Source organism: Callithrix jacchus, chromosome 18 (assembly GCF_049354715.1).
Source record: "Callithrix jacchus isolate 240 chromosome 18, calJac240_pri, whole genome shotgun sequence".
Classification (NCBI taxonomy): Eukaryota; Metazoa; Chordata; class Mammalia; order Primates; family Cebidae; genus Callithrix; species Callithrix jacchus.
In genome coordinates this window covers 13,616,012-13,672,894 of record NC_133519.1, presented here as the reverse complement: position 1 = coordinate 13,672,894, position 56,883 = coordinate 13,616,012, and the positions used below count along the sequence as shown (strand labels likewise).

General features: G+C 44.8%; 2 protein-coding genes and 2 long non-coding RNA genes across 5 annotated transcripts; 2 read left to right on the top strand and 2 right to left on the bottom strand.

Moving 5' to 3' along the window:
- The first annotated feature begins 9,902 nt into the window (after positions 1-9,902).
- On the top strand, positions 9,903-45,445 carry LOC118149241 (uncharacterized). Its single transcript, XR_004736592.3, has 5 exons — positions 9,903-10,166; positions 17,151-17,315; positions 18,018-18,232; positions 39,638-39,783; positions 41,729-45,445. It is a non-coding gene; the product is annotated as an uncharacterized LOC118149241 (long non-coding RNA).
- On the bottom strand, positions 13,750-15,369 carry PRR9 (proline rich 9). Its single transcript, XM_008984421.5, has 2 exons — positions 15,335-15,369; positions 13,750-14,881 (listed from the first exon to the last, which is right to left on the bottom strand). The coding sequence occupies exon 2, from the start codon at positions 14,859-14,861 to the stop codon at positions 14,511-14,513; it is 351 nt and encodes a 116-aa protein (XP_008982669.1). The 5' UTR covers positions 14,862-14,881; positions 15,335-15,369; the 3' UTR covers positions 13,750-14,510.
- LELP1 (late cornified envelope like proline rich 1) lies at positions 27,027-28,727 on the bottom strand. The gene is made up of 2 exons (XM_002759970.6): positions 28,626-28,727; positions 27,027-27,461 (listed from the first exon to the last, which is right to left on the bottom strand). The coding sequence occupies exon 2, from the start codon at positions 27,438-27,440 to the stop codon at positions 27,144-27,146; it is 297 nt and encodes a 98-aa protein (XP_002760016.5). The 5' UTR covers positions 27,441-27,461; positions 28,626-28,727; the 3' UTR covers positions 27,027-27,143.
- LOC108589001 (uncharacterized) lies at positions 28,825-34,318 on the top strand. Of its 2 annotated transcripts, none has more exons than XR_013529203.1 (3): positions 28,825-29,140; positions 30,695-30,781; positions 34,040-34,318. It is a non-coding gene; the product is annotated as an uncharacterized LOC108589001 (long non-coding RNA). The 2 variants fall into 2 exon arrangements; XR_001908126.4 differs by having other exon boundaries at positions 30,695-30,804.
- Positions 45,446-56,883: the final 11,438 nt, after the last annotated feature.

The following is a 56,883-nucleotide window of genomic DNA, read 5'->3' as shown; positions in this document are numbered from 1 at the left end:
AATGCTAAGACATTTACTAACTCTCAGAAGTGTCCTATCACTTAAAATGCTGCGGCTGTATTGAGATTTGAATGTTGCCACACATTCAGGATTGAGCTTATTTAGTGCTTGAGCCCATGGCTGATTTTGACCTGTAGAGACTGAATTGTATTTTTGTTTTTGGGTCCGTGCCTAAGCTCGGAGCTACTATATTAATTTTTCAGTCTTCAGAACTTTTGGAACTGGACCAAAGCTTTGTGAGCACATACGTCAGTACCTTCATTTTATAAGTAAGGACACTGAGCGTACCAAGGTTATCTATGTCATGAAATAGAGGCCAACTTGATGGTGGGGGTTACAAGTCCAGTTTCTTTTAAGTGTTAATAGGAGCTCAACTATGTCTTCAATGAATTTGTTTCTTTACTCACCTTGAAACAAATTCAAGTTGCTCAGTCCCTCTCCTGGCTCCTTTCAAGCTGGACGTTTCTCTAACATTGTATTCCTTTCAGCATGTTGCTTTTTTTGTTTTTTTTTTGGTTTTTGTTTTCTGCCTCTGCCTCTCCTAGTTGACTTTGAGGCCCTTGAGGGCAGTGTCTTTGTTTTACGATTTTCTGCATATCTAGTAGCTGGCTCCATGGCAGGCATAGAAGGCTCCCATTAAATGCTTATTGAATGAATGGATAAATGAATGGACACAGAATGCCAGTTTGATGAATGATCCTCACATTCGTATTTAGCTGCCAAGCATTTGTTGTACCAGGGATTTGCCACTAGTCGGTAGTGTGGAACTGGAGACTGGCCTTCCTTTCTTGGGACCTTGCACTTGGGTGCTCTGGATGGGTTCCCCTCTTGTGTCACATACGTATGACATATTCCAGGGTCACTGCCGAGTCCTGCTTAGAGCCAATGGATATCACAGATGGAAGAGGCCGTAAAGAGCATCTTGTGCAATCTCATTCTTTCACAGATAAGGGGGTTGAACCGACCTCATATCCCCAGCTCTTGTATTTACCCCAGAGCTGCAATCCAGAGGGCAGTCAGATGGGACTGATGGTTTGCTTTTATGTGAGCTGAAGCAGAGTGACTCTCTAATGCTCCTTGAGGCCGCGAGTGGAAGTGCTGCTTTGCTTTGCAACATCTAGGGCTGTGGGCACTAAGGTGGATTTGTCACCTGGAGATTCTAGTAGAAGTAATGACGATTACCAACTGGTCCTCCTGGCTGCCTCACGTCCTGCCCCTCCTCACAGCCTGTTACAAACACCTTGCACAACTCTCCTTGTCCTCCAAATGCACGTGGGGCGACTCCTTCTGTGAGTCAGCTCCACTAAGCCATGCCATTACTCAGGCTGTGTGGCCTCAGGAATGGAACCTGGGGTCTGCAGGGCTAGAGCAGGGCAGGGAGCTGAAGTGTGGTTCCCTGGTGAGGCTTTGCCTGGGCCGTGTGAACAGGGACAGGCCACATTCTGAGGAGCCTGGCTGCACCCCAGTTCTTAAGCCCTGCTTTGCCTATGAATCTAAAATTCTTGCATTTGAAATTGGGTCAAGGGAAACGTGGGTGTTGTTGGTGGCAGATACGATGATATAAAGACTGGAGTGTGAGAGTCCGTGTTTTAACTCCAGGCTGGGTTAGACCTCAGGTGAGTACTCAGCGTATGATTGGAGAAACACTTGTCATGTTTTGGTCAGGGCCCTTTAAAGGCGAATAAGTTACAGTTTATGTAAACCCAATTATACATTCATTTAGTGTAAAGGTCATTCCCACATGCATTATGCCCCGGACAGGCGACCTTAGGAGATGCTTCTCACTCCCTACCCCAGTTTTTGAGATATCCAAATATCTCCTGGTCCTCACCTCTCTGCATCCACATCCACCTAGTGGTGTAAGCCATAATCTTGGGAGGATTTCTACCTTCTTTTTTTTTTTTTTTTGAGACGGAGTTTCGCTCTTGTTACCCAGGCTGGAGTGCAATGGCGCGATCTCGGCTCACCGCAACCTCTGCCTCCTGGGTTCAGGCAATTCTCCTGCCTCAGCCTCCCGAGTAGCTGGGATTACAGGCACGTGCCACCGTGCCCAGCTAATTTTTTGTATTTTTAGTAGAGACGGGGTTTCACCATGTTGACCAGGATGGTCTCGATCTCTTGACCTCGTGATTCACCCACCTCGGCCTCCCAAAGTGCTGGGATACAGGCGTGAGCCACCGCGCCCAGCCCGGATTTCTACCTTCTTTCTTCATCTTTACCCTGCACATTTTTCATTTTGTATTTTATATTATATCTTTAAAAAACCCAAGTCTGAAGAGGGTGAGGACGGAGTTGTGTAGGATGGAGACCCTCACACTTTATGGGTACATTAGCATTGGGGGTCTTCTGAGGCCAGGGGCCTTTTCTTTCTCCTCAAACTGAAAAGAACCTTAAGGCCAGGACAGAGTCTCTCCACTGTACTCCCTCTGCAGGCTCCAGAGGGTGGGGCTGTCTTCTTCCTCATCCCGGTTCTCCCTGAGGTTTTTCTATGTCCTGTCTTCACACTGAGGGTTCCCTGACAGCAAGGGTTTCCTTCAATACAAGATGAAATCTAGGAACACTCTGTCCTCAAATTGAGGACCCTGTGATGGACAAAATAGTAGCATGCATTACCAAAGGGCAGAATTGTCATTTTTCTTCTGCCTCCATGGCCAGCATGGCGGGCATTTGGCAAAGGGTAAGGGCAGGCATGGTTCCAGCACCTGGAATCATCACACTGGCTCTGTGTATGTATGTGTGTGTTTGTGCGCATGCGTGGCATGTGGTGTGAGAGGGTACATTGTGGGAATCTCATGCAGTGAGCCTTGGAGGGGGGTAATCGGGAGGAGGTGCTCCCTCTTCTAGGAGGACATGGTGGGGGCAGAGAAGCAGGGGTGGGTTGAGTAAACCCATGCAAAGTCTGATCAGGGCCTGAAGTGTGTTTGCCCTCTGGACCTGACGCAGCCTCTGGTGTCAAAGGTTCAGGTGAGGTTGCATTGTGAACAGGGTGGAGTAGTCCGGGTCCACTTTGGAAACTGTAAATGGAAGCCTGGGCTTCAGTTTGGGGAAGTGCAGCTCAGCCCTGCCTCCCCGCACTCGCCTTCCTACACCTGGACACCTGCAGCCAGGCATCTTTCATGAAGGCCTCTTCTGTCCCAGAGTAGGTCTGATCTGGGATTTTCTTTGAGCAGCAAACCAATCCAGCTGCATCCGGAAACCCCAGGCCCTGCTTGCTACCTCCCTTTGCTCCTCAGTTCACTCCGTTTTATTCCGGCCTCTGTTTCCCCACTCCGGCTGCTCTCATCAAGGTCAGCAGCCACTCTGCATTTCTTGGCCAGTTAGTAATGGTTGGCTCCGTTGATTCTCCTTCCTTTCTTGGACACCTGTCTTCTCTTGTCTTGCCAATCTCCACCCTCCTAGTTTCTCCTCCTTCACTGACAGCTCCTTGTCAGCTGGCTGTACGGGCTCCTTCTCCACTGTCCAACCTTGGGATCTTGTGGTGTCCCTGGCTCAGTGGGCCCGCCCGTCTCTCCTTCTCCTTGGGTGATCTCAGCCACTCGCATGTCTTTAAATACCTTCCACGTGATGACAACTCTCAAACGTGTACATTTTTGGCCCAGATATCTCTGAGCTTCAGACATATATCCAAATATCTCCTAGTCCTCACCTCTCTGCATCCACCTAGTGGCCCAAGCCACAAACTCGGGAGTGTTTCTGCCTTCTTTCTCCTCCTTTAGCCCACACATGGAGTCCCCCTGCTATTCCTATTAGTTATTCCTCCAGACCACTTAGCGTCACCCTCCTGTCTTCCTCTCCACCTCTGCCATCTACCTACCACCTTTAGCCATAACTCCAGTAGCAGGTCCTTCCTCTCCCTCTTTTGTGCTTCCTCCATCATCCAGCCTTTATCCGTTTTGCAGATGGAATAATCTTTTGAACCTTTGAATTAAAAAAAAAAAGGCCTCTGCTTAAACCCTTTCAGGGTCTCCTGATGCATTCGGAATAAAATCTGAACATTATATACATGTTGTCTGAGGTCTGATGGGATATATGCTCAGGCAGGTGTGCGTTTATGCCCGTGAACAAACCTGAATAGGTGCAGGTGCATATTTCCCTTGGCCGTATGTACCCACCCCAAGACAGCCCTATTGTTTAGGGTCTGGGACCCATGAGGGTCTGGCATCATGCTGGGTATTAGGTGCTCAGGTGGAGCTCAGTGAATGAATAAATGAGCTTTTGGTGTCCTCTAACTATAAACTCCACAAAAACAAAACTTTTAGCCATTCACTACTGTATCTGCAGCACCTAAGGGAGGGCTTGGCGCATAGTAGCTACTCAATACAGATCTGTTGAATGAAAGAATACATAAATGAATGGGAATACAATGAGTAATCTATAGATAGGTGTTGTCATTCTGGCTGTCTAGAAATCAAAGGTAACGTGTTCAGTGACACTTTTGCCAGTCAACTCATGTCCAAGAAAAGATTCCCTCAGATTTCCTCTCACCTCTAGCACCCTGCCATCACCACCATCATTCAACCCATCACCTCCGCTGCCCTCACCTCAGTTACCCTCACCACCATCAGCCCTGACCCACAACTCCAGAACACCAGGCTCCCCTCTGAACTGGCCCTACAGAGCGAGTGGCCGGACTCTCACGTGCTTGTCAGTTGAGACAGGCTCTCAAGCATATAACCCAAATTATGCATTAATTTAATGTAAAGGTTATTCCCACATGCATCCTCTCCTGGACAGGTGACCTTAGGGGAGGCCTCTCACTCCTTACCCCAGTTTTTGATGAACTCCTAAGCCATAGATTCAGTTTTAGAGATAAGTATTTAACAGTCCTTCAAGCAGGATACTAAACATGACCGAGAGTGTGTCATCAGAGGTATTTCCCCTGGGTTTAAGCTTATAATTTTAAACCAAGAATATGGACGTCGGAATCAGATGAGCTGGATTTAAGCTCTGGCGTTGGTACTTACCGGCCGGATAATCTTGGTCAAGCTGTTAAAACGTTTGGGTCCTCTGATCATTTATCATTCATTCACTCACTTATTCCCATGTACCAGGATCTGATGGCAAACTGCTGTGCCTTAGAAGATGAGAAGTGGATTGGAGGAGATTCTGGTGTTTGAGCAATCCTGGGGTGACTGGCGTGGCTGGACCCTCCCACCCCCATGCCTGCTCTACATGTTGTCACTCAGGGTGGGCGCTTCCTGATCCCCAGTGGCATTCAGCATTTTGCACTCTCTCCTTCCTGACTTTTCTCTTCAATCACTGACTGCTTCTTGTTAATCTTTTGCCGAGGTCTCTCCCTCTACTCAAACTTTAGCTGTTGAAGTTTCTCAGGGCATGATCTAAAGTCCCTTTCTTTTGGAAATCTATATTCTGTCATTGGATGATCTATCCACCCCAAAGCTAGCATGCGCTCCCTATGATGATGGCTTCCAAGTGTAGGTCTCCATTCCTGACTTTTTCCTGAGCTGCTGACTCATAGACGTAAGTGCTTACTTCGTATTTCCGCTTGGTTGTTCTAGATGCATCTCAAAATGGACAGGTTCAAAACTGGGCCCCGGGTCTTCTTATCCAGACTGCACCTAAACCTGTTCCTCCTTCAGTCTTTCCCAGCTGCTTCTGGACATGGCTGCTGCTGCACAGAGATCATTCTAGATACTTGGCTGTAGCCATGGTGTCCCCAGTGGCTTCTGCTTCGCTTCTTGCTCGCTTCCTCTAATCCATTCTCCACACTTTAACTAGAGCAATGTTTACAATTTGCAGACTGAGTCTTGTCACTCTCCTGCTTAAAAATCTTTAATGCTTAATATTACTCTTAGGATGAAAGTCACAATCTGTCACGTGGTCTCGGGCTTGCGGGGTCTGCTCCTGTCCACACACCTCATGTCCCTGTCTGGGGACACAGTCCCTCTCACTCCTTATCTTTGTGTCTGAGACAAAAATCAGGCTTTTCCCACATCAGAACCATCAAACATTTTGTTTTCTCTATAATTTTTTTCTTCTTGTCACCTGGACAACTCCTGCCATCTCTTCAGTTTCAGATTAAATGTTATTTTCTCATGGAAGCTTTTTCTGATCTCTAGGCTAAATTAGGTTCTCCAATTCATTGTTTTATATAACTTAGAACTTTCTTTTGTTGAATGTAACAATATTTGGGATTATATATTTATTTTTGTGTATGTTTCTTATACTGCTTGCTTCTTTTTTTTTTTTTTTTTTGAGACAGAGTTTCGCTCTTGTTACCCAGGCTGGAGTGCAATGGCGCGATCTCGGCTCACCGCAACCTCCGCCTCCTGGGTTCAGGCAATTCTCCTGCCTCAGCCTCCTGAGTAGCTGGGATTACAGGCACGCGCCACCATGCCCAACTAATTTTTTGTATTTTTAGTAGAGATGGAGTTTCACCATGTTGACCAGGATAATCTTATCTCTTGACCTTGTGATCCACCCGCCTCGGCCTCCCAAAGTGCTGGGATTACAGGCTTGAGCCACAGCGCCCGGCACCTGCTTGCCTCTTTTACTCCATCATATGCTCTGAGTGTAGGGACTGTGTTTGCTCGTTTACCACTGCATATCCAATACCCGATATAGAGCATGGCATATAATAGGGGCTCAGAAAAACTTGCGGAATAATAGGTTAATGCAAGGAAATTGGCCTTGATATTAGACTAAACTTTGCTGAATGAGAATAGATTTTGAATGCTAGCATCAGCTTTGGGGGGTAATGTGGAGACCATCTACACGTGGCCATCTCAACTGTATTTGCTGAGATCTTGTGTAGGTTATTTAATTTCTTTGAGCCTTAGTTCCTTGTCTATAAAATATTGATAATATTATGACCACCTTCTTTTGCTTGTTGTAACGGTTATAACAGCAGCTAATATACATAAAGTGCTTAGAAAGTATCTGCCACATAGGATTCACCAGGATGATCATTTTTAATATTATTATTTCCACTCTGCCTGGTGCAGGAATCACTCTGCAATATCTTTGGCAGATAGTTTCGCCATTCTAGTGATGGGGAACACTCTTCTTCTTTTTTGTGTGTTTTTGAGACAGAGTTTTGCTTTTGTTACCCAGGCTGGAGTGCAATGGTGCGATCTCGGCTCACCGCAACCTCTGCCTTCTGGGTTCAGGCAATTCTCCTGCCTCAGCCTCCCAAGTAGCTGGGATTACAGGCGTACACCACCATGCTCAGCTAATTTTTGTATTTTTAGTAGAGTTGGGGTTTCACCATGTTGACCAGGATGGTCTCGATCCCTTGACCTCGTGATCCACCCACCTCGGCCTCCCAAAGGCTGGGATTATAGGCATGAGCCACCGCGTCCGGCCGGAACACTCTTCTTAAAATCTCTAGCTACTTTTAATGAAATTCAAACTATTTACTATAGAATTGGCTTCACTAGCTTGTAAATCTATGTTAATAGTAACTCTCTGCTAATAGTAATAATCATAGTAACCCTTCACATTTTACCAATTACTAAATACTTTCAGAAATACCTCATTTGATCCTCAGGACAGCCATCTAGGACGAGTGGGTGGTCATCAGTGGAATTTTACAGACGCAGAAGCTGAGGCTGGGAGATTTGCCAAAGACCATGTAGCCATTAAGTAACCAACGACTTCTTTATAAAAAGTTCACTGAGGGTGCATAAAACTATTCACTGGGACCAGAAAGAAAAAACTTTTTTCTGTATATATTTTCATTTTATCTTTTAAAATCATCTGTATTTGGTGTTTTTTTTTTTTAACTGACATGATGTTAGAATGACAGTATATAGCTGTTGCTTCTAAGTAATATATATGTATTATATGATGAACCCCAACACAACTTTCAACTCTTTATTAAAATATGCATTCAGAAAAGTACACATATTATAAATGCCCAGCTCAGTGAATTTTTACAAGCTAAACACAACCAGGTAAGTGGCCCCCAGATAAAAAAATAGAATGTTACCAGCAACACAGAAGCCTTCCTTCTTCTCCCTTCCAGTGACCACGCTACTACACCCAACACACACACAACCACGGTCTCGCTGTCTACAACAGAGGTTTATTTGGCCAGCTTTTGTACTGTACATAAATGATAGAAATGGAGCCATACAGCGTGTTTTTTTTTTTTTTTGAGATGGAGTTTCGCTCTTGTTACTCAGGCTGGAGTGCAATGGCGCGATCTCGGCTCACCGCAACCTCCGCCTCCTGGATTCAGGCAATTCTCCTGCCTCAGCCTCCTGAGTAGCTGGGATTATAGGCACGTGCCACCATGCACAGCTAATTTTTTGTACTTTAAGTAAAGACGGGGTTTCACCATGTTGACCAGGATGGTCTCGATCTCTTGACCTCGTGATCCACCCACCTCGGCCTCCCAAAGTTACAGCGTGTTTTATGCCAAACCCTGAGAACAGTTTTCAACCTCAATAAATGGCAATTTCACATGGTTCACCCTAATGCTTTTTCACGTGTCTTTTTGTTTGCCCACTTACTTTATGTTGTGAGATTCATCCATATTGCTATGTGTAGCTGTAGATCATTTGTACACATTGCTGTATGGAATTCCATTGTGTGAATAGACTATTGTTTATTTATTCATTGATGGGTATTTGTATTCTTTCTGACACCTGGATTTTATGAGTAACACTAGAATGAACCTTTTTTTTTTAAAAAAAAGAAATAAGACTTATTTATTTGTTTTGCAAATAAAGCTGGATGAGTTGGCTGCCTTTTGGTGATTAGTCAAAGAGGCCAAATCCCATATTCTCATCCTCCGACTCTTCCTTGGCTTCAGCCTTGACGGGAGCTGCAGCAGGAACAGCAGCCATGGCAGTGGCCCCAGAGGCAGCAGCCACAAAGGCAGATGGATCAGCCAAGAAGGCTTTGACCTTTTCAGCAAGTAGGAAGGTGTGATTGGTCTCCACAGCCAAAGCCAGGACTTGCTTGTGCCAACTGATGGTAGAATGAGGTTCTGATGCAACAGTTGAGTAACCAATCTGCAGGCAGACACTGAAGTGTGTAACTCTGTCTTGCACAGATAGCCTTCCTCTGACTCTGTTAGATGCTGCGTCTCTGTACTCTTGCTCCTGCTCGTGTGCCGCCCTTTCCAACTCAGGCCAGACTGGTGTGATTAGCAGAAGCCCAAGTGCCTCTATGACCAGCAGGTGGTGCTGTTGGGAAGAGAAAAGGGGTCCCCAGTGGCTTCTAAGGAGGGAGGACTGGTTAGGAGTCTGGCTGGGGAACCCGGTGATGAGGGAGGCTGAGGTGAGAAGGCCCTGCAGGGTGGCCACCTCTTTTCTTTCAGCCATTTTCGGATGTGAGACAGGTGTCCGTGGGAGAGAAGAAGGGGCAGGAGTGGACAAGTTCAGATCTGCTGTCTACGGCGTTATGAACAGGAGCAGGAATGAGTGGGATATCTCCCACGATACCACTTCTTCTGGTCAAGACCTGCCAATTCATGCTTAAACAGGCCTAGGCTGGGAACCCACTTGTTGATCTAGGATTTGACCATCCCTATCAGCCCCTGTTGTCCCCACTTCTGCTCATGGAGAATGTGGCTATGGAGGGGCCAGGCAGGAACTAGGCTTTTTGGGTTTACAGTTTTTTTAGAAAAATCCCTTGGGCTATAAATTACTCCAGAATGGAAGGCCTCGTCTGCTTTCCCTCTGTGCTCCCCAACCCAGAACCAAGCATCATGTCTTATACACACAGGTACTCAGCTAGGGCAATCCACCACCCCAGTTTGTTGGGGACTGAGGGAATTCCCAGGATTCAGAACTTCCAGTGCTAAAATTGGGACAGTTCCAGGCAAACCAAGATGAGTTGGTTACCCTATCAATAAAAGACGCCTTCCTGGTGGCCCGGAGGCCAGTACTCCCCTTTGTCCTTGTTTGGGGGCATGCTGGTGGCTGACCATGAGGGTGTCTCAGATCTTGGTGTGACGGGCCCTGTGAAGTCAGGCAAGAACACAGCCAAGCCCCAGGAGCTGCCATCTGGGCTCTCATGCTGACGGGAGACATGTGTCATTCACACGCAGGTGCAGACCCGTGGAGCCACTGCAGTGCAGAGTCCAAGCTGCAGCACTTAGGAACTAGGCTGAACCACCGAGGGCTTCCTGGAGGTCAGGCTGAAGCCCCTGGTTTGGCTGAGACAAACTGAAGAGAGCCCTAGGTGGGAGAGAGGTAAGTGCAGGCAGAAAGAAAGAAATCTGCGATGGGTTGGGTGGAAGAACAGGCAGATTACTTTGGTACAAAAGAGAAAGCGTGTCTGGATGGTAAAGAAATGAGCCATAGAAGGGAGGGAGCACACTAAACCCAGCTGGGAAGAACCAGATTAGAAAGCAAAGAGGAATTACTGCAGGGTACTGCTCAGGGCATTCATCCGTCCGAAAACATTAAGAAAACCCCAAATCTGGGGGAGCCTCTTTCCATCACTTACCTGTCTTCCTCCTTTCCTTTAGTTTCAACCCATGGTCACCCATTCTGCTGGTCCCCAGAAGTTTGGGGACCCCCAAAGAGCCTCCCAGGAGTGTTCTGAAAGCCAAGGAAACTTGCTGTGTCCTGACCATGCGGTCAGGTCTTCTGAATCTCCCTTTGTGGGATGCTTCCTGCCCCTGGGTCCCGTTTCCGCACTCAAGTTAGAGTTAGAGGAGTCTCAGCATTTGACAGGTTGGGAGGAGCTGGTTGTCACCCACTGGCTTGCAGACCTCCAGTTCATGGGACACAACGCCTCCGAAGGCAGCTGCTGTCGCCGTCCAATAGATTTCATTATAAGAAAGTTCTTAAACTGAGCCCAATTTCATGATTTCTGCCCATGGGTCCTAACTCTGTTGTTTGGCACTTCACAGAAATCTTCCTCCTCCCTCATGAAAGCACTTAAGACATTTGGGTTCAGCTGCCCCACTCCCTCGGGTGTTTTCTTTTTTTTTTTTTTTTTTATAAAGGAAAGAGGTTTAATTAACTCACAGTTCAGCATGGGTGGAGAGGCCTCAGGAAACTTACATTCGTGGCAGAAGGCAAGGGGAAAGCGAGGACCTTATTCACAAGATGGCAGCAAGGAGAATTGCCAAGAGAGCTGGGAAGAGCCCCTTATAAAACCATCACATCTCGTGAGAATTCACTCACTATCACAAGAGCAGCACGGGGAACCACCGCATGAGCCAATCCCCTCCCACGGTTGCAGGACTTCTCCTTAGTTCAGCTAAAGACAGGGTTCTTTGTCCCACCACCATGAAAATTCAGGCTCACAGACAATTTGAAATGGTGAGTCAAACAGGGTTCTATTGTCTTACTGTAGCCTGTCTACAGTCCCTGCTAGAGTGCCTCAGGCCCGCAGCTGGAATCCCAGGTTCCACACAGGAAGAGGACGGGCCAGGCTCCTCCCGGCTCCAAATGGAGTGAACTTCCTGAGGCTGGGGCTGGGGAAGCCAGTTGGAGCTTTTCCAGGCACCCCCTTTCACCTGGCTGTCACATCACGAGGACCCTCCCCCAACACATGGGGATTACAATTCAAGATGAGATTTGGGTGGGGACACACAGCCAGACCATATCAGTTCCATTCTGATGTTATAATAGGGGAGTTCTTTGTATACTAAATGTTTTTCAACACTTCCTGATGTGAATTGTCCAGGCCTCTGCTCTGCTTGCCCGCCTGCAGGCGCCATCGCAGCTTTCCAGAGCCTGGCTTGGAATAGTGGTTTCTCCTTAAATATCTTGAATGACTGAGTGAATCCACAGCTCCTCCTGTGACTTCCCGTCAGTTTGTATTGTATCCTCCCGGCGTGTGGAGCCCAGAGACCCGCTGCTGCCGCATGTTGAGTTAACTGTTAACTGGAACCTCTAACATCTGGGACTGTCGTTGGTAAGGCCCCTCCCCACTTTCTGAAAGGCTCAGCACAGAAGTGGCAGCTGGGGAAGTCTGAATGGTGTGTCCTAGCTGTCCCTGTGGCCTCGGTGGCTGTGGCCCTGGTCTGCGTGTTTAGAGCCCAGGCCGCAGCAGCAGTGGCCCAGGCACGGGCTGGGGCAGACCTCTGTGAGCACGAGGAGATGTGGAGGTTCCATGACAGAGCTTGATGAAGGCCTGCTGGCTGCTTGGCGTCTGCTTACCTGTCTGCGATCTGCAGGCTTGTCCCCTTCCCATCTGTAGAGGCCTCCCCCGTAATCAGCAGTTTTCTCCTTTCTCTGATAAGTCTGGACTCTCCCTGTTCATTAGTCCCGTGCTTCCTTTTAATGCCTGGGTGTCTCATCTTGGACTCCAATCTGTGCACGCCTTGGATGCTGGAGAATAAAGATGTTTCTTGGGCTTGAGCCAAACTGGAGAAGTGTTGTGAGCAGAAGCTTCACTGAAGGCGTCTTTGACGCATCTCGGCAGGATGGAGCTCTGGGAGCTGCTGGCCCTGGAGAACAGCTGGTTTAATCCAAGTTTGGAAAATGGATGAGAAAACTGATTTCAAGTAGGCATGGAGGCAAGAGAACGGTGATTCAGGCATCTGGGGATGTTCGGGGACTGGAGACATCCAGGAGATTTTTCAGAAAGGCTCCCTTGGTGCATGTGGCCTGCAGAAGAGACAACTCATAACTCTGCACAGGGATACTGACTGCCTGGTTCACCACTGTCTCTCCAGCAGCTGGCAAGGTACCTGACACTTGGTAGGTGATCAGGGAGCACGTTTTAGGTGGATAAATGAATGAATGAGAAGACAGTTTCTGGAAATCACTTCTGTATGGCACAGCACTTTCATTACAAAAGTAAGAGCTCCATTCTGGAACCAGAGCGACTTGGGTTAGTGTCCTGACTTCACCTCACTGGCTTTATGACAAATTGTAAGCAAATGGGCAGCAGGGGAAGTCCCCGAGGCTGCTGTCAGAATCCCTATAGAGAATCTGCATGGAGTTCAGGACCTGGTCCATATCACCCACAGACTCAGTGACTCTCAGTTCAGCCAAACAACTGAGACATAGAGCTCCACGTGCCCTACAGGGAGGGGCTGTCCTGGCCCTCCACCTCCTCCTCAAGGGGACTGAGGAGGGAGGGGGACCAGCAGAAGCCCCATTTCCCCCAGGAAGCTGGTCCTTGGCGTAGCTTCCTTTGGGCTCAGGTCGGACCTCAGGGCTCTGCCGAGGTAGTGGCCTGTGGCTATTGTATGTCAGTCCAGTGCCCTCTCGACCCATTCACAGACCCCAGTGGCTACTGCCTGTGTTTCCTCCATGGGTGGGGTGGGCAGCAGGGTGCAGGCCTGTTACCCGGGACCCAGGCCCTCCTGAAACCTGGCCAGATGGCAGGGCAGGCAGTTTTGGTCCTTGAGTCTGCGTTCATCTCAGAGGCATGCTTCGCTCTTTCCTTCAACACGGATGCTATGTTTGTAGGTGTCGTGAATTGATTTGGGATCCCTCTTCCACAGATCTCCCCTCCTTTCCATTGCAGCCCTTTCCTTTGGAAAGCAAGGACCAGGGAGGAAAGATGCAGTAGTAGAAGGAAACTGGACCTGGGGTTTGGGGTTTGGAATGTGGGCAGGTCCCAGCCCCTTGCTGGATTTTCTCCTGTGTGAAGTGCACGAGTGGGTGAACCTAGGATATGTTGTGTGTCGGGGGTGGTCTCGGTGACCTTCAGGGGGCCTCTTCCCGCATTGCGGCTCAAGGCACCTGTGAGGTCTGTATTTTATCCTGTTTCAGATTACTCCCCTCCCCCACCAAAGGAGGAGACGGTTGTCACAAGGACAGTGGGGGGTTGGTGGTGGAGAAAAGAGAGCACACGTCAAGTCAGATATCAGCCTTAGGATCAGCTTTATTATGCATTTTACCTTCACCAAAGAGAAGAAGGTAAGGAAGCTGGAGAACAGACCAGCCTGCATCACACAGACACAATCACATCTCTAGAGAGTGTACACAGGGAGAACTAAGGGCCCACATGAGACCAGCTGTGAAGCATAGAGCTTGACAAGGGCACCAAACATCCACCTCTTTCTTCTGGTTGTTTGGATTCAATCATTTACATAATTTGGGTTCATTTTAAAAAAGCACAATCAGCATTTCAATGTTCAACAATCTGCCCTTCTTTTCAATGTGCAGAGACAAAAATCACCCAGTTTTTGATTTTTGAAACACGGCAAGCCTCTTTGTCTCCACACCTGTGTGGTGGTGGTAAGTGGAAGGTCCGTCTGAATTCAGTTTGTTTTGAGGCTCATAGGAGAGCTTGACACTCTAAAGATAAATGAAGGCATCCTTGGCTGTTACACACCCAGGGTGAAGCTTTGCCCCAGCGAGGCTGTGCTAGGCTTCTGTGGTCTTCCCAGATGACCATGCCATTCCTACCTTTGAGACCTTCCATCAGACTGCTGAGAACAATGCTGATTCACAGAGGATGATGAAATAGAGACGCAGACCAAGTCCTGGAATGCTAAGGAAGCCAGGAGGCAAGAAGGTACATTGCACACAGAGGTACCCACAGAAGAAGGTCACCGGAGCATGGGCTGGGGTCAGGGTTTCGTCGGCTGGCCGTCTTCCTGACCCCAGATGACATATGAGCAGCTACTTTCCCTTGCCAGGGGGTGAGCACTCCTCCTGGGCTTTCTGAGGGCAAGCTTCCACACATGTTGTCTGGAATAGCTCCTGGTGCGGCTCTACACACTGAGGTGGATGTTGACCTTGGCACGGGGGTAGGCATGGACCTTGGCCTTGCTCTGGGCATTTTCCCTGACTTAATTCCTGGCACTGAGGAAGACATACGTCCTGGGCCTGCACCGGACACTTGTCCTGGCAGGGGTCCTGGCATGTGGGGAGGCACACGTCCTCAGCCTTTGCCTGGCACTGCTCCTGGGTCTTCTGGAGGCATGGAGGGGGCACACATGGCTGCTTGCACTGCTGCTCACTGAAGGACATCCTAGGGCGATTTGAAGAGCCTGGAAAAAGCACAAGATTCGAAATAATCTGCATTAAAAATATCAGCATGGGAGCTGGGGAATAAGGAGCGGATGGAAAATGAATGGACTGGAATGAGGAGTGGAAGTAAGAACTAATTTCTTGGCTGCTTCTTGTCTCTTTCTCTTTTCTATCCTGGCCGCAGCTCCCTGTCTCCATTCGCATGGCCTCTGTCTAGACATCCATAGCTCCAAACCCCAGGCCTACCATGGCTGTTTTTCCTTCTCTTCCAGTCTATGAATCCTTTTGAAAATCAGGTGCAAGAGACTAGATAGACAAATGCTCGTCTGGATGGAATATACAGGATAGTTTCTGAGGCAAAGAAATGGCAAACCACTGAAAAAATCAGTAGAAAGTACAGTTCAGAGGAGGAACAGAACAGTGGCCTCTTAAAGACAGAGGAGCAGGGAGAGAGGCACAGATGCCCCACTTACCTGATCTTCAACGAGACTCAACAAAGGCGATGGACGGTGCAGCCCAGCAAGGTGGGACTTTTATATGGTGCTTGGTCCAGCCTCCTGCGGGACTGCCTGGCCACGTGGTCTGTGGTACTAAGTGTGGAGTCACCATAACAAGCTTCCTTTGAAATCGCCGATGGTTTGAGTCACTGCTTGGGATGCCTTTTAATCAGACTGCATTTTGGCCTGTGGGTCCTCACCAGACCTCAGCAGGGAGGGGCGCCCCTCAGATCTCTCTCATCAGAGGCAGCAGGAAAAGAATGTTCATAAAATGTTATCTCAGTCTGTCAAACCAGGATTCCTTGTCGGCTCAGACTGGTTCAGGATATGGTGAGAGATAAGATCCACCTTGCTCATCTCATCTTCACCAATGGGACGACTTTATGCCGAAGGCCTTGGGCCTCTCTGGGTCGAGGATTTGCACGGCCTGTTGCAGACACTTCTTCATCAAGCCTAGAAAGTCACCCTTCAGATGCAAGGAAGATGGCAAGCAAACAAAAGGCCTTTGGCCTGCTGAAGAGAGTGATTTTCCCGCATGGTGGTCTTGAGGGAAATTGCATGATTTTCCCGCACGGTGGTCTTGAGGGGTTCATTTGTTACTCTTGGGTTGTGAAGTGGGGTGAAGGGGGAGAGAGAGGAAGGAGAAGGCAATCTTCATCTTCTCAACCTTGATTTGTGACACCCTTCTGAAAGTGGGCTTACTCACAGTTTTCACAGTGACCAGGAGAACAGGCTGGAGCAAAGCTAGCCTGTCTCTTTGTCTTCTGGAAAATGTTTTCTTAGGACTCAGGTCTATTAAAGCCGGGGGATGAAAGGAAAAGTTTCAAAGCAAACACACCCAGTTTTCTCTACCTCTTAGTTTGGGCTGTTATTTTTTTTACCTGCTACGTTCTCCCTGTGCCTGTGGAAATCCTAAGCCTTCTTCAAAGCTTCACTCGTGCCTACCACCCTCTGAGAGCCTTTCCTGATTCTAAACCAGAAAGGAGTCCGCCTCTTTATGATTCCCAGGGTATCTATTGTTTGTATTCATATGACATTTACTGTTGACATTAGGACTCTCCAGGTATTTATACGTAGATCTTGTTTTTTCCTGGGTTACAGGTTCCTAGAGGATAGGTACTAGGCCACTGGTGCAGTAAGCAGAAGATGATGAAAGATACATGATTATTGAAGGAACGAATGTATTAATGAGGGAATGACGAGGGTGGATGTGGGAGAGCTGGGAGTAGAGGAAAATCTCATTTAATTGAAAACGGGAAAAGATTTATTTCGAAAGAAGCCCTCAGTTCCACAGAGTGGTGTTTCCGTGTTTGCTTGCTGAAGTTGACCAAATTCAAGGGACTTTAATTATGATGATGCTCCTTTCCCCTTAATTTGAAGTTACGTTTAATCTCTTAACTTGCAGGAGTAGGTTTAAGTCATTTCTTAAGAAAAATATTTGACTAAAATCTGAAATGCCTTCAAATGTTTATCTAGATTTTGGATGCTTGATACCTGAAAAATTTTTAAAGGTAAGCTAGAAAGACCACAGGCATTTTTGGCTTTTGAGACTGGTTCTCAGAGGTGAATGTGACATCACCATGAGCCCCATTGGTATCCTGGCAGGAGAGAGAGGCCTGGGTGTGGAAGGACTTGGGACACCCCGCTGTATATCTGAAGAGACAAAGTCACTTGGGGCAGCCGGGAACTGGGTGAGTAGGTGTAGGATGGGGAGACTCATCCTTTGTTCCTCCTCTTTTTTCGTCTCTTCCATTCAATTCTCCCCCTCCTTGTGTTTTTCATCTTTTCTCAGAATGCTGTTGAAGAGATAAAGCAACTCTCCTGTGTCCTAGAAAACAAGGAATTCTCCATCACTGAGTTTAGTAATTTCTGCTTTCAGTCACTCGTGGCCCCTGTGTGATGTCAAGGCCTTTCCCTTCCAAAGTGACTCACAGTCTCATGGAGCATATGGCCAGAGGTAAGCCCCTATGCTCCAGAAGAAGGTCCCTTTTTTGGTTTTGGGTGGAAGGCCATGGAGGGTTCCTGGGGGAGGGGATGTCTGTGCTTTGTCTTACTGGACAGTAGGAATTACCCAGGCAAGGAGGGTGGACAAGGACGTTCCAGGTGGTCTCCAGGAAGGAATCCTGTTAGGAGACTGTTGAAGTACAGGATACAGGTGAGTTGAAAGGAGAGGTAGAGGCCGACTTAGGAAAGGGGTGAGCGAGAAACGCGGGGAAGAGACCTTCTTAGCTGGGATTTCTGGAAGTTTCCTGTGATAGGATGCATGAAATGACCTGCTCATGTCATATGCTTGTCTTTGACTTTGGTTAAGCCCAAGGACAAGGAGATGAAATAGAAATGTACAGAACAATGGAGTGACTAGATCCTGTTCTCATGGAGGGGAGGTGAGCCCGGTGAGGTAGAGCCTGGAGTCTGACTCCTCTCACTGGATGCCCTGCCTGCCATTGAGTTAATTCATGACGGTGGAACGATCTTGAAATTGACCCAAAAGTCCTTCTGTGGTAGGCAGAATAATGGCTTCCCAAATATGTTCGCCACCTAATCGCTAGAACTTGTGAACACGTTAGGTTATTTGGTAAGAGAGATTTAAGGTAGTGAATAAAATCGAAGTTGCTAATCAGATGACTTTATAATATCGAGATTATCCTTGATTATCCAGGTGGGGCCAACATAAGCACAAGGCTCTTAAAAGGAAGAAGAGTCAGTGTCAGGGCGATGTGATTTGAGAAGGACTGAACTGGCCACTGCTGATTTTGAATACAGAAGACATCCACAAGCCAGAAATGAGGGCGACCTCTACAGTCTGGAAAAAGATTCTCCACTAGGATCACTGGAAAGAGGCACAGCCGGGCACTCTGATTTCAGTCTGCTGAGGTTTGTGTTAGCCTTCTGAGCTCCGGAACTGTCATAGGATTCACTTTTGTTGGTTTAAGCCACTAAATTTGTGGTAACTTGTTACAGAAGCAGTAGAAACCTAATAACCTTCCCAATGCTGGGAGCTCTTGGGAGCTCTTGAAAAGGGAAGCCTCAGATGAAGAATAAAATTGCATTTACCATTCCCTCATTTAAATATGTTTCTACTTGTCACGTCGGCACCCTCAATCAAAGGCTGGCTTTTGATAAAAGAGACACTGAGGCTGGGTGTGGTGGCTCACACCTGTCATCCCAGCACTTCGGGAGGCTGAGGCGGGTGGATCACCTGAGGTCAGGACTTTGAGACCAGCCTGGCCAACATGGTGAAAACCCGTCTCTACTAAAAATATAAAATGATGGGCGTGGTGGCACATACCTATAATCCCAGCTAGTAAGGCTGAGGCAGGAGAATCACTTGAACCCAGGAAGCAGAGGTTGCAGTGAGCCGAGATCGTGCCATTGCACTCCAGCCTGGGCAAAAAGAGCAAAACTCCATCACACACACACACACACACACACACACACATGCATGCACACATGCGCACACACACACGCGCGCGCACACACACACACACAGAGACAACAAAAAACAAAAGAGCCATTGAGATACATGGAGAAAGAACGCAGGATCCCATTCACCTGGGGTTGACTATCTGTCACATAGAGTATGTACAGTAATGGATAAGTGATTTGACCTCTCATTATCTCAATTTCCTCTTGTTGAGAAGGGAAAATACTATTTCACAGATTTCTTGTGAGGAATAAGTTAGAGAATGTATACTCCAAGACTTAGGGCCATCAAGCTACTTATGAATATTAGTGCAATCTGAATCAGTTCACAACTCACCTCCTCCATGAAGCCTTCCTTGATTCCCCTGGTTCTCCTTGTTCTATGCCCTTTGCTCTGTCCCTCCAATACTTGGTCTTTGACTTGAACTTTTCTGCTTAACTTTTCTGTGATGTGTATACAATGTAATGACAGATGCTTAGGATACCTGGCTCTGTCTGTGACAAGTCGTGAAACCTCAGGCAAGTCTCTGGTCCTCTCTGGCCTCAGTTTCATCATGTTTAAAATAGGAAAGTGAAGACTTTCAGTCAGGTCCATCCAGCTCTGACATTCTGTGGTACTGTAAATGTGATCATGAATGATTGGCCTGGGTATCTATGTAACTTTGTAGCGTGTGGATACACATGTGTGGGCACTTTTTCATCGGTCAGGTTGTCATACACCCACAGGAAGACCCAGTGTCCTGTCTTCTGCATGTGGCAGTGGCCCACCCAGCGGCTGATTGACCTCAGGTGACCTGTCTTTTCCCACGTATGGAGTGGGAGTATTTGGGGGTCTGAGTCCTCAAAAATCAATCTTGATGACCCAGTATCCCGGGTTGTAGAATAGAAAGCTTTGGAAAAATTGTCTCACCCGAAATCTTAAGATACGGTGACTAAGTTGTTTCTGTGATCATCCCCAGCCCTCCAGCGAGATTGGAGTTAATGTGATTTAATGACGTCTGAGATTTAAGATTTTAGACCTCTGGAGCCGTCATTACTGGGAGCCAGGGCATAATTAGACGGGATCAGCACAAGTGTCTCAGGTACGTGCAAGACAGTTTCTTTTCCTCCCATTGCCATCAAATAACTATCTCTTCTGTTCACATCTTGAAAGTCCTCAGACTCCTCTGATCCATTCATCTGCATATTACAGGGCAACGTCTCTGATAGAGCTGAATGGTGCAGGATGTGGTTTCCTGCAGAGCAGGTGCTCCTGGGCCGTGAATTCCCAGGGGGAGGATCACCACCCTCTCCCTTCCTCTCTTCTGCTGTCACCCACACAGGGGGTCTGTGAATTCAGGAAAGAGCTGTCAATCACAAGCCCTCAGGACCAGATGGACTTGCGAGGCTGCCTGATTCTACCTTCTTGTTTTAGCCCCAGCACGTGCTTTAAACAGAAGACACAGGACTATTTATTGACTGCATTTTTTTCAGATGAGGAAATTGAGGCACAAAAGTGTCGAGGCCCTTGTTCTAGGTTAGTGGTCAGCTTGTAGAGCTGGGTGGTCTGGGCAATGGCTCACAGAACATTTAGCAGACCGGTGGACTGGGGACTCCTTAGAACCTATGGGAACACAACAAAGACGCAGACCGGCCGGTGGCTGTTGTCATGTAGATGACGACATGTACATGCTGTCTTCTAGGGAGCTCAGGGACTCCCGGTCAAAGACAGCCGACACAGGTGGTGGGAGGGAGGGTGTTCCCCAGTGTTTACATTTGTTGTAGATCTTCCATTTTTCCCTTTTGAGTGAGTTCTGGTGCACCTTGGCCTAACTCAGGATTAGAAATCCTGGATGCTTTCTACAGCCAGCACCCTGTGACTTTGGTTGTCCCCATCTCTGGACCTTGGCTTCCTCGTGTAGACGCTGTGGATGTATTAAAGGCCACGTTCAGCTCTGATATTCAGCAACTTCTGGCTCCTACTGTGGGCCCAGCCTGGGAATGGGGTGGTGGGGCGGCCTCTCACCCGACTTGCCTTCAAAGATATTTGTCATCCTTTTGTGGGACTCCCTGTTTCTCCCTCCAGTGCGCCGCTTCGCATAGCAGATAGCAGGAAGCTTTTGCTGCAGCAGGTGATGGGTGGTGACTACAGGCGTGTACGTAGGTACTTGAGTACTGTCGGCATCTTGGCTTCCTAAGTTCAGTTTCCCACCCTCGGGGCTTGACATAAGTTATGTCACTTCACCTCCCCACCCTCACCCCTTGGTGAGACTCTTCTTCTCATTTCTCAGGCGAAGACCCCGAGCCCCCTTCTACCACTGAGGTGAAGCATCTTGCCCAGCTTCACAGCTGGCTGGCACAGCGCTTGCTTGAAGCCCAAGTCTGTGGATGGCAAGCGCTTTCCCTTTCCTTTCCACTGCCTGAGGTGAGGGACCTGCATGGAGGCAGGCTGCATCTTCCTGACAAGGCAGGAGGAGGGCTGGCAGGATCTACATCTTGTGGCCGAAGGGGAAAGTGGCCAAGGACAGGACTTAGACCAGGGCCAGAAATGCCTTTCAGCCCCAGGTCCCTCATGCTGTCCCCTTCCCCTCTCCCCACCGCTGCGTTCTGGAGATGACTCCGTGCCCTGAGGTTAAAGAGCACAGTGACTTTGGGAGTCAAAGGTGGGTGGATCACGAGGTCAAGAGATCAAGACCATCTTGGTCAACATGGTGAAACCCCGTCTCTACTAAAAATACAAAAAATTAGCTGGGCATGGTGGCGCGTGCCTGTAATCCCAGCTACTCAGGAGGCTGAGGCAGGAGAATTGCCTGAACCCAGGAGGCGGAGGTTGCGGTGAGCCAAGATCGCGCCATTGCACTCCAGCCTGGGTAACAAGAGCGAAAGTCCGTCTCAAAAAAAAAAAAAAAAGCACACTGGACAAGGGCTCAGTCCAGAGCCCCTCCCTTCTGTTTGGGAAAGTGACTCTGTAGCCACTGAGCATCCACTCCTTGGTTATTACTGCATGTCTGCTATGTGTGCCCGGCTGCCCCTTTCTCAAAGGGTAGGGTGTTGGGAGGGTCAGGTTACAGACACGTGGCCAGAATGTGGAGTGATAAGGAGAGGGAGGCATGGAAGCTCTGAGACCACAGAGAGGGGCGTTTAACCAGATTGGGGGTGGGACATGGGGAAGATTCTTGGAGCAAGTGCCCCCTGAATTGAGTTAAAGGGTGAGGATTTGCCCAGGTGAATCATTCAGAGGAAGATTCAGTGGAGGCAGAGAGAAACGATAGAGAGGGGAGTGTAAGGTCACAAAGGTCAGAGATTGTCTGCTGTGTGCCAGGAAATGCCAGCAGTTACCTGTTACTGGGCTGTAAAGTTCTAAAAAGACATGGAGAAATGGCTCTGTGGCTAGAGAAGGAGGCAGGGGTAGATCCTGAAGACGTTTGCATGACAGAGTGTTATCTGAGCTGCCCTCTAGGCAAAGGGGAGACTCAAGGGTTTTAAGCAAAGACATCATGGATGAATCTGAATTTTAGCGAGACTGCCTTGGCTGGCTTCCACTGGAGTAAGGATTGGAGGAAGGTGAACTCTGAAAGCCAGTTAGGAGGGTTGAGTGGTGTGGGTGAGGGATCATGAGCGCATTTCTGAGAAAAAGTCGTGACTCCTTAGTTTGGGAAGACTTTCCTTTGAGCCTGGGAGGGAGCACATGGCTCTGGAGATGAGGCATCTGAGGTTTCACGTGCTTGGAAGACAAGTGCAGCTGAAAATATCCTGGTATGCATTTTACGATCAGTTTGTATCTCAGAATCTTTATGTGTTTGGCAAACGGCTTAGTGTATTTACTGCTCGATCTGCTCAGCCTCAACACGTGTGACATGAAAGCAGTTATGACTTTTCACTAATAAAGCCTTCTAGAATGTGCCTGTGCTTGTGAACTGAGCTGCAATCTTTGGTCATGTGGGAACAGGACAGGAAAAATAGGACGTTTGGTAACTGGTTACTTCCTCCCCTGTCCCCAGTTGCCATTCGTGCGTGGAGGTGGGGGATGCAGAAAAATGGTCTCTAAGGTTCCTTCCAGCTTCAAAGCCAGACATTCCTGTGGTCCTGTGCCCAGCCCTCACAGCGCCAGCCCACCTCACAGCCAGTTGCCTGATTTGGGAGGCCTTAGAAACCTTTTTAGAAGGCTAGCTGTACTCTGCCTGATTCTAAGGAAAGCACGAGGCAAAGGGGAGGCTCCTTTCGTGACCATCTCAATGGATTCCCGGAAGTGCTTTGTCATGAAGAGAGAGGACTTGGTCCTGCCCGTCTTGTTATCTGGGAGCCATCGAGCCTGGTGCTGCACAGATTCTCATGATGCTACTCTTCAGGCGTTGCTTATTTATACAGCCCTCTACTGTTTGGGGCAGAACCCCGGTGACTGCCGCTGGGGCTGGGAGTAATTATGGCATTCTGCAGGGAGGTGGCACCCTCATCATGTTCCAGGCATCTCCCCAGAATTGCCTTTGATCCAGCTTTTTGTTGGGAAAGTAGCCATTAAGCGATGTCTATCTTTGGTTCCATTCACATGGGAGAAACAAGACCTAAATTGGCAATGAATGGTTTCGTGCTCCCGGAGCTGGCCTCCTCCTGGCCTGTGCCCAGAGTTTGCTGAACCGCCTGGGAGGGCACAGCCCCCTGACCCATTCACTAATAAAGCCTTCTAGAATGTGCCTGTGCCCCCCTGGAGCTACCCGTGGCCTGGGACTGAGATCCTGCGCCTGGAGGGAAGGCATCCTTGGGAGAGGTGACTTCAATGTGACGCACACTCCCTAAAACGTTCTTCCTTCCCTGTTTTTGTACATTGAGTGAAATAAAGGACTTTGGGGGTCTCTGAATTAATCACGATTATTTCATAAATTGTTGATTATTTCATGATTACTTCTACTTTATTTCATTGCAAAACAAAAACATGTGAAAATCCAGAAACCAATGAAAATAAAAATAAAGCACTAGTAACCCATAACCCCATTGTCTTAAAATAATGAGAATATCCACAAATCCCCTTTTGTTATTATTATTGCTATTATCAAAGAAGCTTTTGATTAATGATAATGGCTTTATGCTATATTTTCAGTTGAGGCCTTACTTTCTTTAATTCACTTTAATGTATTAAATGGATTAATCAATATATTAAAGTTAAATAAATTAAAATTCATTTTAATTATTACATTTAATGAAATAAACTTATTAGTGTATTATTAAATTTAATATCTTACAACATAATGTTTCATCATATAATAGGTTCAAGTTTAATCAAAACATGTTTCATCATATAATAGGTTCAAGTTTAATCAATCAAACCTATCCTATAATAGGTTCAAGTTGTTAGATATTTAAATTGCTTCTAAGTTATGCTGTGATAATCAACCTTCATTTCTATAGCTCCCCTACCCACCATTTTGCGATGTGTGGTTTTTTTTTTTGGATAGGTTCTATGAAGTGGACCCTTTGGGCCAAAGAGTTGAATCAGCTTATGCTTTTGATGATATATATTCCCACATTCCTTGATATATATTCCCATAATCCACGCCCCCAAAAAGTATTTCTGTCTATTTATATTCCCACCAACTGTAGCACACTCTTCAGCGCTGGGTTCTGGGATTTATTCCTTAAAAGTGACCATTTAATTGAGGGTGGTCTCTTGACCACGGATGAAGACGCCACGTTGTTGTTCTATTTTTTTCTCTCTCGCTCCTTTTCTCCCATCCCTCCTCCTTTTTGACTTCCTGTGAGGTAGAAGGGTTTCTACCTGTTACCCACAGCTGAATGGGTTTCTACCTGTTACCACAGTCCCCAGTGCTCAAAACTAGACTTTCAGAGGCTCCTGGCGTCCAGTGACTGCCTCTCTGCAGGGATCTAGAGTGTGGGAACCTCAGTGCTTCAGAAGACCCTGAGGCCCCAAGATCTCCTCATGTCACACCTGGAGAACGAGGGGGTGGTGCCTTAAAAGCCTGCTCTGTCACCGGTTGACTGTACAGCCTCGGTCTGGTGGGGTCCCAGGTATCTTTTCTTTGACACATTTTGGACTCTCTGTACATGCCTCACCCTTCGCTGTGTGAACCATCTTCCAGGCTCAGAAGAATGAGAGCTAGTTTTGTGCCATGGTTTCATAGGGAGCCATCCCAGATTTGGCTCTTCGGTTATCTATTACAGTGACAGCGGGGAGTCGTGAAATGCTGTGCACTGTGTCACTACTGATATGCAGTGCACTGGAACATTCACAACTGGTTTGTCTGTGCCGCAAAGCTCTGTCATCCGCTTGACCACAGGGTTGTGCTCATGACCTTCTTCTAGGCAATCAGGTTCTGCTTCTGGTAAAAATAGGAACATCCTTGTGCCCAACCTGTCAACAAGCCGGGTCTACGACTGGCCCAGGACCTTGCTGCGTGGTGGGGAGGCACTAGGAGAGGATGAAACATACACTGAGGCTGGCGAGATGAGATTGGCTGAGATGGTGGAGTGGGTCCCTGATCCCAGGCCCTGAAATCTCGATTCCTACAGTTCTCCCTTTAATCCTATGCCCTGCCTCCAAATCCTTCTCAGCATGAGCTGATTAATTCTGTTTTGTGAATTAAGCTAGTTTGACATGGACTCTCTCTAGCTACTTGTAAAAATAATCCCTACTAACACGTCAGCTATGAATGCTTTCCCTATTCATTCTGAACTGAGGTTCTTCCAGATATGTACAATATCTATTTTTTTGTACTTAAGTTTTTATTTTGAAATTTTTATATTCACAGAGAGTTGCAAAAATAGAGGTTTCATATACACTTCACTGGAATTCTTTCAATAGTGAAATGTTATGTACCCATAGTTCAGTGTCAGAGCCAGGTAACAGATATTGGTACAATCCATTACTCATTTTTGATTATTTTTTAAAGAATGTCTAGCTCTATGCTTACAGATGTAAGAGCCTGACTCCTGTGGTCAGGAGATTTACAGGCTAAGAAGACATACACAAAGCAATTACATTCAGGCTTACCAACTCACTATGTCCCTGTAATTGGTACTTGGCATTTGTTAACCTGTTTTTTTTTTTTTGAGATGGAGATGGAGTTTGCTGCCATTACACAGGCTGGAGTGCAGTAGCATGATCTCAGCTCACTGCAACCTCCACCTCCTGGGTTCAAACGATTCTCCTTCCTCAGCCTCCTGAGGAGCTGGGATTACAGGCATGTGCCAGCACATCTGGCTAATTTTTGTATTTTTAGTAGAGATGGGGTTTCACCATGATGGCCAGGCTGGTCTTAAACTCCTGACCTCAGGTGATCCACCTGCCTCGGCCTCCCAAATTGTTAGGATTACATGTGTGAGCCACTGTGCCACACCAGGCCTGGTGTTTGTTAACTCTTTAGCCTCACAACAACTCTGTAAAGAACAGTACTGTTAGCATCATCATTCCTTTTGCAAAGAGAAGGAAACCGAGACACAAAGAAGTTAAGCCATTTGCTGAGGTTACAAGGTGTTACGGAGCAGCGATAGTTTCTTTTTTTTTTTTTGAGACGGAGTTTCGCTCTTGTTACCCAGGCTGGAGTGCAATGGCGCGATCTCGGCTCACCACAACCTCCGCCTCCTGGGTTCAGGCAATTCTCCTGCCTCAGCCTCCTGAGTAGCTGGGATTACAGGCACGCGCCACCATGCCCAGCTAATTTTTTGTATCTTTAGTAGAGACGGGGTTTCACCATGTTGACCAGGATGGTCTCGATCGCTTGACCTCTTGATCCACCCACCCCGGCCTCCCAAAGTGCTGGGATTACAGGCTTGAGCCACCGCTCCCGGCCGAGATGGTTTCTTAAACCTGTGCCGCCTGTACTCAGAGCCCCTCTGCATAAGCATTAAGCAACAGAACTAACAGAAAGGTAGTCCAATGCCTTTTCCTGAGCCTTCCTGGAACTTTCACCAATGTTCTACTCCTCTTTCTCTCTCATACCTCTCCTTCCTGCTTCCTGTGGTTAGATGCTTTCACAGCTGCAGCCACATTTATGGATCTCTCAGGCTTTGCTCTAACAGGGCCTGGCATTCCCTAGGTACACTCTTCAGAGGTGGGCACCTGCCTCTAAGCAGCAGGTGGGGTCAGAGGGAAAGTCAGTTCTCAAAGGATGCTGACGGTACAGGGTTCCAGCTTCACTTCTCAGGGATTGCTTGTTGGTGGTTTAGTGCCGTAAAACAACAAACGAAGCAAATGGAAACCCACCAGAACACCGGAAGTCTTGAGACAAATCAAAACCCACCAGAACACCTGAAGTCTTGCACAGCAGAGGAACACGTTTACTTGTCAGTTCATGGCTTCAGTTCCCAGCCCCACACATTGTACATAGTGGAGGTGGCAGTGGCGGTGGGATGGGGTGATGCCCACAGTGCCTCACTCTGGGGGAGGGCAGGGAGGCGGGCAGGGAGGAGGGCATTTAAGAGGACAGGGCTTGGCACAGGGCTTGGGAGAGCAGGATGAAGGGGACTGTGAGGGGCAGGGCGGGCACTTGGTTGGTGGCAGACACTTTTCCCGTGGGCACTTCTCAGAGCAGCGTAGCAGCAGCTTCTTTAAACAGCTGGGCTGGCATTTGGAATCGCACTTCTGTTCACACTTGGGATTGCAGTTCTTGGGCTCATTCTTGGGCTCATTCTTGGGCTCATTTGATTGACTTTTATCATCACTTGACATTGTTTCTTGATTGTCTGAGCCCTGCAAAGAAATATGAGATGGGTTGTAGGTGGGAGAGGCTTCGTACAGGCTTCTTACAGCTTATCCTTGTATTTAAGACAGTCTTCCCTGGATGCACTCAGGCTCTAGACCATCTTCTCATTCAGGGTGGTCCTCATCCTCGTATGAGTTTGAGATGGCATTTCTTAATCTCTCCACCCTTACTTTGCTTTCTTTTCACTGATCTGCTTCCTTTCCTTAGACTCTAGTAGGAGTTCTTAACATAGGTTTTGGACCCCCCCCATCATCCCCCACCCCACTGAAACTGGATTTCAGTATAGTTAGTATCTTCTGTAACCCCTTATGTTGTATCTGATTCATTTAGAAATGTGATTCCAAGGAGTCCCTAAGTTTGAGCAGATTGCTCAAGGCATTCATAGCACAACACACGTTTCACTCCGCTAAGGCCACTTCCCATTCCTCTGAGGCTAGATGGGAGGTACATTAGCAGACTTGGGGACCTAGGACACTGCTTTCAATCCTGTGTCCCACTCAAGTCCCCTAAACTTTGAGAATTGCTTTCTTTATTCAAGGCCATGGGAAGCACTAATTTAAATTAAGTAATTTAATCCCTGCCACCAGTGGGTTCCCATGGACTACTGCAGAACTGCCACCTCCCTGGCCTTCATCCAGGCTCTGATAAGTAACAGGGTAAGTGAAGAAATCAGGAGATGAACCAGGAAATTCCAATTTCTCTGAAAATATGAATGGTAGAGCCACAAAATATGGTTTTCAAAATGGAATTCCCTTTCTCCCCTGTTGAGTTTTGCCCTGAGCTAGGTATTTCTGTATGGACAGTTTAACTCCTACATATAGAAAGGGATTTTCAGTCCCTCACAATACTTCAAGTTGGATCTAATTGGTTGTATTTCCTTTAGCAAGAAAATAATATTTAAAATGACATTTTAAATTTCGTTTTAAAATCAGTATAGCTCTCTGGGGAGGCATATGATTAAGTTGAACTCTAAAATTGTTGCGAATCTATTCCAAGGTGAAGCACACCCTGGTTCTTACCACTGAAAATAACAGGAAACTTTCATTCAAACATGACCTTCCCAACCCTGCTCAGTGTTGGGGTACTTTAGGTCACTCCCTCACAGAAGAGGCCAAAGAATGGCCAGTTTCAGCTGTCCAAATGCAACTTACCCCTCTGTGTTGGTGGTGAACTTGACAAGCAGTCGAGTGAGGTGGATGGTACAGCTGTGCCCGGGAAGGTGGATTTTCCCTCTGGTTCCTCTGCCCAGCTTTGAGGATGCTGGGGGTGGGGCTGGGGGCAATGACCTCCACTTGTGAGGTCATTGCAGCATCATCAAGGAGTGATTGTTGTGTGACCCCAATAGCTCCTGGCACAACTCAAACCCTGGACACCAGAATAGAGACATGATGACTCACCCCCCTTGGCTGTCCCACCCCTCCCTAGACCCCTCAACATTCAGGCTCGTAAAATGAGGCTGCAGTCAAGAGTCCTGGGGTCTGAGGGTGGGAGGCTCATTGTTGCTAGGAGCAAAAAAACTGGCCCACTGTTGACACGTGGTCTCTAGCTCTTCTGTCACTTCCAACGTTGAACTCCTCTGAACCTGTCCCTTCCCCACCTTTCTAGGAAAGCAACCCTGAACTGATCACAACCATTTTGACATTCTTCTTTTCTTCATTTTTCTAATGTGAGATTCTGAAACCTCTTCTTACCACCCCACACAATTGGTTTACCCCAGATCTTGCCTCTCAGAATTCCTTCCTTGCCTTTTTAAAGGCCTGACCAGGGTCTTTGTGATTGGAATAGGGACATGTCAGGAGTGGTGATGGGAGACTGGCGTGAGAAAGGGGGGTAGGGCTCAGACACAGGGAGCCAGGTTCATCCTCGCAATCATCAAGAATGAATCACGAGTGACTTTTGATTAAAATTGTGACAAGATTGTGCCCAAAGTATTGAAGTATTAGGATGGTTGGGGAGATAAGGTGGTGAAGTGAAAGTAGAATCAGAAAATTTTCTGTTTCTAGAAAATTACGAAAATCTCCACATCTGAAGGAGGGCAGTCATGGGTCAGGGTGCCCATGAGAGAGATCTCATTAGAGAGGCAGATTCATGAGACGTATTTACTGAATCTGCAGAAAATCAAGAATTGAAGATGGCTCCTGAGCCAAAGGGCTGCTTCCCAATGTTCTAGAAGCCAATACTATGACACCGGGTTTTTGAGAAAAGAAAAGCTTTTACTGCAAATCGACCATCAAGGAGCCAGGAGTCCAGCTTGAATCTGCCTCCCTGTGTTGACTTTAAGGCAGTAACATTATTGGGAAAGGTTTAGAGGTTATATTCTGGGGTTAGTCGGTGACTGATGGAAGGAAAAGGGAGGTCTGGAAAAATTTCATGGGCATGGAAAGTTATCTCTTCATGCTACCTCATGGGTCACATGTGCAACTTGGGGGAGAGTTTGTATGAAACGTGCAGGGGAAATTTGGCTGTGACATCAGCACGCTTTTTCTGTGCAGACTGCAGTCTGCCATATGAGTGCCAATGACTTCAGCCAATTTTGTTATCTTACAAGCAGAGAGAGCTCCAGCATTTCAGCAAGTTGTTTCTTTCTTTCTTTCTTTCTTTCTTTCTTTCTTTCTTTCTTTCTTTCTTTCTTTCTTTCTTTCTTTCTTTCTTTTCTTTCTTTCTTTCTCTTTCTCTCTTTCTCTCTCTCTCTCTCTCTCTCTCTCTTTCTTTCTTTCTTTCTTTGATCTGCCATTGTGTACACTCAAGAATTTCTGTTAGTCACTAGTTTCTTTAACCCTTGGGAACAATGTTTCACCAGGTTTTGGGACGTTAGTGCTACCGTTAATGAGAGCTGAGGAAACAGGGGAACATGTTTGTGCTAAAAGAATATGGGTTTAAGTCTGGGAAGAGTGTAGTTAGAGTGAACCCTCTTGGGTGGTTGTAAATATGGCTTTGCCCTTATGCCACTGGGGAGACCTGAGACCTTCAGTTCAATTCAGTCCAACATTTATTGAATGGATGATCATGAGATGAAGATGCAGAAACCTCACATAGGGTTTATTCACAAGGATAAATAATGCCCTATTCAATTAAACCTCAAATGAACCTAAATAAAAGGGGAGAGTGGGTTGGAATTTAACCCCCTATCACTGGGATAATCAGTGGGAGAGTCAGAGTCTTGGTGCAACCCACTCCTCTCATAAGAATTTCCTCTTCCCGCCATAATTTTGCTCATCAGCTCTGTGTCCTCAAAGCTGTTGAGAAGCCGCTGTCACACCCATCTCAGGAGACTCAGCCTCACCTGACATTCAGCTCTGGACCAAAGGTACCAATCTGGATATGGACAAGGTAGTCACTTGCGACAGCAACGTAAGAAATGTAGTGTTAGATAAGAAATGTAGATAAAACGTAAGAAATGTAGATAAAAACTAGCCATTGTTATCTTCCTCTTTCTCCTTTCCTTCTGCTCCTATTTCTTGCTCAAGAAGTTCTCAGTGAATGAAAGTATATCAGTCACTGGACTTTCGGTAGGACGCAGTTTGTTCCTTGTCTTTGCAGTCTTTAAAACCCTCCTCTGTAAAGGCCAGCAGTCCTGGCAGTGTTACATTTGGTTTCCCAGCTACCTGCCCTACCTTTCACTTAGGGTTTGGTGGCTCAATGACTTCCTTCGCTGACTGCAAGGAAGCACTACTGAGACGAAACACAGAACAGGCTTTTTAGGCTGCTGGGCCTCCACGAGAGAGGCTGGAAGAAGAGATAAATGTCAAAGCCTGGCCTGCCATGATTAGGGGTTAGAAGGGGACCCTGAAGTCAGATTTCTGGGTTTAAATCCTGCTTCCATCCTTTACTTGCTGAACAACTCCTAGTAATTAACCCTCCGGGTCTCAAGTCCCTCATCTATAAAATGATATAATGCCAGCATCATCTTAGGATACTGTATAACTTAAGTTGATTGCTCATAACATGCCAGGCATATTTACAAGTGCAAAACCGACACCCTCATCCATTATACTAACTCACTAGATTCATATAATTCTAAAGACTGAGATGCTATGTGTGACATATCCCCAATAAATGTCTGTTATTCATATTAGTTATTATTTTTCATCAGTGCTGGCCGGGTGTCTTCATTGGCTTGCTGAACCTCTCTCTCTGTATCTTCATTTCAGTCTCATTCTCTCATTTTCTGGCCCTATAATCCTGCTTCTCCAACTCAATATTATCCTTAGACCTCTTCTCCATACCGTTTTTTCCCCTGCCTTCCAGCTAAAGCTCCTGGTGGTGTTCACAGTAAGATTAGATATTTTAATATTAACTGTTAATGAGTGATTTCAGTTTAAGGTAGGGAGGGTTTATCAGTGTTATTGATAAAATATAGTAACTTAATTTAGGCCAAAAAGTCACTGGATCATTCAATGGCTCCTCTGTGTGTGTCCAAAGGCCCTGTATGTCTGTATAGTGTATCAGCCCAGGGACATGCTATGATCCCGCTCTCTGATTTTTTGGCAAAGTATTTCTATTTTTTCCCTGCCTTTTTCTATCTCTCCACGTAACTCTGGTTGAACAAGCAGAGCCCGCATGATAAGCCAGAAAACAACTCTACTTCTCTTGATGCCTCTTAAAACCCTCTCCGTGGGGCTGGCTCTTCCCTTCTTCTTGGAATGAAATCTCTAGCAGATGCCCTTGACTTTTAGAGCCATGCTAAGAAATAAGTTCCCCGATCCCTTCTATTTACATAAACAATCTTATTTCAGTAATTGGAAGGCCATTCCCTGAATGTTGGGTTTCCTTCTCTTTTCTACTTGGGACTACTGCAGGAGGGAAGGCTGCATGGAAAAGAAGAATATCTTCTCCATTAGCTACTAGAAGTTTTTAATTTCCTTCCGTTACTCCCCCAGCTGCCTCTTGTCCATTCGGGTAGGGACTGCAAAGGGACGAGAAAGACCTGAACAGTTTGTGAACTGACAAAGGAGCTTTCTGGGCTTGGCAGGTGCTTATGCCTGACCTTTCTCTTGCGGAGAACTTGAATGTGCTCTTCACAGACTCTCCTCTCCCCACTGGCTGGGTGTTGGCCACAGTTCTTTAGTATGATGTGCACACCTCCTGCAGCGCCTCGGCATTGGCGGGCTCTTCTTCAGCTTCTCTCGGCTGGTATTCCTCATCTTCTCCTGGATTTTAAACAACCTGGAGACAGCCAGCTCTCCCAAGTTTTTCTTGATATTTGTGTGTTTTTGCTGATTCATTATGTAAAGGGGGAAGACAGCTCTATGAAATCCTCATGGACATGGTTCAGGGTTTATCCTATTTGACTTTACTGCAGTATTGATACTGTTGTGTCCCATATTTTACTCCTCTCCCTTTTTGGCCCTCGGTGACCTGGGTAGCCTCCCACTTCTAGCCTCATTTCGTCTCCTTCCTGAGCCTTTCCTCCTCTGATGAATCCTTTCAACATCACCTGCACCTTCATTTTGCACCCTTGCTGCTGATATTATCCACCATTGCTGGAACTACGAGCTCTGCACCGGAGAATCCCAAAGCCCACCCTCTTCCCTGCACTCTAGGTCCCAATATTAACATCCATTGGATGTGCTTTGGTACCTCAAGCGGATTTTACAAAATCAGAATTCAACACCTTCCACATCTTTCTTAACACGTCCCTCTTGCTCCTCTTATGCGCCCCAACTCTGTGAATAGCATCCTGTCCACCAAGACTTAACCAGAAACCTGGGATTATCCCAGACTCTTGCTTCCTACTCAACCTCACACCCAATGGCTACCAGGACCTGCACATTCTACCTCCTGAGCCACAAGGCTGCTGAGCCAGGCCGTGTGTCGGAGCCGCAGGGCACATTGCTCAAGCCGGTCCCCCATCCTCTCACATACGTGACTGCGGCCTTTATTGTGACATCATTGTCACAGGTCTCCCTGTCTCCAAAGAGCCCCACCACTAGTTCAACCCCTACAGCGTTGCCAAAGTGAATTTTATAAAACAGAAACATATTTTACCATTGACTGTAAGATGAGGCCCAAGGATTTTGGTTGGGTCAACAAAATTCTTACTAATCTGGTGTCTGCTTTCATCTCAGACTTCTAATTTTACCATAGATCCTGGGGTTAAGCCACTTGCAGTTCCCAAAATATGCCAGACTTTTTTTTTTTAAACTCCGAGTTTTTTGTTAGCTGGCCAAGCCCTCCCTCTCTGCTCCTCAACCTTAAGCTCATAGGAAATTCTCCTTGGGCATGCATTTTCTTACCTTATCAGGCTAGGCTGTTAGTTGTCTTAGCCAAGTTCATTCTGAAATGTTTATCCCCATATTTTATAGTTAATTTTGTAGTTATTTATGTCCCGCTCTACTCTCTCACGTGATGTAGTATAAAGATCAGGAACAAATTATTTCTTTAACCTCTGTTTCCGCAGTGCCCAGTGTATGGCTCGGCACATGTTGGTCAGGCAATAGTCAACGCTTATTGTCAATAAGGAGATGGAATATTATTTCAATGGGTTTGCAATTGCCCTCCTCTCTAACTGGAGTATCCCCCTCCTTTTTGCCTTATTGATATTTATTTATTTTTTAACTTCTAGATACAACTTGAAAATTCCACCTTCCATGTGAACTGCCCTGGCCTCCCACCCTGCTGTATTTAAGAGATACCATCCTGAACATGCCTGGGATGCTCCCCACAGATTGACTCCCCACCTGTTCTGCGGGGGGGCTGTTGCTGTGTCTCCTGTCTCACACTGTGCCCTAATCCAGGAAAGAGCCTTCTTATTCTTTGCATCTTTAGTGATGGGCCAGGGCCTGATATATAATATATGCTCAGTGAATGTGTGGGGAATAAATGAATGGATATACAAGACAAAGTTCAGCAGGAGAGGTAAATGAATATCTGTCAGAGGAGGAAGATCCAACTCTATGGAGATGGTGATCTGTTTCTCACGGTCAACTTCCAACATGAATATATCTTTCCAAGGCCCAGAGATTCCAGGAGGCAGGCACCACTGTGCTGTGTAGGCTGGAAATCCCAGATCATGTTGGATTTGTCCAGGATACGGCTGCCATCTGATCCAGGCTCCCAAGCAGTGATGGACTCAAGTGCCAGGCCTCAGACCTGAGTCTCCATATCCCCTTCCCTGCAGCTGGGGTTTCTCTTGCCCTGTACCTCCTCTCGACCCCTGCCTCCCACACATGCACCCCCACATACATTATCTGCCTGAGACCCTCTTCAGGAGCACTGGGGAGGATACGGGATGGGGTGGACTTGGCAGGGAGGTAGCTGGGCAAGGCACAGTAGGGGAGGATCCTGTGGGTAGATGGGAGTCACTCTCTTGAGTGAAGCTCTACCCCACTCTGCTGTGGAGCCCACGTTCTACCTGAGGGCTCTTCCTAAGGCACCCACCAGGCTTCGACTTCCTTTTTCCTCTTGTGACTCCACCACCTTCCCAGCTACCAGCAAGAGCAGTAAACTAGGGGCTCACTGGGGCAGATGCCTTAATGGAGATAGCAGAGATGAAGAGAAAAATCCCTCAGCAGGTTGAGAGCGCCTTCTGCAGGCTCAGGGCACAAAGCGAGAACTCATTGCACGGGTAAGGTAGGCAGTGAAAAGCAGAGACCCATTTCTTTTACTGAGTGTGGGATTACAAAGTCAGGAATTTGGGGGAAATTTTCAGATGATTTAAAATCCTTCTTGTCAATTCCTTAACCAGCTTTTCAAGGTCTTTATATTTTTTAATAAAATGTGAGGCGGAGCTGTGTTTCCCGAATGATCTTTTGCCAGCAGGAGGCAGCACGGGTTGGAATAGTAGCAGCTGGAATAACCCACCCTACCTTATCTGACTTCAGATAAGATGTGGAAATAACCTAAATGTCCATCAACAGACGAATGAAGAAAATGTGGTATATACACATGATGAAATACTAACCAGCCTTAAAATGGAAGGGAATTTTGCCTTATTCAACAACATAATGGCCCTCGAGGACATTATGCAGTGAAATAAGTCCAATACAGGAAGACCAATACTGCACGATTCCACTTATATGAAATATCTAAAAATAGTCAGGTTCATTAAATGGAAGACTGTAACAGTGGTTAGCAGGGACAGGGGAGGATTAAATGAGTTATTAACGTGGCTGAGCAACGTCGTACCCGTAGTCAACAACACTGCATTGGATTGACACACTTATAATTGGTTAAGGGGATGGAGTTCATGTTAAGAGTTCTTACCACAAAAATATAAACAAATTAAAAAGGGGGATAAGGAACGGGAAGGATGGCACACCCGGCCCCCAGGAAGGCCCTGGGTACTTTTGTGTAATTCCTGCTGTTTTCTGGAAAGGATCTGTTAGAGCCATTCACCACCTTGGAGACCCAGGGGCCTGGGAAGGTCTTCTCCTTGGTGCTCATGAGACTTGGAGTCTTGTGGGCTGTGGGGTGCTCAGGGTTGTAGCATGGAGGAAGGAGGTGTGTGTGGTGAGTGAGAGGGAGTCCCCGTGCCTCTAGAGGAAAGGAAAGATCATCTCAGCATGTTCAAAACAGGCTTGGGAGCAGAGTGAGGAGGGGCCAGGAGAGGAGGTGATAAATGTAATTGTCTTGATTCTGAAGACTTTACCATTGTCTAAAGCAGTTTTTATTTCTTAGAATTTCAATCATCCTCGCTACTCAAGACCCCCCAAATGGTGGAACCCACGGGTAGAGAGAGCTAAGGAAGGTTAACTCCATATTGGAGATGCCTTCTTGAGCCAGCAGGGGGCAGCAGTGGTAGTGGAGGCCGCATTTGGATGAGCTGACTGGTCCTTACCACGCAGGGTCAAAACAGAGAATGGAGAGCAAGTCGGCTGTTCAGAAAGATACCTGAAACATGACCCACGTGTCCAGTCTTTGCTGTTGCCTGGAGGAGGAGCTGGGAGGAGAGTGTTGAACTGCCCTTATTTGGTGGTCTATGAAGGTATCCTTCTCTTTCAGTAGATGAAAGATAATTTGTGGGCTTTGTGGTGTTTTTTGTGGTTCTGGAAGACAGAGATTGGAGAGAGTGCAGGGAGCAATGTACCGCCTGGATCCTGAGGGGAGAGAGGCTTCAGAAGAGCCTCTTTGGCTTTGGTGGTATTCTTGCTGGCCTGGGGAGGAAGTGCATTCTGCCAGCTGTGGGGTAAAAGCAGGGCCTGGGGACCCAGGAGGGGGCTGGCGGGCATTTGGCACTGCTCCAGCTGCTGCTAGGTCATCTTTCCTGGATTGATGATACACTGCAAGAACTTTTCAACTTTAGCGACAGCTGTGGAGGAGCCTTCTCCTGAATATTCACATGTGAGACATTCCCTCTCCTCCCCTACTTCTCTATCCTCAGGTACTAAGACCTTCACTCCCACTCACTTACTGCCACAGTTGCCCCCGTGGAACACAGGACTCAGCCAAGGGGAGTGTCTCTGGGGCTGCATCAAGGTGCCAATGCCTGCCCATGTCTACGCCAACCTCAGAGGACTGAGGACAATTCTGGATTCTACTGTCTATGACAATCATGCTCACATTGCGATGATTCAGAAAAAACCAGAGTTAGAGAAGCAGCGAGATAGAGTGCCTGTTAAAAAATGGAAAAGGAAGTGGAGGAGTTTTAGCCCAAGGGAACAAAAGTTTGGAGGGGGGAGCACAAGCCGGCACATAATTCAAGGCTGTGCCTCATGAAGACATGCACCCAAATGTTCTAGAGAGCAGGGGCAGAATGCATGGGTACAAGTGGCAGGAGGTAAGGAAGAAGTCGCCAACCCCCTCTTCTCAGGCCAGTAGCAGCCCTTCCTAAGTTTATGAACTGTCTGGACCACCAAATGTTTAATTAAATGCCAACCAATCTTTTGAAGGCCTTTTGGTGGAGAATAGTTAAGTCGATGGGAGGCAGGACTAGATGTCTTTTAGAATGTCAGGCGAATTTTCCTGTGTTTTAATCCATTCTATTAATAGTTATTAATGTCTATTAACAGACATTTTGTCTTTTCTCATATTTCTGTTTCTCTTCTTCACCTATACTATTTCTAGTTACTTTAAAATCTGATCTCTTTTTTTCCAGGAGGTTAGTACATGCCAGTTTGAGTTAGCCAACTAAAGAATCAGAATTGAACATCAGAAAGGGTATAATTCCCAAGCCTCTGTTACCCTAGGCTGGCTACAAGCTCAAGATGATGCAGAAGGAGGCGCAGAGCATGGGGATTTGAGAAAGTTAAGTTCCAGCTCAGGTCTAAGAGCATCATGTCTGTGATCTGTGTCTTCGGGGCGTGGTGGGCAGGCAGTGTGTCAGGGGCTCTGGTGTCCATGCAGCCCTCATAGACCTGCAGAGGTATGATTGTTCTATGCCCCCAGTGGGGCTCCAGTTAGACAGCTGCCCTGGATGGAGATGTGGGAGTGAGAGAAAGGGATAGGCAGGCAGGTCCACTTTGCTCAGCAGCACCTCGGGTCTTTGGGACATCCTGGTCTGAGAGGAGACAAGCAGAAAGGACTTGCTCAGCTCTTCCTCTCCAGGAAATGGTTCTTCTGCAGGGATTCCTGGGCTGGGTACTTAGCATCTTTCATATGCCCCACCCCAATGCCACCATCTCTTTTGGGGGACTTGAAATGAAATCACTTAACATTAACTAGCCCACCTCTAGCTCTGCTCTCTAGGATCAAAGGAAGTTTAAAGTCATTGAGCCTCTCCCAGAGGCCAGACCCTGTGTGTGCGTGTGCATGCCTGTGTGCTCATGTGTGCATGTATGCGCCTGTGAGTGTGTGTGCACGCGCATGTGTGAGGGAAGCCCAGGGGATGAAGATGCAGAGCACCCTTGACAAGCACTCTGCAGTTTAGGCAAGAGTGAGCAGGGGTCACTGATGTTGAGGCACAGAGTTAAGTATGGGGAGATATGGCTGAAGTTTGATCAGTGTGCTATGGAAATCCATTTCGGTGATAGGTGGGGGTGAGTGGGTCACAGAAAACCTCCTGGGGACCTGTCACCTCCAGGGATGATGTAGAGGGACTCTGTCTCTTTTTAGGTCGATGCATATTGACCCTCGTGTGGCAGTTCATCCAGTCTTTCATTCTCTAGCTGCATTTGTGTATGGATACCACATCCTCTTCTTCTCTTCACCAGCAAGACTTCCTGGGCTGGTCGGCGGGCCAGGAGAAGGTTTACCAAATCTCTCAAAATAAAGAAACGGAAATTGTGTCCTCCTGTGTGCCTCACAAAGGACTCACCTTGTGCTCCTCGCCAAGGTGTAGTTCGAGTATCTCTGATCTTTTGATACCACCAGTTCCCAGGTGGTGCTGCTAGAAACACGTCAGTGGTTTGGGGCCAGACAGCGGATGGATGGAGGTTCCTACCTACACAGGCAATAGTGCCAGCTTAAAGTTTATTTAAGAAATTCAGCCTGCTAAACATTAAAAAGAGACTTGAAGCTGTGGAAATTGTAGAGAAAAATACATTCTATACACCTACAATGCAAACAGCTTGAGAAAAATTTAGGTCCAGGAGAAGAGTTTAATAACAAGATTTAGAACAAGAACCAGAAGCTCCAGTCTCTTTGTTACTGTCTGAAATCAACCAGCTGTGACATTCCTGTGCACAGTGAAGGGACCCAGGAACCTATAATCTTGTTGACTAGGCGAAAGGGAAGTGGGTGAAATTTCGGGGGATGTTCCCAATTCTACTATAGGTAAAAATTAGTGGCTGGGTGTGGTGGCTCACACTTGTAATCCCAGTACTTTGGGAGGTTGAGGTGGGCGGATCACGAGGTGAAGAGATCAAGACCATCCTGGCCAATATGGTGAAACCCCATCTCTACTAAAAATACAAAAATTAGTTGGGCGTGGTGGTGCATGCCTGTAGTCCCAGCTACTTGGGAGGCTGAGGCAGGAGAATTGTTTGAACCCAGGAGGCAGAGGTTGCAGTGAGCGGAGATCGTGCCACTGCACTCCAGCCTGGCGCCTGGCAATGAAGTGAGACTCCATCTTAAAAAGAAAATCTTATCTTTTCTCTTCCCCCTCCACTCTTGATTGTTCTTGAAATTTTTTTATCCTTCAGATATATTTTTCAATTGACTATGACGTGACTTTACCTCCATGGAAATAATGGAGAGGCTATTGCATGGCTGGTAGGAGGAGAATTGGGAAATAATTAGATTGGATTCGAACTTCCATAATCACTGAATATGATTTGCTCCCAAGGAAATTCCTGCTGGTTGCACTTAGGAACCCAAGGAAGAAACCGAGATAGGAAGCCAGGAAGCATCCTCTGCTCTGCCTTCTTCCTCACCTGCCATGTTCAACACGTCATTGGCATGCCCTCTGCACCTGATGGAAGCCCTCGCCAGGTCAGTCTAATGGTTCCTGCAGCACACGTGTGCCCCTACTGCTGCAGGAGACAACCGAGGAGGCTTCTCTAGAGAGCCTCAGTGTCTTATTCTCTTTAGCTTCAGGTTTTATAAATTATCTGCTTTCTAGGTGTTGTCAATGACTGTTGAATGTTGGTATAGTATTCAATTTAGCCGTGCTGAACTGGTTCTGATCAATCATTATGAATTAAAGGGCAAACCTTAATCTGGCTGGATAGTTAAGCAACAGACATAAATAAAACTCACAAGTAAGCTGAGACCAAGGGGAACGTCCTCAACCCTCTGAAACCTGTGCTACCATGGTGCGTTGTGCTCTGAGGTTCCAGAGGCTTGCTCCACAATCATGCCCTAGATCAGTAGCTGCCAACGTGTGGTGTGGGGACCTTGGGGGTCCCTGAGATGCGTTCAGTAGGGTCAGCAAAGTCAAAGCTATTTTAACAATAATGCTGGTACTATTTGATGTTTTTACTCATATTCCTTCATGAGTCCATGGTAGAATGTTCCGGGGAGTAGAGGCTATGCAATGACATCATCACTCTGCCAGCTAGTGCAATATCTACTTGTGTAACATGTGTTTAAAATTTTCTAGTTTTAATTTGTAATACAAGAAGTAGATGTAAACCACATGAATAAAATCTTTTTGGGGTCCTTAATAATTTTAAGTATGCAAATCATTTTCAAGATCAACTAGTGTGAGAACTGCTGCAGTACTAACTCTCCCTGGGGGGCCATCCCCAACAGGCTGGGCTCTGTGTGGAGCCAGGCTCACAATTCTGCTCTCAGATGCTGAGCGCTCACACGTCTGTGCACTTTGCATGCTCATCCCTCCTGCGGTCCTGACACTGACGGATCCTTTGTGCACCCTCCCCACCTGCCCTGCATGGCGGGTCCCTAATCAGAAATGGATAGGTGCCTCATGTAGAGGTGGGTCTGGAGGCAGCCGAAATCAGAGACTGAGAGTGGGCAACCAGAGAGGAAAAGCACATCCATTTCCAGCAAGAAAGCAGAGACATGGCCAGTCGGGGATACATATGTTTGATTGAGAAGCAGAGAGAGAAAAAAAATCATAGGTCTTGGAATAGGTTTAAAGTCCAGAGGAAGAGGTGAGCTTTGTTAGGATTTATGGAGATTATCAGGAAGAAAACACAGGTAGACAATGTCATTGTCTTCATCAAAGAGTGTGGGGTTGTGCTGCAAAGAATTCTGGCAAATTTTCCATTGATTTAAGCAATTTTCTTGTGTGAATTTTTTAGCAATGTTTGCTCCTAGAAACCTTAATAAAGTTGTTGAATCCCATTGAGGCAGGGAGCTGAATGTTCTGTGTTCTTGTAGGAATCTCATATAGCCAGCAGGAGGCAGTGTGGTAGAGAAGGCAGCAGGTGGGAATATGGCATATTTGGACCATAGGTGGAAGGTTTGAAAACGTGACACACTCTAAACCATGTTGTCTCCTGGGTGAAAAGCTGAGAGGGGTTTTTGATTCAGGGAGGAAATCCCAGTAGACTATCACAATATCTTCCATCTTGAATCTGAAGACAGGAAGCATCTTCTAGTTTATCTGGTGGTCCCTGTTGTTGCTGGAAATAAGGGGATGGAGGCGGGTGGGGGGGTGCAGTATCCTCTTGTCAAGGCCGGGGAGGGTGGCTTCTGAGGATCACTTCTGCTCTGATCTACCCTATGGCTTTCCCTGGCCAGAGGCAGGAGATTCCTGTGGAGTAAGTTTCTCTTAGTCCCCACTGCTCAGCTCACGCTGCTCCTTGAGGGTTTAAATGATCATAGGCATTGCCCATTTCCCCTCAGGCTTCTGTCCTGCTCTGTCCTTATTCTCCCCTTCTTTGGTTTTTATTTACCAATGGCTTGTCCTTTGTGGATTATTCTCATCCCCTAAACCTGCTGACTTTCTTTCTTCCACCTGTTCCCACAGCTCTGGGATTCCAGCCTGTAGACTCAGCTCAGGCTCCTGCAGGAGACACACAGAGTCAGGTCTCAGCTGAAGCTCCCAGGCACTATCGAAAAGCATCTCTATTCCTCAGAAACTCAGAGAAAACAGAGCAGGAAGGGACCTCAGAGAGGTACAATAAGCCTCTACCTTACTGATGAGGAAACACTGAAGCCCAGAAACACGGAGACTCTCCCAGGATCCCTCCCTTACCACTTGGTGGCAGCAGATCCACCAAACAAGTCTTGGCCTCAGCCTCCCTGTGCAGAGCAGGTAACTCACCCTCCAGAAGCTCGCTGCTGCCATTCAGAAAACTTTAGATGAAAAATAGCAATTTCCACTGTGGAAACAAAAATGGGAAAAGCCCCTTTCCTTGGACAAAGCTTTATCACAGTTCTACAGTCCTGGCCTTTATACTTGGTCAGTTGTCATTCGCTGGCTGCTAGATTGGGGCAGGGAGCACATAGGATTAAATAGTGTTTCACACAACCCTGCTTTCCCGGCCTGGGCTCCATTCTTCTTCAGAAACTTTCTGCTGCTGTAACTGCTGGAGAGTCCAGGCCCTCCTGTGGGTCATTTCTCCATGAAGATCACTGTTATTTCTTCCTCTCTTGGAGGTAGAGAGGGCAGAGATTGGTTCTGGGACTCCATAGTCTTAGGTTTTCTCCTAAGCCAGCCAGGGCAGCTGAAAGCAATCATGACTGAGAGCAGTCAGGTGAGTGAAGAGGAGCATGGGCTCACAAGGACATCCTCTCGTGAAGATGGTCGGGACCGTGACACAGGCAATGTCTGACCAATTCTGCGGGGGATGACGCAACAAGGATTAAGTGGGGGATGCTGCCACGAGGAGAACAAGGAAGAACCAAAAGAGCAGGGGGAGAAGGAAAATAAAATGTTTTCAATAATGATAGAAAAAAATGCAGAGCCCGGAGGCAAAACCCCCTGTCACAGAGGGTCAGTTCCAGGCTGTGGAGCCTAATGAAGAATTTCTGGCTGGACTTTGCTCAGCCCCAGGTCAAAATGGTTTTGGATCAGTGACTTTGCTCCCTCCACTTTCCCTCTTTTTGAACAAGAATCACTAGCAGTGTTATTCTGTGACTGTCCCACCACTGCACACTGAGAACAGATAAGCTGTTTGTTCAGTTTCACGGGTCAACTGGGGTAAGGGAATTATATCAAGGATCTATACTTGGGCTGGGCATGGTGCCTCATGCTCATAATTCTAGCACTTTGGGAGACCTATGGGGATGGATTCCCGGAGGTCAGGAGTTTCAGACTAGCCTGGCCAACAGGGCAAAACCCCGTCTCTACCAAAAATACAAAACAATTAGCTGAATGCAGTGGTGCATGTCTATATTTCCAGCTACTCAAGAGGCTGAGTCAGGGGAATCACTTGAACCCAGGAGGCAGAAGTCGCAGTAAGCCAAGATCGCACCACTGCACTCCAGCATGGGTGACAGACCAAGACTCACTCTCAAATAAAAAGAATCTGTACTTAACGGACACCCTCAGAAGCCTCATTCACACTTGGTGCAGATGATTTAAATGAGATTTTATACTTTTGACCAGATTAAAGCTACATGACATTGTTCGCTTTGCACTAATGTATAATGACATTGGAAACCTCAGGTGAGAGGGTGAATGTATTTGGCATCTGTGAGAATGTGAATTTCTAGGGACCTGAAGTTGAACTGTGATAGGTGGAATTTCTAAAATGGTCTCCAAACATGTTGTACCCTTATCTGTGGAACCTGTTAAAGTGATGAGATATTCCTGTGATTACTTTGTTACATGGCAGTCATATGACTTTAAAGAGTGATATGGTTTGGCTCTGTGTCCCCACCCAAATCTCAAGTTGAATTATAATCCTGAGTGTTAGAGGTGGGGCCTGGCAGAAGGTTACTGGATCATGGAGATGGTTTCTAAGGGCATAGCACCATCCCCCAAGAGCTGTCACATGATAGAGTTTCCATGAGATCTGGCTCTTTAAAACTATGTAGCACTTCCCCTTTCTCTCTCTCTGTCTCTGTCTGTCTCTCTCTCTCTCTCTCTCTCTCACTCACTCTCACTCACTCCCAGCCCACAGAACCATGACCTAATTAAATCTCTTCTTTATAAATCTCAGCCTCAGGTCATTATAGCATTACAAGAACAGACTAATACCAAGCCTGAGCTTTCCTGAGTGGGCCGGATCTAATCACACCCCTCCCTAAGAGTCACAGATTTCTCTAGTGGGTAGGAGAAGACAAAGTCAGAGAGACGATGGGAGCTGGAGAAGAATTCCATGAGCTGTTGTTGGCTGGAAGATGGGGAAAGCGAGAAAGAATGCAGGTGGCCTCTGGAGTCAGAGTGTCTTCAGGCTGAGAGCCAGGAGGAGGAGGACTGCAAAATGAATCTCAGTCTGGTACCCACAAGAAGATGGATTCTGCCAATACGTCTGTAGTGAACTTGGAAGAGTAGCCTGAGCTCTAGATGAAAAACACAGGCACATAACTGGATTTCAGCCTCCTAAGACCCTGATCAGAGAACCCAATCATTCCTGATTTCTGTGGTTTCAAACCACTAACTTGTTATACTGTGTTAATAGGTAGCAAGAGAAAACTAGTTACAGGTGCTTATCTGTACTCTTTTTATATTTTCACATACATGTATGCTAATCCCTATAGGCACACACACACAAAAAAAGCAGAGAACTACAGTAAAATGTGATGCTTCCCTTTACGGGAGCACTGCAAGGGCTGTTCCAGAGCCCTTGCAACTTGAAGATAACGTAGGGCATTTCAGGCAGGTGAGAAGCATCTCTTCAATGTTACCAACCCAATCTCTGAAAGAAAAAAGATGGTAAAATACTTAACTCCCACCCAGGTGTGGTGGCTCATGCATGTAATCCCAGCACTTTGGGAGGCTGAGGAGGGCAGATCACCTGAGGTCAGGAGTTCAAGAACAGCCTGACCAACATAGAGAAACTCTGTCTCTACTAAAAATACAAAATTAGCCAGGCATGGTGGTGCATGCCTGTAATCCCAGCAACTCGAAAGGCTGAAATATAAGAATAGCTTGAACCCTAGAGGTAGAAGTTGCAGTAAGCTAGGATCACACCACAGCACTCTAGCCTGGGTGACAGAGTGAGACTGTGTCCCCTAAAAAATAAAATAAAATCCAGGCATGGTGATTCATGCCTGTAATCCCAACACTTTGGGAGGCCAAGGTGGGCGTATCACTGGAGGTTAGGAGTTTGAGACTACCCTGACCAACATGGAGAAACCCCATCTCTACAAAAAATACAAAATTAGCTTGGCATAGTGGCATATGCCTATAATCCCAGCTACTTGGGAGGCTGAGGCAGGAGAATTACTTGAACCTGGGAGGCAGAGTTTCACCGAGGCAAGATCACGCTGTTGCACTCCAGTCTGGGCAACAAGAGCGAAACTCCATCTAAAAAAAAACTTAGCTCTGCATAACATTATCTGCAAATATATCAACTACATTTTTTTAGCTCTTTTACTTGTGCTCACCAGACAAGGTTTGATAGCAACTGTCTGTCACCAGCATGAATGAACCAATTCAAGGAGAGCAATAAACAGCAATAAGCTAAGTTCCCCCAAAAGAAATTCCTTAGAATGAAATATCTCTTCTAGTTTCCACAAGAGTAAGACAATGGTCCATTATGGAAAATTCCAATCTAATAAAAGCTTAAATTTAGTGTTGTCTGTTTTCCAAATTTTTATTTTCTTTAGGCTCCAGTCATGGAGAAAATGACTGCAAAGAGGCTCTGGGGAACCTGGGGAGGGAAGAAATGTATTCTAAGTGGGGACTGAGGTGATGGCTGCAAAATTCTACATATCTACTTACATTATTAAATTCTATACTTACAACTAATGACTTTGTTACAAGTAATTTTTTAAATAAAATTTCTGGTTTCTATTCCAACTTATAAGAAGCTTGGAAGTCACCACTTGTCCTCACAAGACAAGAGCTGAACAAACTGAAAATTATCAACCCTTCTTAGGAGGACAAGAGGAGAGGTCACAGGGCAAATTGCCACACTCAAAACAAGAAAGACAGGCAGATACAGGGAACAGAAGCTGCCAAAGCCAGCAATGGGAGGAGCACTTAAATGGTACTCACAGATCACTAGAAGCTGAGGGTGGCCTGGCTTAAGCCTTAAAAAGTCCTTGGGGCCCAGATTTAGTGGGGATCTCACGCTTTTATAAGTTTTACCACCAGGAGTCCAACCAGGTTCTCATAGTAAAGATCAGAAAAATCCCCAGAGAACTGACACTGCCGACTTCAGTACTAATTATAAAGCTACAGTAACCAAACGGTGGAAATGGTGAAGAAAGAAAACACAAACAGGTCACTAGGAAACAATACAGAGCTCAGGAATAGACCTACACAAACACTCAACTGATCTTTGAGGAAGGCACAAAGGCAATTTAACAGGGAAAGGATAGACTTTTCCACAAATGATGCTAGAATGACTAGACATCCACATGTGAAAAATAAATAAATCTAGGCACAGATTTTACACCTTCCACAAAACAGACCTTACACCTGAATGTGAGGTGCAAAACTCTAAGACTCCTGGATGACCACATAGGGGAAAATCTGGGCGACTTTGGGTTTGGTGATGACTTCTCAGATACGATGCCAAAAGCACAATCCAGGAAAGAAAAAATTGAAAGCTTGAACTTCATTAAAAAGAAAAACTTCTGCTCTGTGAAAGGCATTGTTAAAACAATGAATAAATAAATTATAGACTGGGAAAAAATATTGGCAAAATACAGATCTGATGAAAGACTGGTGTCCAAAATATATAAAGGACTCTTAAAAATCAATAATAAAAAAGCAAAAAACCCAATTTAAAAATAGGCAAAAGATCTGGATACTTCACCAGAAAAGACACATGGATGGAAAACAAGCATATGAAAAAGATGCTCAAAATCATGTGTCACTAGGAAATTGCATATTAAACCAATGAGATGCCACTACACTATAATATACACCTAATAGGAGGCTCAAATCCAAACAAGTGACAATACCGCAGGCTGTCAAAGAGGCAGAGCAATGGGGACTCTCAGTCACTGCTAGTGGAAATGCAAAATGCTCGTCACTTTGGAAAACAGTTTGGCAGGGTTTTTTTTTTTTTTTCAAAACTAAACATAGCATTGCCATATAACCAGCAAATGGCAGTTTTAGATACTTACCAAAGTCATGTTAAACTATGTTCACTCAAAAGCTTGCATCCAAGTATTTACGACAGTTTTACTCATACTTGTCAAACACTGGAAGTAACCAAAACGTCCTTCACTGAGTGAATGGCTAAACAAACTGTGGCATATCTGTACAAGAGAATGTGATTCAGTGATACATGAAATGAGCTATCAGGCCCTGAGAAGACATGGAGGAACTTTAAATACACAATGCTAGGAAGAAACTAGTCTAAAGACTCTACACAGTGTATGATTCCAACACTTCGACATTCCAGGAAAGTCAAAATAGTAGAGATAGTGAAATGATCAGTGATTGCCAAGCATGGAGGAGGGATGAATTGGCTGAACACAAGGAGGTTTTCAGCAGTGAAACTCTTCTGTGTGATACTGTACTGGGGATTCAGGACATCAGGTAATTGTCAAAACTCATATAACTATAAAACTCAAAGAATGAACCCTAATGTAAACTATAGAGTTTAGTTAATAATAATGTATCAATATTGATTAATCAGTTGTAAATATATATCACACTAATACCAGATACTCATGATAGAGGAAATAGTGTGCTAGGGGACAAGGGAGAATAGGGAAATTCCCTGTATGATCTGCTGAATTTTATCTGTAAACCTATAATTATTCCTAAAAATAATGTCTATTAAATTTCGTTAAAGTTAGGCTGCAACAGCCCCAAATCAAAATTTCGGTGGCATCCTGTTACTGTGTGGGTAATACTGGAGGTTGAGGTGAGTTCTCATTCTGTGAGTTCATGCAAGATCTGATTGTCAAAAAGGGTGACACCTCATCCCTTCTCTCTCGCTACCTCGCTCACCGTGTGACACACTGGCTCCCCATCACCTTTCACTATGATTCATTGAAAGCTTCCTGAGGCCCTCACCGGAAGCAAATGCCAAGCACTATGTTTCGTATACATCCTGCAGAACTGTGAGCCAAAATAAACCTCTTTTCTTTAGAAATTACCCAGTCTCAGGTATTCCTTTATAGCCACACAAACAACCTACAGTGATGCCCCCAGCTTTGTCTTTTTTTGGTCAGCATTGCTTTGGTTATTCAGGCTCATTTTTGGTTCCATACAAATTGCAGGATTATTTTTTCTATTTCTGTAAAAAGATGACATGGATATTTCGATAGAGATCACATTGACTGTATGGATTGCTTTGGGTAGGATGGGCGCTTTAACTGTATGAATTTTTCCAATGCATAAGCATTGACTCTCTTTCCATTTGTTTGTATCCTTTTCAGTTTCCTCCATCAGTGTTCTATAGTTTTCTTGTAAAGGTCTTTCACCTCTTTGGTTAAATTTATTTCTAGCTCTAAATAAGATTGCTTTCTTGATTTCTTCTCCAGATAGTTTACTATTGGTGTCTAGAACTACTACTGATTTTTGTATGTTGATTTTGTGTCCTGCCACATTATTGAACTTGTTTATTAGATCTAAGAAGTTTTTGATAGAGTCTTTAGGTTTTGCTAGGTATAAGATCATGTCATTTGCAAAGAGGGACAATTTGACTTACTGTTTACCAACACAGATGCTTTTTGTTCCTTTCTCTGGCCTGATTGCTCTCGCTAGGACTTCTAGTACTATATTAAATATGCATGGTGAAAGTGGCCTTCCTTGCCTAATTCCAGTTCATAGAGGAAGACTTTAAACTTTTCCCCATTCAATATTATGTTAGCTATGGACTTGTATATGTCATTGATTTTGGTGAGGGATGTTTCTTCTATACATAATTTGTTGAGAGTTTTATCATAAAACGATGTTGAATTTTTGTCAAATGCCTTTTCTCCATCTATTAAGAGGATCACATGTTATTTTTCCCTCATTCTGTTTATGTGATATATCACATTTATTGACTTCCATATGTTGAATCATCCTTGTATCCCTGGGATAACTCTCACTTGATTATGGTGTGTTGTCTTTGGGAAGTGCTGTTGGAATTGGTTTCCTAGAATTTTTTTGAAGATTGTTGCATCTATGTTCATCAGGAATATTGACCTATAGTTTTCTTTTTTTGTTGTGTCTTTGTCTGGTTTTGGTATTAGGATAATGTTGGCTTTATAGAATGAGTTAGGTAGAATTCCCTTCTCTTCTAGTTTCTGGAATAATTTCAGGAGAATTGGTATTAGTTCTTTATAGGTTTGGTAGAATTCAATAGTGAAGCCATCATATCCTTGTCTTTTCTTTGCTGAGAGACTTATTACTGACCCAATCTTGTTACTCATTATTTGTTGCTCATTATTGGCCTGTGGATTATATTTTTTTTAAAGTTCCATTGTTTTACCATTCAAATTTAGATCTGTAATCCACCTGAAATGAATTTTTGTTTATAATGTAAGGAAGAATATATATATATATATATATATATATATATATATATATATACACACACACACACACATACATATATATACATATACACATATATACACACACATATATATACACACACATATATATATATATATATATATATATATATATATTACCCCATAGAAATATAGGAATATCCAATTGAACCAAGCACCATAGGAATATGGGAATATCCAGTTGAACCAAGCACCATTTATCATAAAGACTCTACTGCCATGCAGCCATCCTTCTCATATATCCAGCAATTATATATGTGTGAATCTGTTCCTGGGGTCTCTATTCTATTCTATTGGCCTATCCTTACACCAGCACCAAGCTGTTTTAATTATTGTAGCATTCAAATCTAGCAATTGAAATTCTGTTCCTTTGTTATATTCTAGGAACCTCTTGGCTATTGTTAGTTATTTGTCTCTCCAAATAAATTTTAAAATAAGCTTATCAAGTGCTACCAACAAAATTGTGTCAGAATTCATATACAATAATTCAACTTAATTTTAAAATTGAATTTTTAAATAAGCCTGCCAAATTCTAACAAAAATAGCAGTACTATAAATCATACACGGTGACTCTATAGAGTGATTTGAGTACAAAATATTTACAATTGGGTCTTCAAACTAAGAACATGTGATACTTTTATTTCATTTAAATCTCCTTTAATTTCTCTAAATAATGTTCTACAGACTAATATCCAGGGTATATAGGAACTCAAACAATAGCAAAAAACCAAACAATCCTGTTAAAAAGTAGGGAAAGGTTTTAAATACACATTTCTAAAAAGAAGATATACAAATGGCTAACAAGTGTATGAAAAATTGCTTAACATCACTAATCCTCAGGGAAATGCAAATTAAAACCACAGTGAGATATCATCTCACTCCAGTAAAGATGGCTACTATCAAAAAGATGCAATGTAACAGACACTTGAGACGATGCAGAGAATTCTCATAAACCATTGGTGGGCATGCAAATTAATACAGGCATTATGGGTAACAGCATGGAGATGTCTCAAATAACTAAAAATAGAACTACCATGCGCTCCAGCAATTCCACTGCTAAGTATTTATTCAAAGGAAAGAAAATCAGTATATCGAAAGGAGATACGCATCCTAATGTTTACTGCGGCCCTATCACAATAACAAAGATATGAACAGATAAATGCATAAAGAAAATGTGACTTACATTTTATATATATATATGTATGTATGTATAAATGGAATACTATGCAGCCATAAAAATAAGGAAATCACATTATTTGCAGCAACACAGATGGAACTGGATGGAGGTCATTATGTTAAGTAGGATATGCCAGGCACAGAAAATCAATAATCACATGTTCCATCATATGTGGGAGCTAAAAATGGTGATTTCATGAAGATAGAGAATAGAATGACAGTTACCAGAGACTGGGACAGGTGTGTATGTCATGGGGTTATGGGGTTAATGAGAGGCTTGTTAATGGGTACAAACATATAGTTAAATAGAAGAAATAAGTTTTAATGATTGACAGTAGAGTGAGATGACTATAGTTAATGAGAATGTGTTGTATGTTTCAAAATATCTAGAAGCGAGGAACTGAAATGTCTTCAACAAAGATAAATAGAAAATGGTCAGGGTGATGGAAATAAATTCTAAATGCTGTGATTTGATCATTATACTTTCTGTGTGTGTAACAAAATATCACATGTACCCCTTAAATATGTATATTATGTATCTATAGAATATAAAAATACATTACACAACCCAAACAAAATCCTAAACCCTGGGAGAATGTCTTCAGATGTCGTCAATAGGAAACATTCCTTAATCAGGTAACAAAAAACATACCAATAAGATGAAAAAATGATAAATTAGATTTCATTAAAATTAAAAATTTCTGGTTGTTAAAAACACCACCAAGTTTGTGAAAATATCAAGCCACAGATGGAGAAGCTGTATGTAATATCTATATTTACAAAGGGCTTGGTTCCAGAAAATATATACACATGTATTCCTACTCACAGATCAACAAGAAAACAAGAAATGAGCAAATAATAAGATGTCTGAACAACTTGAACAGGCAATTCATGAAAGGGCATTTCCATATTTCTAATAAACATATGATAAAAAGCTCAGTCTCACCATTCAAATTCAAATCACAATGTATTATCTCTACATAGCCACTGAAATGACTAACACGAGAAAAGATAGACAATGTCAAGTTTGATCAGAGTGTAGGGCAATTGAAACTTTCATACACTGCTGATAGGAATACTAGATGGTAGAAATAATTTGGAAAAGTTAACCGTATTCACTAGAGCTAAGCATATGCCTATCCTCTGACCCAGCCATTATATTCATCGTATGCATCTAACAGAAGTACATATGTATAGTCACGAAAGACATGTATATGAATATTCAAACTAGCAGTATTTAAAAAAATTCAAAATTGGAAACTAATAAAATGCCTTTGACAATAAAATGGAGACATCAGCGATGGTATATTGTCATAGAGAAATACTGTGCAGCAACGAGAATGAAAAATCTATAACTACACACCAGGAAATGAATCAGTATCACAAACACAATTTTGAGAGAAAAAAAATCCAGGCACCAAAGAATTCATACTATATGATTACCTTTATGTAGAGTTCGGAACTTGAAGAACAAATTTATGGTGTTAGATGTCAGGAAAAAGATAATGTTTGGGGGCTGGTAGTGACTGGGAGAGACACCAGGTGGAGTGCTGCTGAGATGCTGGTAACATTATTTCTTTATCTGTGCGTTGGTCGCATGGTTGTTTAGCTTATGAAGCTTTATTGAGATGTATATTGTAGTTGGTGAGCTTTATATGAATTTATACTTCAATTTTAGTCAGATAAAAGGTTATTTTAAAGGAAAGGAAGCCACCAAAATGCCAGTATTCCTGCAACATAGTGAACAAAGAAAGAAAGATATGATGAAGTCAGCGAAAGAGTCAGTGCCACAGCATGGAGTGCTTTGTAGGACGGTAAGAACTTCATATTTTTCTCTAGCTACAATGGAAAGATATTCAATCATTTCAATCAATGAGGACATAATCTTCTCTATATTTTATCTGATTGCTGTGGTTGTTCTGATACGGGATTGCTGAGGCACAAGATAGGAATAAGGAGACAAGATAGAAATCAGGATACAAGGGCCGGGCGTGGTGGCTCAAGCCTGTAATCCCAGCACTTTGGGAGGCCAAGGCTGGTGGATCACGAGGTCAAGAGATCGAGACCATCCTGGTCAACATGGTGAAACCCCGTCTCTACTAAAAATACAAAAAATTAGCTGGGCACGGTGGCACGTGCCTGTCATCCCAGCTACTCAGAAGGCCGAGGCAGGAGAATTGCCTGAACCCAGGAGGCGGAGGTTGCGGTGAGCCGAGATTGCGCCATTGCACTCCAGCCTGGGTAACAAGAGCGAAACGCCGTCTCAAAAAAAAAAAAAAAAAAGAATCAGATTACAAGACAGGAAACCTCTGCAGTGGTTCAGGTGAGGGTGATGGTGGGTCTAATTAGAGTAAGAACATTGAAGATAATGAGAAGATGAGGAGTGATGATAAGTTTAAGGCAGAACTTGGGACCTAGGAAGAAGTAGTTTGTGGGAGGTGAGGAAAAGAGGAATAAGAGATGAATCCTAGGTTCTAAAAATTATTATTATAATACTGTCATTACTTTAAAAATTATTATCATTATTCAGTTTGTGGCTTGAGTACCTTCACACACACGATGATGTTATACATTTAAAAATGAGTAGGAACCATTTCAAAAATGATAGGTGTGACATTTTATATTAAAAATGAATGGATATTATAAACAACTTCATATCGAATTCTACAACTCAGATGAAAAGCACAGATTCCTTGAAAATAAATAACTAACACACAAAGAAATAAAAATTTGACAGCCTTGTGACTGTCTTTTGATGTGTCCGCTTGGATGCTTGAAAGTCCCTAGTTACTCAGTCAAATGCTAATCTAGGTGTTGCTTTGAAGGTAGAAGTGATTAAAGTCCATTCTAAACTGACTTTAAGCCGGAAAGAAAATCCTAGTTTATATAGGCTAGTCTGATTCCATCAGTTGAAAAACTTTAAAAGCTGAGCTGAAGCTTCCCTGAAGAAATTCTATGTGTGGATTACAGCTTCAGCCCATGGCAGAGTTCGAGCACACCCTCTTGATGTCCTGACCTCTGGATTTTAGACTTGCCTAGCTGCCTTTGCAATCATGTAAATTGAGTCCTGGCAGTAAATCTCATTTTCAACTGGTTCTGTTCCTCTCACCGTACCCTGACTGAGACAATCTCTATAATTATTACAGAAATACAACCCATAGTTTAAAACCTTCCTATATAGAAAGCCCCGGGTCCAAAAGGCTTAACTCTTGAATTATACCACACACTTAAGAAATAAAAGTTTCAATCATACATAATTTCTTTCAGAAAACAGAGGAAGAGGGAATATTCACCAAGTATTTTTGAGATTAATATAGCCTTGATATTGAAACTCCACAAGGACATTAAATGAAAGGAAAATTACAGATCAGTATTACTCATGAGCATAGAAGCAAAAATCCTTAAGAAAATATCAGTAGGCCCGGCGTGGTGGCTCACGCCTGTAATCTCAGCACTTTGGGAGGCTGAGGTGGGTGGATCACGAGGTCAAGAGATGAAGACCATCCTGGTCAACATGGTGAAACCCCGTCTCTACTAAAAATACAAATAATTAGCTGGGCATGGTGGTGCGTGCCTGTAATCCCAGCTACTCAGGAGGCTGAGGCAGGAGAATTGCCTGAACCCAGGAGGAGGAGGTTGCGGTGAGCAGAGATTGTGCCTTTGCACTCCAGCCTGGGTAACAAGAGCGTCTCAAAAAAAAAAAAAAAAAAAAAAAAAATATCAGTAAATTGAGTCTAGCCATATATTTAGAGGATTTGTCACAGAATGCAAGGTTTATTTAATATTTTCAATGTAATTCACCAAATTAAATAAAGGAAAACATCACCATCTCAATAAATAGAGAAAAAGCATTTGACAAAATTCAACATCTATTGAGGATAAAACTCTCTGCAAACCAGGAATAGAAAAGAATTTTCTCTATTTGATGAAGGTCATCTATGAAAAGCCTATGGCTAACATTATATTAATTGTGAAGTATTTTTCCCCTAATATCAGAAACAAGGCACATATATCCCAACTTACTACTTCCATTTTAGCATTCACTGGAAGTTCTAACCAGTGCAATAAGGTAAGAAAAATAAGCACAAACATGGATTGGAAAGAAGAAGCACAAATGTCTTTACTCAGAAATGACATAATTGCCTAGGTAGAAATTCCTAAGAAATTTATAGAAATATATATTTGAACTAATATGTAACTTTATCAAGGCCACAGAATACAAGGTCAATATATAGAAATCAACCATATTTCTATGCAGCATCACCACACAATTGGAAATGAAATTTAGAAATAACCTTATGACAGCATAAAAAGACAAAATATCAGTAATACGTTTAACAAAAATTTGTAAGACTGCTGCACTGAAAATCGTAAAACAATGTGGAGAGAAATTAGGACCCAAATAAATGAAGAGATACATGTTTACATATTGGATAACACACCATTTAAAAAGTATCAGTCCTCTTAAGTTGATCTATTTATTCCTTGCAATCCTAACAAAAATTTCAGCTGGCTTTTTCTTTTGGAGAAATTAGTGGACCAAATTTAAATTTATATGGAAATTCAAATAATCTAGAAAAGTTCAAACAATCTTGGAAAAGAACAAAATTGTAGGTCTCACACTATCTGGTTTCAATATGTACTATACATGTTCATCAATCAAGAATGTGTGGTTTTGGGCCAGGCGCGGTGGCTCACGCCTGTAATCCCAGCCCTTTGGGAGGCCAAGGCGGGTGGATCATGAGGTCCAGAGATCGAGACCATCCTGGTCAACATGGTGAAACCCCGTCTCTACTAAAAATACAGAAAATTAGGTGGGTATGGTGGCGTTGGCATGTGCCTGTAATCCCAGCTACTCAGGAAGCTGAGGCAGGAGGATTGCCTGAACCCAGGAGGCAGAGGCTGTGGTGAGCCGAGATCCCACCATTGCACTCCAGCCTGGGTAACAAGAGCGAAAGTCCGTCTCAAAAAAAAAAAAAAAAAGAATGTGTGGTTTTGGTGTATGAATACATTTACAGATAAATGGAATGCAAAAAGAACTCAGAAATAGACCCAAATTTATGTTCAAGAGAAAATGTATAAATGACCCAAAGGCATGTAAAATGCTTAACCGTATTATCAGTGAGGGAAATGCAGTTAAAAAGCTCTATGAGCTACTATTTCAGACCCACATAAACGACTAACATTAAAATTAATGACAAAGCAAGTGTGGCAAGAAAGTGGAGCCCCTGGAACTCTCATACAAGTGCTAGTAGGAATGCAAGGTGGTACAATCAACGTAGAAAATATTTGGTGGTTTCTTATAAAGTTAAACACACAACTATGCTTTAGCAAAAAGCTCCACCTTAAATATTCATGTAAGAGAAGAGAAATAACATGTCCACCAAGGACTTGCATGTAAATATTCATAACAATTTTGTTCAACTAGCCCCAAATTGTAATAACCTAAATGCCCATCTGCAGGTTATCAATAAAGAAATTATAGAAAATTCATACAATGAAATACGCCTAGCATTAAGAAAACTAAACTATTAAAAAACAGGAACTTGATGTGTATCAAGACACTATGTTTAACAAATAAGCCGAACACAGCAGAGTACGTTCTGTATGATTCTATTTATATAAAGCATATTAAAATGTGCTTAACAGCATTATTAGGGAAATGCAGAATAAGGAAAATGAACCTATGGTGATAGGAATCTGAACGCTGCCTTTGAGAGGGGATTGACTGGAAGGGGGTATTGGAAATATTCTAGATCCCCCTTGCACTCAGATGTTCCAGGGGCTGTTATGATAGGATTATGGTTTCTATTCACTTTTCCCATGGTTCTAAGTTCTTTGTTGAGATAAAATTGCACTACTAGATGTCTACATACTTGAATTATATTGCTCACATTAGCCTTAATGAGACAATGCATTATTGCTGTGCTTTTTCACTTTTACTGACATGGACTGCGAGAACTGGCTCTATGAAATCCGAGTCTGCTTTCATCTCACCCCTCAATAAATACCTTCTCTGTGAGCCCCAGGAGTGCTAGAAAAAGCAGCCTTCATCACACCCATACAGACACGGTGTGGTTTCTCCTCCAAGGATGTTCTTCCAGGGAAGAGAAAACTCTTGTTGGTACCTGTGCAGCTGCCAAAGTAGAATTTTCCTTGAAAGTCAGAAGTTAGTTTTGGGGAATTGAGGTGAATGAAAACTGTGGGGAAAGACTTTTTATCGGGACGCAAGATAGGACCAGTTTTATCTAGGATAAAATTTCCCAAGTCAGTCTTCTTGATGCCACTGGGATCTTCTGAGTACGAGAGCACCTTGGACAGGGGTGCGTAGGAGGTGATTAAAACTGACAACCAGACGTGGACAGT

What these genes read in the sequence shown, in the direction of transcription:
- PRR9 (XM_008984421.5), bottom strand. Translation starts at nt 14,861, where the DNA reads ATGTCCTTCAGTGAGCAGCAGTGCAAGCAGCCATGTGTGCCCCCTCCA.
- LELP1 (XM_002759970.6), bottom strand. Translation starts at nt 27,440, where the DNA reads ATGTCAAGTGATGATAAAAGTCAATCAAATGAGCCCAAGAATGAGCCC.